This window comes from Lycium barbarum, chromosome 10 (assembly GCF_019175385.1).
Source record: "Lycium barbarum isolate Lr01 chromosome 10, ASM1917538v2, whole genome shotgun sequence".
NCBI lineage: Eukaryota > Viridiplantae > Streptophyta > Magnoliopsida > Solanales > Solanaceae > Lycium > Lycium barbarum.
Window position 1 is genome coordinate 13827453 of NC_083346.1, and position 72089 is coordinate 13899541.

General features: G+C 35.6%; 3 protein-coding genes across 20 annotated transcripts; 2 read left to right on the plus strand and 1 right to left on the minus strand.

The window, feature by feature from the left end:
- The first annotated feature begins 7601 nt into the window (after positions 1–7601).
- Positions 7602–13570, plus strand: LOC132616003 (uncharacterized). 5 transcript variants are annotated; one of them, XR_009572932.1, is made up of 5 exons: positions 8111–8235; positions 8342–8453; positions 9210–11364; positions 12238–12303; positions 13243–13570. XR_009572932.1 is itself a non-coding variant. In XM_060330613.1 (5 exons), the coding sequence occupies exons 3-4, from the start codon at positions 9236–9238 to the stop codon at positions 12258–12260; spliced, it is 1425 nt and encodes a 474-aa protein (XP_060186596.1). In that variant the 5' UTR covers positions 8111–8235; positions 8342–8453; positions 9210–9235; the 3' UTR covers positions 12261–12303; positions 13243–13570. The 5 variants fall into 5 exon arrangements, 1 of the variants encoding a protein (XP_060186596.1); XM_060330613.1 differs by having other exon boundaries at positions 9210–10637; XR_009572933.1 differs by lacking the exon at positions 13243–13570 and having other exon boundaries at positions 8342–8448; positions 12238–13226.
- Positions 13571–13906: 336 nt separating this feature from the next.
- Positions 13907–14674, plus strand: LOC132612745 (uncharacterized). The gene has a single exon (XM_060326842.1). The coding sequence runs from the start codon at positions 13907–13909 to the stop codon at positions 14672–14674; it is 768 nt and encodes a 255-aa protein (XP_060182825.1).
- Positions 14675–20267: 5593 nt separating this feature from the next.
- Positions 20268–34842, minus strand: LOC132613590 (leucine-rich repeat receptor-like serine/threonine-protein kinase SKM1). Of its 14 annotated transcripts, XM_060327671.1 has the most exons (6): positions 33355–34776; positions 33132–33258; positions 32712–32772; positions 32414–32497; positions 31193–31277; positions 26314–27028 (listed from the first exon to the last, which is right to left on the minus strand). In XM_060327671.1, exons 1-2 carry the CDS (start codon positions 34427–34429, stop codon positions 33248–33250), a joined length of 1086 nt encoding a protein of 361 aa, XP_060183654.1. In that variant the 5' UTR covers positions 34430–34776; the 3' UTR covers positions 26314–27028; positions 31193–31277; positions 32414–32497; positions 32712–32772; positions 33132–33247. The 14 variants fall into 14 exon arrangements, with proteins under 14 accessions (XP_060183662.1, XP_060183660.1, XP_060183661.1 ...); XM_060327667.1 differs by lacking the exon at positions 32712–32772; XM_060327669.1 differs by lacking the exon at positions 32712–32772 and having other exon boundaries at positions 32414–32516.
- Positions 34843–72089: the final 37247 nt, after the last annotated feature.

Genomic DNA, 72089 nt, shown 5'->3' on the forward strand with positions numbered 1-72089 from the left:
CTGTGGATGGGCTGACTCGAGAGAAGATTTTGTTGAGCTTTGGCTCAACACCGAATGTGGAGGATGTGGAATCTTTGGCCTCATAGGCGGTGATCATGCATCAAAGAGGAAGAAAAGATTATTATGCAATCAACAAAGTTAAACATGCGTAATATGAATTAAAGAGAGTATATTAATAACAAGCAGAATGTTGCAATGAAAGAGAAAAATCGATTTGATGCCTAACTGCTATATTCTGTTTCATTTTTTTTGAGTATATATTCAGCACATGCTATGAAAAAACAGATGGTCTCACTCAGCAACTACACAATACATTAGCATGGTGGGCCGAAAATTCTCATGATATTCAAAAAACCCCTTATAAGTATTTGGATCACCCAGTCGAAAGCATGCACACGACAAATAGAACTTTAAAGCAGAATTGTAAACCTTATTACACATAAAGCGACCAGGGAGAACAGATTTTAGACCTATCGAGAGGGTTGTTGCTGTCAAACAGCAGCAGAAACCATGTTTCTCGCCAGCCATAAAATACCTACTTTAATCAAAACATGTTCCTAACAGCTGGATTGAGCAGAGGAGTAACTGAAGGTGACCGAAAAAGGGTCTCGAAAATAAAGGGGAGACAACAACTACTAAAATAACCGGGGATATACTCTCAAGCAGCTGCATAGCATACTATATGGGAAACAATTATATGACAAGGCATCTATGATGGTATCAAGACTGATACTAACTAAAGAGTGCTAATAAACCAACAGGCACTAATTATCATCCAGGTAAGGTAGCATTTATCCAAACGAAGTCAAACGAGTTAAGCATGGTATTTGAGGCACGGAACATCCACTAATTGAGCACGGAACATCCACTAATTGAGAACCAAACTTAATCCAGGAAACTCTGAACCAACAACTAGAAACAAGCATTGTCATAATCATGGCCAAGACCAAATCAAACATAAAGATGGGTGATTCATACTGTGACAACTGAGCTAACGAATTACATGTGATAGCCAACTAAACCATACTAAACCGATAACTAAACCAAAAGAAGATAAACATGATCCTAAAACCTGGCAACTAGATCAGACTGCAACAAAAAAATGTAGCAAAACCAAGTCGAACGAATGAAACACTAAACACACAGAAGAATATAGAAATGCAATTAGACAGAAGAGAATGAAGGACTGCTAACCTAAAGCTAACTCATACTTTAATCAGAATACACAAACGAGTTTTAAATCTACATGACTAACCCTCCAAGCACACATAAAGCTAAATGGCTGTAGAATCAAAATAAGACAAGATTAAATTAAAACCAAACTCATACATGATATGGGCAGATTGTCACTTCATTTAACTAATAGCAGTGTTCAAACAACCCTTAAGCATTGAAACTGATCAGAAAACACATCTAACAAATAGAAAGTAAATGACACGCCCAGGTGACTCAGGGAACAAAGGAAACTAGTCTTAAAACTACAAGATCTGGAAATGTCTATGTCTTGATTATTTCAAACCAACTGCCTAAATTTTTATGCAAAGTAGCCTCAACTTAGCAAACTAAATTAATACGTGAACATGCTCAAACAAACACATATATAAAACTAAACAACTATGGTCAGTGCAATGCACCACAGACCATTAAATATTTTCAAATGAGTTTACTAGCACATAAAACTTCGATGTTCAGTCCCAAGTGAGTTATCGAAGAGTCAAAACCAGTATAAAGCGGTTCAAACAACACTCAAGAAACAGACCAGATAACAACCTATCATGTATGAACTATCATAAACTAAGTACAAACGAGCTATTACCTAGATCCTAATATCATGGTTATATGAAAATGACTGAACCGAACTTCGACATAATATTTGGCCATAAAAGACTGACTAAACAAAACAAAAAAAAAACTAAAACCTGATGAAACAAAATTCTAAACCATGGCTTTCAATAGTCTAAATAAGCATCACTTCTATACATTTCAGGAACTAAAAAATGCAATAGTCTCGGTTATTACCTTTTGTTGGTACAGTGAACTGGGCGACGAAGTCTCGAATCTACTCGGCACGACGAGCTCGAAATCGATTAAAGAAACTAAAATTTTAAACAGAAAATGAAAGAAAATAGAGTAATCGTTCGCTGTCTTTGTTGATTAAAACTTGTGTTTTGTGGGATTTTCGTGATTTTTTTATCTTGTTTGTCTAAAGTTGATTCGGCTCTCCCAAAAATCCCCTCTGTTGTAAGACCAAAAATCCCTCCCAAGAACTCGAAAACCAGTAGAAATGGCACAAAATAAGACTAAAACCGTAGTGGAAAGGTGAAGAATCCCCTCCTTTTTTTTATTCGACTTCGACCCATTTATAGGGTTTTGTTTGTGTTATAGTGGAGAGAGGAGCGTGGGAGAGAAGTATGGGTGTCGGGTGAAGTGGGAGGAACGTGAGGGGGACAGAAGTAAGTGGAGCAGGTGTGGTGGAAGTGGCAGGTGGCGGAGAAGGTGGGGAACAGGGGAGTATGGAGGTGGTGTGAGGGAGAGAGAGAAGGAGAAAGGGAGCGGAGGAAATGAGGGAAAAGAAAGAGGGATTAGGGATTTAAGATTTGGGCCGGACCGGATCCATTTCGTTTGGGCTGGTCCGTTAGGATAGAAAATGGGCTGGTCCGTTTGGGTATTTTAGTTGGGTTGAAGATATGGGTTGGGTATTAAAATGTGGGTTGTTTAATTGGGTAGGGAAATAATATTGCATTGGTATTTTGGGCCATTAATTTGGCTGAAAATTCTTGATCCTTCCTCCGCTATTTAATTATTTTGGGCTTCCAAATTAATAACCGGTATAATATATGTTATGTAAAGACGATAAATAATTAATATGTAAAAATAAATATTTTGCAAAGTGTTGTCTTGTAATAAATTTAACGAGTCCAAACCCGAAAAAAATGAAATGATGACGAATCATCTGAAATTTGTAAGAAAGTGATACTTGTAATGTCAAAAAATAAAAGTAATGATATTAGTAGTAGTGGAAATAAAGTATTTAGCTCGTCAATAAATTTAGACGCCCGAGTGAATAAAATTAAATACAGGAGGGACAAAATTGGGTGTCAACACCGTGTATATGGGTGTGGGAAATGGAATTGATGAATTAATACCGATAGGGCAAACCCATTATGTTGGATTAAAGTTTAAGAGATACCCTCCATGTCATCCGTAAGAGGCACCATTCTTACTTGGAAAATTTTATTTCGAGAAAGTATATATGACCAGCAAATTCGTGATTCATTTAAACGGACCAGAATACGTTCCAATTACACTTTGCTTTAGAAAAGCCTATGCTGAGGGCAAAAATGTCCAGCGCTTAAGTTTCACCTTATTGGAAAAATACAAAGCGTATGACAAGTAGTTGGGAATCTAATGGTTCGCTCACAACTCATATATATATGGAGATAATTATGTGAATTAAGTACTAAGAAGTTCTGCGATGTTTGTCGGACTCCAGTTTCCTCTGCTGGTAGTTGGAGAAGGCCTTACAGTAACATTTTATCGGTTCTCATCGACTAATTGGAGATGGAATTTGTGGAATAAAAATTTAAATTGGTGGGCTGTTTAGAATTAGGTATATAGACGAAGGCAAATATTGAGGATTTAAAAAGGGCGACACGGTAATTATATAGCCAGAAAAGTAAAAGAATCCTCTCTAGATCGGGGTGGGACCCGCTACGAGAACGTTTTGGAAGTTGTTAAGACCCCAACTTGCCTTTAATTACGCGATAAAGGTCGTGCGGGGCAGTTGATATGATTATACCGGCCTTAACGCACCTAAATGCATTAAAGTTTAAGGTTAAGCGTGCTAGGGCCAGAGCAATTTTGGGATGGGTGACCCCTTGGGAAATGAACTAAAATTTTCACGAAGTTAAGCGTGCTTGGGCGAGAGTAGTACTAGGATGGGTGACCCCCTGGGAAGTCCTCGTGTTGCATCCCTCCTTTTCTTAACCTTATCTAACCGTATCTGACTTCTTTTTATGCTTTTATTGAGCCGGGGGTCTTTCGGAAACAGCCGTCCTACCTTGGTAGGAGTCAGGTCTGCGTACACTCTACCCTCCCTAGACCCTACGATGTGGGATTTCACTGGGTTGTTGTTGTTGTTGGGGTAACCTAAAGAAAATTAGAATATGTGGAGTGATTAGAAACCCTAAAGAAGTCGAGGAGACTACGGCAAAATAAGCCGGAGAAGAAGAAGATAGAGCAATGCAACCTGGGAATAAGAGTAAGTTTGAATAAGCGTTTGGGAAATATTTTGTAAGCGAAATGGTAGGAAAGGTATAAATGTGCATATGACACCCCATTCATGACTGTACCGACCGGCAGATGGACCTCGGCAGCCAGTGTCGCGAGGTATGAAAGATATTAACTGAACAGAATTTGAGAAACAAAGCGAAAGACATGGTACAGATATTACAAGTACACTGACACTAGTTCCGCCGCCAACTAAGGCCGGGACGTTCTAGCACAACGATGTTCGGAAATAGAAAGAAAGCGAGTACGTAAAAGGAGGATAGTAATAGTAACGTTTGGGAAATTTTGAAGGAAAGAAAGAGACCTCTCCGACGTATTATAATACCACATAAGGCTAGTTGAACATTCGAGGACGAATGTTCTAAAGGGGGGGAGGATGTTACATCCCGTATTTTTGAACGTCGGATTAATTGTAAGTTGAGGTGGGGCCCACACGTCAAGTTTTTTTTTGGACATGTGACAAATTATATGAATCACATATGTGAAGTTAAACACAACTCAAGAAGGGCCCTTGGGCCAAATTAAAGTGGAAGTCCTCCAAACGAATATTTTTTTAAGAAAACGTTTTCGGGTGATCTGACTTCTAGGGGCAAAAACGGTATTATAAGTTTGGAATTTGGAAAAATACCAAGAAATAGAAGTTGTAGATAATTGAATTATCTTTCCAACCATAGGTCGTGGGTTCCCAGGTGACGTCGGGACAAGGAGATATGGACATTTTAATGCAGAAAGGTTAGTGGGCTAGGCCCAATCTGAGCCCAACCGGGTTAGGCCCATTACCAAAGTTTTTATAAGTGAAAACTTCGGCCTTCCTCCTCATTTTAAGACCTGTAACAACCAGAAAATTCTGGAAAGAGAGAGAAAGAGGGGCTTTGGAGAGAAGAAAAACCAATTTTGACCAAAATCCGAGCCCCGAATCCCGAAGCCCGTGAAGGGAAAAGTGTTGTACGCTGCGTTGTCTTCAATTTGAGCTAAAAATCAACCAAGGAAGAGGGTGATAACGTGGTGGCTGAATTCTTAAGGTATGAATAAGGTTCATTTTCATTGCTAACAAGTTTATTTAAAGATTTAACAGATTAGAACGGGAAAATAGCGATATAAATTCGTCCGTTGGCATTGTGAATTGTGGAATAAGATTTGAAGAGAATTTTGGATGAAAATAAATGCAGTTCACTTGTAGAATGTGGAGGAAAAATGGTTTAAGATGGCATGAAAAATTGTTGGAAAATGATTATAGGAACTTATGTGATTTTAATGTAATTTTATGTAAATATGGAAATGAAGTTTTAAATGTGAATGGCTATGTTGGTTGGTGGATTTGGAGGGATGTAAGTCCATATTAGCATGAAAGGTTGGTTGTTAAGTTGTTATGGGAAGTTTTGTGATTTTATGGTAGATTTATGTAATTATGAAAATGAAATTGTTAAGGTGCAAATTATGATTATGGTTGATGAAATTGGAAGGTGGAAATATGTTATGAATATGTATGTTGAAGATTAGAAGTTTTGGATGGATTATGGTTTGGTGGGAAATTTGTATATTTTGTATATTTTGTGAATATTTTTAAAATGATATGAAATGTTCCGAATTGTATTGGAGTGATCTTGATTAGTAATGAATGTGAAAACATTGAGATTGGTTTGGAAATGTGAAGTTGGAATGAAAGTTATTGCACTATGTTGGAAAGAGGACTAGTTATACTATATTGTGTTTTGTAGTGATTGTTGTTGTTGTTGGTGGTGGTGTTGTTGTCGGTGTTGTTGTTGAATTATTTTGGCCGAGTTAAATTCTCGGGGATGCTATATGTATAGGGGAGATGCTGCCCAAATTTCTGTAGACAAGTATTGGTTAAGATTGAACTTTTAAACCTTATGATTTATATTTGGTAAATGTGACCAAATGTAGATTTTGGACGAAACGGGATTTGAATTTGGAGAGGCGTAAGGAGCGAATAAGGTATGTAAAGCTATCCCGATTCTTCTTTTGGCATGTCCTAGGTGTACTAGGATCGGATTTGAGCCCCGAAAAATATTCTGTTCATCGGAATCCGCATTTGAAAATATCCCTTTTTCATTCAATGGAATTGAACCCTATAAGTATGTTTTGATAAAGACTTGTGTAAATTTCCGCAAATTGTCTAGAAAGTTATGAAATGTCCTTAGAACCTCAATAGGTGACCCCATAAGCTTAATATACGTAATTTTAGCCCACCGCTTCGTTGTCCCGAGGTGGGCCCACTATTTCCGATTTTACCTTTTTTGTGTGTTTATAACTTAATTTCAAGCGGTTCTGAAGGAAACGCCTTAACTACTCTTCTAACTACCAATGATACTTATTCTAAATACTTTATTGAATCTCTGTAAAGGTATGATATTTTGTGTCTCATTTAGTCTCCCACTATTCCCGTTTTGCCTTTTATTGTACTATAGCCTTATTTTTGAACAATATAAAATGAAACGTTTTAACTATCCTTTTAACTACTAAGGAAAATTGTTTTAATGATTCCCTCGAGTCTGGTAAACTATTTTGGAATATGAAAGTGATCCCAGAAGGATTATTCTTCTGTAACTCATTATGACATACGACATACACTTACTATGATTCTGTCCGATTTCATTGGTTTGGTTTGTCATTCGATATGCCTCATTGAGTCTCTGGAAATATATGGTATTTTTATTGCATTTAGTTTCTCACTACTCCATTCGTGGATGCCTCAATGTTTTCCACACTGAGCCCGGGCCAAGATATGTTGTCAAGCGTATTCCACTGCATTGTTCGCCGTGCCTCGATGTGAGGGGGCAGGTATATATGTACATGGGTTGTGGAGTATGATGTGCCATGTACACACATTCTGATATGATATGCTCTGATATGGCCATCTGATATGATATGTTACGTTACGGGGTTATCCCCTATTCTGCTCCTTATGTGTTGTGGCACCGGCGTCGGGGGGTGGCCACGTTCTGTTTGCCGAGTCCCTTGGCAGGGGTCGGATATGATATGGTATATGTTTCTGTACACACTCCTCGTGTTTTGAAAATATGCATTTGATACTTCGGATGTTACACTCACTCCTCTGTGAGTTCTGTTTCGGTTATGATCTTGTTCCGTAATGGGACCAGGTACGGCATATGTTTTCAGCGAATACTATTTATGCTATATGATCGGCATTTTGCTAATCTGGATATTCAGTTCATTTTCTGTATCTTCTGCTTCGATTATGACTTTGTTTACTACGTTCCGTGCTTTACATACTCAGTACATATTTTGTACTGACCCCCTTTCTTCGGGGGCTGCGTTTTCATGCCGCACAGGTACAGACGACAGATTTGCTGATCCGCCCGCTTAGGACTTTATTCTGGTATTTTGGAGCGCTCCTTTATCCGGAGCCTATATTTTGGTACAGTCTTCTGCTATCGTATATATGTACATTATTCAGGGGTACGACGGGGCCCTGTCCCGTCTTATGATTCTGTTATGTTCTGTAGAGGTCTGTAGACACAGGGGCGGACCTACACGTAATTTAGAGGTGCTCCGGCACCCGTTAAACCCGACGCGGATTAGGTATTGTCATATAAAAAATATATGAAAAATGGGTATAAATATTTAAAAATCACCCTGGAAACCAAAAGGTTTAGTGGGTGCTTTGGTTTCCAGGTCCAACTTAAATGCTTCGGCTGGTAGGTTCTGTGTTCGAACCTCCGTGCCAGCATTTTAATATTTTGTTAGACTTTGTATATTTTAGTTTTCCTACTTTTTAGTTTATCATAAAAGGTAAAAGGTTATACCTTTCCCAAAAATCAAACAACAGACACACACAGACACACACAACAACTAAAACCCTTATCCCCAAAACCAAATTTCAATCTTCATCAGTTCTTCTCCTATTCTTTCCAATTTCGTTTTTTATTTTCATTATCATCGTTCACTAATCTCAGAACACAGGTATTTTAATTTTTTAAGAGCTAAAAATTTGAATTAGGGTTTTGGGGGATTTAATTTTTCTAATGATGTTTGTTTATTTCTGATCTTCTTGCTTCTGTTTGGGCAGTTGTCATCTTTTGTTAATTGTTATACATAGCTGTTTCATCTGGGGGATTTAACTGGAAGAAGAAAAAGGATGGGAAAACTGTAAAAGAAGCTCATGAACACTTAAAAGTGAGGTCTAATCGCCTTTAATATGGTGTTCTTGTCATGATTGTTTGTTTGCCTAGCTTTGTGTTTTTCTAATGGATAAATACTTCTTATGTTGCATTTCTGCTATAAATTTCTAGGTTACCTTTTGATTACAATAACTAATTTGAAAATATTTGCCCAAAGTAAAGGTTGTAGCCTATAACATGTTTTGGCATTAGTATTTATTAGCAGAAGATTAAGGAGGCAAATGATCATCTGGGGGATTTAAGTACAATTAATGCCCTGTTTCAGTGAATTTTCAGATGTGGGGTCTTTTCCAACATGCTTAATTCTTTTTTAATTGTGAAGGAATTTGCATAAAAGTTGTTACTATTGATTTATATATAGTAGTAGAAGTAAAGGCTCAAGATACCATCTGAACTTGGGGGATTTAATTTTTCTAATGATGTTTGTTTATTTCTTAGTTCTTACACACTACAAGCTAAGGGCTTCTATATTTTCTCACCAATCTTCCGTCTAATGGTTCATAACTGGCTCGTTGCTAATCATATATTGTTGATTTGAATACCAAATTGTGGATAGTGTAAATTTTTTTTTTTTTTGTTAGTTTTTTGGCTAAGAACTTTTGGCTCATGATAATAGAACTTGCAAAATTGTAATACTAGTGTTCTTTGTTGTCTGGAAATGAGCATATTTGTTTCTTTCCTTTCTAAATTTGGAAATGGTTCATTCTTTCGGTATGCTACATTTAAAAGGAGTATTAATTGAATCTTGTTTTGTAGGAATTGTCTTAAATCTTGTGAATCGGATGGATAAGTTTGTCACCAGGTTAAAACGCGGACAACCAAGCTCTAGTTCTACTATTCCACCTGCTACTTCATCCATACCTTCGGAAGTTCGGAGGGATACAAATCCTTCAAATATCAATTTCAATTATTTGAAAGCAGACCCGGCAAACAGAAGGCCTATTGCAGAATATGACCCTAATATACGTGATGAAGTTAGAAGATATTATATTCAGAAAGGACCTTGTCAGCCTATGAATCATTATTTTCCTAAAACTCAGTTTGGGAAGAAAAAGAAAACAATGCGTCAGTTTCATCCTGGTTGGTTCAAAGGTCGACATTCCAAGTGGTTAGAGTACAGTATATCAAAAGATGCTGCTTATTGTTTGTGTTGCTATTTGTTTAAAAATGAGCATGATGTTCGTGGAAATATGGGAGATGCTTTTACGAAAAAAGGTTATAAGGGTTGGATCAAGGCTAAGGAAAGATTCAAAACTCATATTGGAGAGGTAAATAGCATCCACAACAAGTGTTTCAACATGATGATTGATTTGATAAATCAATCACAATCAATTCGCACTTCTTTTGACAAGCGTAAGGAGAAAGACAAAAATGAATCTCGACATCGCTTGGGTGCTTCAATTGATGTGGCAAGGTTTCTCTTAAGATTAGGATTGCCGTTTCGTGGTCATGATGAGAGCATATCATCTACAAATAGAGGTATATTTCTTGAACTTTTGCAATGGTATGGAGCCATGAATCAGGAAGTTGGAAGCATTATATTACAAAATGCTCCAAAAAATGAAATGATGTGTTGTCCAAAAATTCAAAAAGATATTGTTGATGCTTGTGCAAAAGAAACAATCAAAGCTATTATTGAAGACCTGGATGGTGATTATTTCGGAATACTGGTTGATGAATCGAAGGATATATCACACAAGGAGCAAATGGCACTTGTTCTACGATATGTTGACAAAAAAGGTGAAGTGATAGAGCGATTTGTTGGTATTGTCCATGTTAATGATACATCTGCACGATCAATGAAGGAAACAATCTATTCTTTTCTTTCGGATCACTCATTAAGTCCATCCCAAATACGTGGACAAGGTTATGATGGTGCTAGTAACATGCAAGGAGAACTAAATGGTCTTAAAAGTTTAATTTTGCGTGATACTCCATCTGCATATTCCACCTATTGTTTTGCTCACCAATTGCAGTTGACACTTGTGGCTCTTGCGAAGAAAAATATAGATGTGGATGATTTTTTTTGTATAGTTACTAATGTATTGAATATTGTTGGAGCATCTTATAAGCGCAGGGATTTGCTCAGACAACATCAAGCTGCAAAGTTAGAAGAGTTGCTCATTTCTGGTGAAGTGCACACAGGACGGGGACTAAATCAAGAACGTGGGCTTCAACGACCAGGTGACACTCGTTGGGGTTCTCATTATAAAACATTACAGAATTTCATTGATATATTTCCATCAATTCTTTATGTTCTTGAATTTGCTGCATGTGAGTGTCCAAATTATATCGATAGACTTACAGCTGAAAGTCTTGCGGATAAGATTGTTACGTCCCGTATTTTTATACATTGGGACAACCCGGATTAATTATGATAATTTAAGGCCAAGATTTTTCCGGGATTTGAAGTCGGGACTTTTGACCATTTGATTTTAATTTGAGATATAAGTCATGTATGAAATTGATGGCATTGAACACTTAGGGAAAATTGGGACTACAATTCATAAAATTGGAATTAAAATGTTGTGCAAAAAAAAAAAAATTCCTTGGTGGCCATGTAAATGGGAATTGGTCCCACACATTGTGTGGCCAATTTTAATTGGTCCACCCCATGTGTGGGCCATGGACACTTGGACAATATTCATATAAGCACAAAAGATGACCAAGTAGTCATCTTTTCTACCATTCCATCAAAAAAAAAAAGAGCAAGAAGTTGAAGAACAACTTCAACCACACGGCCAAGAACAAAAAAAAACCAAATCCAATTCAAGCCATCCCAAAATTATTTCTTTGGTGTAAACCCACTATTTTGAGGTCCCTAAGTAGTGTGGAAGTGTTGTTGGGGCGATCAAATCATCCGTTTGGCAAGATCACAAACCCTAACTATTTGTGGGATTGAAGAAGAAAGGTAAGAATTTCTCTTGTTTTATGAGTTGTGAATGTTATATGCTTGTTGCAGTATGTTAATATGGGTGAAATTTGTGAGATATGGTGGGTTTGAAGTTAGCCGTGTAAATGGGTATTTTGATTGGGTGTTGAATAAATTCCTTGCAGCAAGTTAAATTGTTGTAGTGTGTAGGATGGCTAAGAATCATCAATATATGTATATGTGTAGTGATAGATGAATATGGGTCATTCTATATGCCAAAGAACACTAATGTCGCTTAGCGTTTTAATGGTTGTTGTGATGACTTTTATGTTGGAAATGAGAGTTTAATGTCCCAAAATGATATGGTGAATTGTTGCGGACTGATTTGAGGCTTATTGTGCGTTTGATGTAATTTGTATATTTATGAGAATTATATCGTTACATTGTGGATTGTTGACACAAATCATGAATAGAAGTTGAGAAGTGTGGCATAGGGGGCTGCTCTCGGTTTGGGACTGTTTTCGGCCACATTGGATTAAATTATTGGATTGTTGGAAAAATTATGTAAACTGTTTAGAAAGTTCTTGAATGTTGTTGGTAAGAATTCGGGTTGACAATTGAATGTATGAGCTATATTGTGGCTTGAATGTAAGCCGTTGAAACGAATAGTTGGAAAGTTGTTGAATGATGTAAAAGAAAGTTACTATTGTTATTTTGTCTTTCGAATTGATTATCGATGTTGCTAGGTTGGTTGTTGTTGTTGTTGTTGTTGATTTTGAGCGAGTTAAATTCTCGGGATGGCCTATTTATAGGGGAAATGCTGCCGAATTTTCTGTAAAATTTAATGAATAGTTGGAATGAATGGCTTAAGTGCCCTTAGCTAATGTTTGGTATTCGTTGGCGTATTTGTAGACCTTGGGGAGCCCGAGGCGTAGATTTGGATTAGCTTTAGATTGGTTCGCTTGGAGTGCGTACGAGGTATGTAAAGTAACCTTTCTTTTGGCATGCCTTAGTTAAAGTAGGCCATGATACGAGCCTCTAGGAAACTCTATTCTCGCAAATCCGAGCTTGTCTATGATTCGTATTTGTTTCCTTGGTATTCTTGGGCGCATATGCCATAACATTGATCCTTTTATCCTCGGAGTTTATAATTTGTAAAGATTTCATGAAAGTTGATTTTTGGTTTCAAAGCTCGTTCTTTAGCGATTCCAAAAGTTCAAACGCCCATAACTTCCTCAGAAAAGCTCGGATTGCTTCGAAATTTCGTAGGAGTTTGTATGATATAAAATGAGTATGTTTTTCATAGGCGGGCTCAGTTCGGGTCTATACTCGTCTGTGGGTCCCGCGACGCCCTTTATGTAATTTCGGTAACTTTGGGAAGAAAATGTTGTAATTATTGTTCCGATTTCAAATATGACTATTTTACTTATCTTTTGGATTTATGATAATGATTTTATGCATATGATTCCTCACTACTCCGCTCGTTCCCTATGATATCGTTCGCCGGTTCCCGGGCCGGTTCGGTTGTCGTGCGTATTATGATACATTCCGGTGTTATGCTGTGTTTATGGTTCACCGAGCTCCTCGCTCGAGGGCCGGGTTCCATATGTGTTTGGCGTTATGCTGTGATTGGCGTTATGCTGTGTTGTGATGTGTGTCGGGGATTCGGAGATTTGAAACTTTCTGGTGTTATGCTGTGTTATGGCGCCATCGACAGGCGGGCGACCATATTTTCCTGTGCCCTATGCATAATTTAGACTTTGGAAATAAACATTTTGATATTTTTGGATATGTATTATTTTCCATACTTCTGATTCGATTACTGTTCAAGATTTATTTCTGTACCTTCTGCTTTGCATACTCAGTACATATTTCGTACTGACCCCCTCCTCCGGGGGCTGCGTTTCATGCCCGCAGGTACAGACGCACAGCCTGGTGATCCACCTGTTTAGGACACCCCCCCTCTGCTATTCGGAGTGCTGCTCTCATTTCGGAGCTTATATTTTTGGTATATATATTTGTTAGTGCATTTATGTATATTCGTTCATGGGTACGGCGGGGGCCCTGTCCCGTCATATGATTTTGTCGGTCTGTTTAGAGGTCTGTGGACATGTTTGTGGGTTAGGGTCTTTCTGTATGGATGTATGTACATGTCGTTTGGGCGATCCCATACGCCGAGGCGGCCGGTCCGCATATGTTGTTTGGGCGATCCTATACGCCGAGGCGGCCGGTCCGCATATGTTTATATATTGCTTGGTTAGCCCTGTGTGGCTCTTGTTGGTATTTTCTGCGTGCATGGTATATTGGATAGTCCGTAAAACAAAGGAAACTCTGTCGAAATTTTCTGGAAATTACCTAAATTTGAAATAAAGTCTTGTCGGCTTCCGCCATATACTAGAATGAGTTGATAGAATTTGAGATAATATTTGATAGATGGGTTCGGGTGCCCAGATCGGGCACTAGTCACGGCTTACGGGGTTGGGTCGTGACAAAGATTAAGGGGTTTGATTTTGTTTTTATGTTGCACTTGATGTTGGAAGTTCTGAAGAAGACAAATTATTTGAACTGCTCATTACAGAAGATGGATCAAGATATTGTCAATGCTATGGGGCTGCTCAATACTGCAAAGCAAGAATTGCAAATGATGAGGGATAGGGGATGGAAATCATTACTCGATGATGCCTTTTCTTTTTGTAATAACCATGTGATATTTATTCCGAAGATGGATGCTAACTACATTCCTGGGAAGTCGAAACGTAGAGCTCTTGATGTTACATATTCTCATCATTTTCGTGTTGGAATTTTTTATCCTGTTATTGATTTGCTGCTTCAGGATCTTAATAATTGTTTCGACACTGTTAGTACTGATTTACTTCTTGGTATGGCTTGTTTACATCCAGCTAAGTCATTTGGTAATTTTGATAAGAAAAAGGTAATGAGGTTGGCTGAATATTATCCGAATGAGTTTGATAGCAACAAGCTTCGAGATCTCAGTTGCCAACTTGATAATTTCATAGTGTATGTTCGAGGTTCTGATAAGAGATTTTTCAATATGAAGGGTATTACTGATCTTGCTAAAGTACTGGTTCAATCAGAATTGCATCAGACCTGGCCACTTGTTTATTTGCTTATCAAGTTGACTCTTATTCTTCCAATTGCTACTGCTTCTGTGGAACGAGCTTTCTCATCGATGAAGTATATCAAAAATGAACTCCGCAGCAGTATGAGTGATGAATTTTTAAATGGTTGTTTAGTCTGCTATGTAGAGCGTGGGATATTTGCAACTATAAGTAATGATGCTATTATTCATCATTTTCAGAAAATGAAAAGTCGTCGAGCGCAGTTGTGATTTGTGACTGCAGGTCTTTTTTTTTTATCAGACTTGAGACTAAGTCTTTTTTTTTTTTGGGATCGGACTTGTGACTTCTGACTAGAAGTCTTTTTTTTTATCAGACTTGAGACTAAGTCTTTTTTTTTTTGGATCGGACTTGTGACTACTGACTAGAAGTCTTTCTTTTGTATGAAACTTGTTATTAAAAGCCTCTTTTGGTAATGATAATATTAGTTGCAGTTTTCTTTTAGTGTTGCATTCAAATAGTTGTGCATTTATATTATGTCATCGTTAGCAACTCATGTTAAAGAAAATGAGGCACCCACGACCCTGAAATCCTGGGTCCGCCTCTGTGTAGACATACTTGTGTGGGTTCTGTATATGGTTTGGGATGATATGATCTGTGACAGCCTTATCGGATTCCATGTACTATGTCAGTTCATTTATGATAATTACTAACGTCGATTGACTTTTACATTTAAAAATATTCTGCTGATATGCTAGTCTGGGTTATTGGGTACGTTTGAGTGTCCAGCACGGACACTAGTCACGGCCTACGGGGTTGGGTCGTGACATTAAGGCAACTCAGTGACTTGCAGTTCCTCAAACTGCGTCGAATGGTGCCTGACAAGCTATTATTAGAGAGATCAAGAACCTGGCGAACATTAGTTGCTGGGCAAAATGATTCAGGTATTGGTCCATGTATTTCGTTTCTAGATAATGATATGGACCTGATATGTCACGCTCCGAACCATGGCATGGGCAAAACACGGCACTCGGTGCCTTACTGCATGTGACCGAGCGAACCACATGGCTTGCTAAATCATCATGAGGCATAACATGAGCGGAATATAACATGAAATGTGATGAGCTTTTATAAAACATGAGATGTCATAATAATTTAATGAAATACTTGTTTAAATCATGAATGCGAAAATATCACAAATTGAGCCAAAGATGGCTACACGACTCTGAGTATCTGACATAACTGACTGACTAGTCTATAAAACCTCTAATCATGACTCTTGACTGGAAAGCGTACTTGCTGGGACAAGGCCCCTAGCATACCTTTAAATACATAACTAATAAAAGTAAAGATAACTGACTAAACCCCGAATGAGATGAGGCTCACCAATAAGCTGATACGTGTAGAGTCCTACTAAGCAGATGCGTCGTCCTATAAATCTGTACCTGCATACTGAAATGCAGGCTCCCGGGCAATAAAAGGGGACGTCAGCACATTAAATGTACTGGTAGGTAAAGCAACTGAACTAAATAACATGGGACATGGAAATAACATAATAGAGACTGAACTGAAACATGATCATGAACATGAGTACATATACATATATAACATGTGTAAAGTATTGTGAGTAGGGAGAGCGGTAAATATAACCGATAACATGGTATGGTACTTGCGTCCTACCAGCAGAACACTCATACCTTGCCAGGGACATGAGATTTAATAATATTATGAAAGGATCCAGTCATTATGTGTTACGTCTCGTATTTTTATACATTGGGACAACCCGGATTAACTATGATAATTCAAGGCCAAGACCATTCCGGGAATTGAAGTCGGGACTTTTGACCATTTGATTTTATTTTGAGATATAAGTTATATATGAAATTGTTGGCATTGAACACTTAGGAAAAATTGGGACCACAATTCATAAAATTGGAATTAAAAATGTGGTGCAAAAATGCCATGGTGGCCTTGTATATTGAATGGTCCCCACACATTGTGTGGCCAATTTTAATTGGTCCAACACATTGTGTGGGCCAAAGAAAAATAAGAGATATTTGTGGGGACTTAAAGATGACCCTTAAGTCATCTTCTCTCATTGTCAACACTTAGAAAAAAAAAATATCGAGGTGAAGAACACCACCAACCTCACGGCTAAGACCAAGAAAACCAACCCCCATTTTTAGCTTCTCAAAAATTATTTCTTTGGTATAAACCCACTATTTGGGGGTCCCTAAGTAGCGTGGAAGTATTGTCTGGATCATCCAACTACTCATTTTGCCCATTTGCAAACCCTAGCCTATTGGTGGATTGAAGAAGAAAGGTGAGTTCTAATCTTGTTTTTGAGTTATAAATGTTGTATGCATATTGTAGTATGCTAAAATGGATAAAAATCATGAAATATAGTATGTTGGGAGTGGGTCGTGTGATGGGTGTTCTAGCCGTGTATATGGGTGTGGGAAATGGAATTGATGAATTAATTCTATATCATGTTAGATTGTTGTAGAGTGGGGAAAAGAATATAAATCATCAATATATTTATAAGTGTGTAGTGTGGCCGGGTATAGCCCCAAATTTGTAGCAAAGCATGAATTGCTATCGCTTAGCGTCGTAATGGTTATCGTGATGAATTCTAGTTGGAAATGAGCAATTAATAACTCAAGATTGATGTTGAGAATTTGTGGGCTGATCTAAGGCTTATTGTACGTTTGATGTAATTCGTATATCTATGAAAATTATATCGTTATATTGTGGATTGTGATACAAAACATGACTTAAAAATGAGGAAAGTAACAAGAGGGCTGCTCTCGGCTAGGGGACTGGTTTCGGCCAGCTTGGAGAAAATTTTTGGATTGTTGGAAAAATTATGTGAATGGTTTAGAAGTCCTCTAATATTGTGGGTAAGGATTCGGGTTGATAATTGAATGTATGAGCAATAATGTGGCTTGAATGTAAGCCGTTGAATTGAATATTTGGAAAGTTGTTAAATGATGTAAAAGTGAGCTACTATTATTACTTTGCCTTTCGAATTGATTATCGATGTTGCTAGGTTGGTTATTGTGGTTGTTGTTGTTGATTTTGAGCGAGTTAAATTCTCGGGATGGCCTATTTACAGGGGAAATGCTGCCGAATTTTCTGTAGAATTTAATAAATAGTTGGAATGAATGGCTTAAGTGCCCTTAGCTAATGTTTAGTATTCGTTGGCGTATTTGTAGACCTTGGGGAGCCCAAGGCGTAGATTGGGATTTACTTTAGATTGTCTATTTTGGAGTGCGTACGAGGTATGTAAAGCAACCTTCTTTTCTTGGCATGCCTTAGTTTCACATAGGCTAGATTAGAGCCTTAAAGAAATTCCAAATCCGACATCCGAGCATGATATGATCTATATACTCCTTGGCACTCCTATGTATGATTTGATGAAAAAAAGAACCATTATGTTTTTGAAAGAAGGGATTTCCAAACTTTGTACAAAAGGTTTCACTTTAATGAATTTCGTAATCTTTGAATGCCATATCTTTCGCATAAAGGCTCGGATTGTTCCAACATTTTCATAAGAGTTGGCATGACGTATAATGAGTATGTTTTCCATAAGCGGGCCTGATTCGGGTCGATACCCGTCCGTGGGTCCCGCGACCTTCCTTTATGTAATTCGGAGAATCTTTGAAAGAATTTGGTATGACCATTATTCCGATTTCAAATATGATCATTTTACTTATGTTTGAAGTTATGATAATGATTTTATGCATATGACTACTCACGACTCTATTTGTGCATTCTGTTATTCCTTTCGCCGAGTCCCGAGCCGGTTCTGTTATCGTGCGCATTTTGATATACTCCGGAGTTATGTTGTGTTTATGGTTCACCGAGCTACTCGCAAAAGAGGGTCGGGTTCCACCTATATCTGGTGTTATGCTGTGTATGGCGTTATGTTGTGATGTGATATGTGATGGGGATACGGAGATTTGAGACTTTCTGGTGTTATGCTGTGTTATGGCGCCATCGACGGACGGGCGACCATATTCTTCTGTACCTTCTGCATAACTCACATATTTTTAAAGTAAACATTTTGATACGATGGATTTGTACCTATTCTCTGTACTACTATTTCGTTTATGTCTCAGGTTTGCTTCTGTATATTTTGCTTCGCATACTCAGTACATATTTCGTACTGACCCCCTTTCTTCGGGGGCTGCGTTTCATGCCCGCAGGTACAGACGCACAGTTTGGTGATCCACCAGTCTAGGACACCCTCTTCCGCCGTTTGGAGTGCTCTTCTCATTTCAGAGCATACACTTTTGGTATATATATATTTTGTTCGCTATGTACGTATATATTTGCTCAGGGGTACGGCGGGGCCCTGTCCCGTCATATGTTTCTGTTGGTCTGTTTAGAGGTCTGTAGACGTATTTGTGGGTGTGTGTGCCTACTTCTGTTCAGATGTGGTTGTATGACCCTATTCGCTATGGCAGCCCTGTCGGCGTGCATTTGTATATGTTTTGGGCCGTTGTGCCATTTGATAGCCTTGTCGGCTTTTGATACATTTGATAGCCTTGCCGGCTTTTTGATATATATATCCGCATACGGTTGCGTTGAGATGTGTTTGAATTAGTTTGATATAGTTTGAGACGGCATATAGTATTTATAGCCGTATATGCTATTTGTGTGTGATTCGATTGAATAAGTACGTCAGGGTGCCCAACTAGGGCGCCAATCCCGGCCTACGGGGTTGGGTCGTGACATTATGAGAGACCATCCTAAGCATGGGTGGGGCGATCCTCATCCTACGGTGGCTACGTAGTTTCAGGCTACTTGAAGCCTTCTTGATAATTAATGCAATGCAACTCCCAAAAACATGAACATGGAAAATAAGTGGCACTTGCTGCCCATGGCTTTTCATGAATCATAACTTGCATGTACATGGATATCATTCGTATTATTCTTGCATGAACTTATAAAACATATATAGCTTTTCTTGAAAATATCATAATAGTTCATAAACTTGCATGTAAGAACCCATGGAATGCAAAGTATGGGTTTTCATGGATTACGAACAGATTCTCAATAATTATAATGATGTATCAAGAACACAATGAAGAATTTATAACAATTTAATACATAATATAACATGGGGCATGGACCCATGGGTTATCATGAACATGGCTAAAAACCCTGATTTTCGTAAAGCTTCATACTTTATGGAAGAAGAAGCGTGGGGAAGAACAATGATGTTCCCACACATAGATAGCAATCCTACATACCTGGTAATGCTCCAAACTTGTATCAAAAATCTGTTCTTGGAAGAAGAATCCCAAAGCCTAGTCTTGAATTCCCTTTAATTGGATTTTCTTGAAAACTCTAGATTAGGAACAATGATTTCATGCTTAGATTTCATAAACATATGTTAGAATTGATTTGGAAGGGCTTGGATTGACTTACCTTGATGTTTTGGTGATGGAGGAGAGGAACATGTCGTTCTAGGGTTTAGGGACTTGTAAAAATAAAAATTAGAACTGAAACCAGGTATTTATAGTTTCTGGTGCGAAGTGGGAAATACGGACCAAAATACGGTCCGTATTCTGAATTACGGTCCGTAAACCTGAACCGTAATTAAGCATGTTCAACAGGACAGAAACACTGTAGCACCTCTTTCCCAAATACGACCATCAAATACGGGCGTATTTCAAAATACGGTCCGTATTTAACAATATATATTCTCAAGCCAAATTCCAGAATGCACAGTGATTTAGATGCCAAATTACGATTTGAAATACGGGTCGTATATGAAATACGGTCCGTATTCTGGGGCGTAAATCCCCATCTGACAACTAAAGAGAAATTTCCAATTTCCACATTATTTATCTGGTTTTCTAAGTCTAGAATCATGATCAAAGCTTAAGTTAAAGGTCTGGGGTGTTACATGATACCATGAACTTCCCCTATCTGTGTTGGAATTGAGCCTACGAAATTGTTAAGTGACAAATCGATGACATTAACATTCTCGAGCTGAGAAGGGATAGAACCATGAAGTTTGTTTCTGGCTAAATTTATTATTGTTGGATAAGGAGAAGATTTCAGTTGAATCACCGGAGGTATAACTCCCTTGAAGTTATTCACACATAAGTCCAGTACAGAGAGGGCAGGGAGATTGAACAACCAGTATGGTTTTGCTCCTGATAAACTGTTGTTAGCCAAATTTAAAATAATGAGGCTCGTCAAATTTGAAAAGAACTGTGGGATTTCTCCTCTCATGTTGCAAGACCTAAATTCCAACATTGTGGGCTGGAAAGTTTGCGCAGAGTGTTGATCTTGGTCGTCAATTTCCAATGACAATCCGCTAGCTCCTAAACTAATTTGATTCAATCTTGACTTCTGGAACAAAGACAGTGGCATATTCCCATTCAGGTTATTCTTCTGAACATAAAGATATGAAAGCTTAGGAAGCTGAAGTATGCACGAGGGAAGACGTCCTGTTAGCTCATTCCATTCTAAATTCAAGTACTTCAGGGAGTGGATTTGACAGATCGAAATTGGAACAGACCCTTTTAAACTATTCTGGAACAGAGATAAGTATTGAAGGCTTATTAAACTGGGCATGGATACAGGAAGTTGGCCTGTGATATTGTTATCATTTAGCAACAGTATACTTAATTTCTTAAGTTTTGTAACTGAAGAAGGTATCGACCCTTGGATCAAGCATCCATCAGCTCGGAAAAAGGTTAATGAAGTTGAGTTGCTTAAAGAAGGAGGAATCGTTCCACCTACCCGAGTGAAGCCTATGTCAAGAAATGTCAACTTTGACCATGGAGCTGAAAACATTGAAACAAGATCTATGCTCATAGCAGGATTGCTAGAAACAGAAAGTTTTTCAAGTTGAGGAAGGTAAGGGATATGACCATCTAAATCATTGCCACTAAAATCAAGAGCTGAGAGACGTGTGAGGTTCCATAGCAAATCAGGTATCGGAGATGTTAGAACGTTAGAACCCATTTCTAGAATAGAAAGATTAGTAAGGTTAATAATTTCCCTATCGGAATTCTTCCTGAAATGTTGCAGTAGGACAATTGAAGTGACACGAGATTTGAAAGACTTGATATTGGTTTAGCCCAAACAAATGATTCGGATGCCTTTGATAGATCAACACCTGTCAATACTAGATATCTGAGACCTGGGAACCCTTCTAACCACCTCAGATTTGGACTGGATAGCCGACCATATCTGATAAAAGATGACATTGAGCCAAAATCCAACTTTGGTGGTAATGTCAAGCTAATAGAAATAGAAGACAAATTGACTACTAAATTAGCACATGAAAGATCAAGAGTCCTTAGAGATGTAAGGTTTGAGAATTGCGTGGTGATTGAATCTTGAAACATGGCATTCGACAGATTGAGATAAGTCAACTTTGTTAAGTTTGATATCTCAGTAGGTAGTTTTGAGAGCATGAAGTTGTTGAAACTCAGGTCGAGATGTTGCATATGGTTAAGAGTGAAGAGAAATGGAGATATAGTACCTTTAAGAGCAAAATTGGATGTGTTGTTAGTAACTGGAACAAGTTCCTTATTAACATTGATTAGGACTTCATCCGGATTAGGATTCCGGAGATCCACAACTACAACATGACCTGAACTCGAGCATTTGATTCCTTTCCAGTTGCAACATTTTCGCCCTGCCATGAAGATAACTGATTAGATGGATCAGTTAGCAAGGATTTGAAGCTAATTAGACCTGCTCTTTCTTTTTCATGGCAGCCATAGACGATCGAAAAATGGTAAAATAGAGTAGCAAATATAAGGAAATCTTTCTTTAACCACATGACTTCAAGATGATGAACAATATCCTAGGTTGTCAAGTGTTAAGATTTTTATAGCAGTTAAATGCTATATCACTTGAACTAAACTATTCATAAGTTTCTTTCCCAGAATGTCTTCATGAAAAGAAAAACATTAATTGGTGTAGGCTTCTACTACTGAATTGAAAAGGATTGCATTGTACAGTCAATGACTTAATTTATAATAATCTAATTAATTTCTCCTGAAACTTTGTTTAATGAAAAAGAAAGAGGGACAAAGACTGTTTGTAAGGTGTTCATTTCTCTGTTAATGCCAATAATTTTCAAATTTTTAAAAACCAAGATGGTGAGACTTTGACAAAGTCCTCCATCACATCTCTTCTAGTTTGAAAAATTGGAATACCCGCTTGAGTATATATCATTCTATATGCCATTGGTGTTGAAAAATATGTTTGGTTATTTCCATGCCTTTTGCATGTGTATAGCTTTGCTTCTTGTGATACTAGTTTCTCGGCACATTCATTGCACTTGTTGTGCTGAGTCACGTTCATTCCACGTGTTGTGTGGAGTCATGTTCATTGAATAAAAAATAATTATACATGAATAAAGTATAAGTTTCTGTGAATGATCAATGTAGATTGTCGTGCCTTGACTTGTTCATCGAGGTCAAGATGATTGGATATCGTCTAAACTTATGAGATGGACAATCAAAGTTTAATGTCATTGGTGTTGAAAACTATGTTAGGTCATTTCCATGCATTTTACAAGTGTGTAGCTTTTGCTTCTTGTGATACTAGTTTCTCGGCATGTTCGCTACACGTGTATGCCAAGTCATATAGTACACGGTTCTGTAAATAATATCCATATCATTTTATTTTCTTTATAAACCGAGTCTTTCTTCTACTTTTTATCTGCGCCTCGGGTGGACTTGAGCTTCTTCTGATGTCTTAGTTCAGGCCAACATTCTTCTAAGGAAGAATAAGTAAGTTGACAATGATCACTTTATTCAACTGAATGAGAAGTGACAGTTATTAATCATAATGCTGCAAAGGTTCATCTTCTTTGAACCGTCAATGAAGCACTATTGATAATACCGGTCGAGACCAGGATCCTTCATCAGACAACAGTAGTTAGATAAATTTATCATTATCAGCAATACCAGGTCAATGCCATGTTTTAACATTAAACCAAACTTTTTTTTTTTTTTTGATAAGGTAAAGTTTTATTAATGAAGTACCGAAATGGTACAAAGCAGTACATGACTAAGCATCCCCCAACCAGGCAAATCTACATATTCGCACCCAACAGATACAAGAAATCCAAGTATTGATCCATATTCTTTATTGTGCTACTATTACACCCGAAATATAAATTATGCAAACATTTGTTCTTCACTACAGATATGTGACTTCTCTTCCCTTCAAAGGAGGCACTATTTCTTTCCAACCATATGGTCCAAAATATGCAAATGCGAATGGTCTTCCATATTTGTTTCATATTTCTAGCAACTCTTTGGCTTTACCAGCTTTCTGGTAAGCAAGTGATCTTCTGGGACATGATCCAAGAAACACCAGCAATATTTGGAAAGAGCTCCCAAAATTGTTTAGAAAAGCTACAGTAAAGTAGTAAATGTGTGCTCCACAGTTCCCTGATCTTTTTCACATAGATAACACCTATTGCATAAAGGAAACCCCCTTCATTGCAAATTGTTTTTGAGTTAGACATGCTTCCTTTGCTGCTATCCAACCAAAGCAGGCTGCCTTAATAGGAGCTTTAGTCTTCCAACTTATCCTCCAAGACCATTTTGGTACACTATGGCCAATCTGTTGAAGTAACATGATGTAGCAATTTTTAGTTGAAAATCTTTTATCCTTGCTGCTGACCCAAATCAAGTTGTCCTCTTTATTCTGATCAATTGTCACTGGTTCTAATAGTTGAAGCAACTGACAATAACTATCTATTTCCCAATCATTCAGATTTCACCTGAGGACTATTTCCCACCCTGAACTTGAGACGAATTCTGAAATGTATCCCTCTTTATTCAGAGAACATCTAAACAGGGCCGGAAATCTGATCGTAAGACTTTCATTTTCAATCCAAGAGTCTGTCCAAAATTTTATCCTGGCTCCATTGCCCAAATCTACTCTAGTGTATTGCAGATCATCCCACAGCCCACTAATTTCTTTCCAGATTACCCTACCGGATTTTAATAAAGAAGGATTTTGTCTCCAGCCATCCATCCTACCATAAACAGCATCCACTAGCTTCCTCCAGATTTTATCACCACCCCTTCTATATCTCCATAACCATTTGAACAACAAGCTTTTATTGTGCATTTTCAAATTCCTCACTCTCAAACTTCCATCTGAGCCAGCAATTGTACTTCTTAGTCTGTTATAATATTTTGCTCTTATAAAAAGAAAAGGAAAAGAGCATAAAAAAAGTTTTAGCCAAAGAATAAAAAGCTGAGAAGTACTAATATAAGAAGACATGGCAATAAGTTTCCAGATTCTTACTTGTGTGACCTAATTCATGAATGTTCTAGAGGCTATTAGGCACAAGGTTAATTTTCTCTTTTTCTTTTAGTACGTTGCATAGCTTCTGAGGCTGTCTGTTTGTTATCAATTCTTTTGCACTCCTTTTGATCTGAGAATTTCAACACATCAAGGAAAGGACTTAATCGAGAGATGAGAATCCATGTTATACCTATGGCGGCAGAAAAGGCAGAGTGGGTAAGAAATACAGAGAATTCTATGAAGAGGGAGAAGCTGAGGTATGTGCGGAATATGGTGGCAAGGCAATGGCTCAACACGTCTATTTTGTTATTATCTGTACATGTGTAAGCATCCGTAAAACCTTCTTTGCTACTACTCAATTAGAAGAACTGTTATGAACCTTCTGGTGCTAACAGAATTCCTTACAGAATCAACCTAAAAGGTAGTTCCAAATCTCAAGGAGGATATTGATAATGATAACTTACCTTCTGAATGTTGTCATATAACATAACATAAATAGCAAGATAGGATAACAAATAATGACTCCTGGAATTAATTATGTAATTCCTTAAGTAATGAATGTTTTTCTTAAACACAGTTTTGAGCAACTACAATAACACATTGGTTATGGCATTATTCCTTAAGTAATGAATGTTTTTCTTAAACACAGTTTTGAGCAACTACAATAACACATTGGTTATGGCATTATGCATACCAAAAAAGAGACCAAAGAGAGGATTCTCTACAGCAGTTAGCACAGTTGGTGTCACATGATGCTTCAGTGACAATCATAGTTCTTTGGAAAATATATCCGCATCAAAAGCACAACAGACACTACGTTGGAACCTACAAATAACTTGAGCAAAAGAAAGTGAAATTTCAGTGTCTGGAATTAGAGATACATCATCAAGTTCTGGTAGACACGCAAATATGGTACTATGTGATAATGGATGCGAGACATCAATGTGTTGAGGTCCAAGCTTATGAAGATTAGGGCATCTAATTTGATGTTTAGATGTAAAGAGAGGTAGGAAGTGAAATCTATTTGTTATGTCTGCACAAAATGCAAACAGAAACTTGCAAATTACAAGCAATGTGTTCGCGTACAAACAGATAGACACAAGCACACAGAGAAACACACACAAAGATATGTGCACATATGTTTGCAACATTCATGAATAAAAAAGACAGGCAAAATAAAGATGGAGAGGTCCACGTCCTTTGCAGTTTAAACGATAATTATGAATATCTTTCATAACGAGCAGAAAAAAAAAAAGATTTAACTCTTAAAGTTAGGTAAATTGAGCCCCCGATCTGAGAACTTGGTCATGAAATTAAATCAGGCTGACCTTAATTGATTTTAGAATTGCAATCTATAACAATATATTAGAGAGAACTACAGGTACTTACATGAATAGCACTTCTGTTACTAATTGTAAAGATATCCTCATGAATTTGGACCTTCAGTTTGAATCTGAAGTTAACCTCAACCAGTCAACCTCCAAGTTTCTCCACTGGATTATAGCATACACTAGATGGTTTTGGCCCGTGCTTGCACTTTGTGTTATAGCATACTTCATTGCATTTGCTGAAAGCTAAATCCAACAGTCTAAATCGCAACATTGCATGACTCCAAATAAGGTGTTCAGGTTAAGATTAACATAAAAAATTAGCATATCGTAATAGAGGATCATAGCAACATCCTCCAAGCTCTGCAACATATAGACTTTATGATTCCTTCAGAATCACAATTACATCACAATGAAGAAATCTTTTTTTCACTAATGGGAGTAATCTTTCGCAGAGAATAAAAATGTCAAACAAAAAGGTTTACATATTTTCATCAAACATGACTAAATATGTCAAGAAGATACAATCCCTAACAAATGTGCTATAACTAAATTTCATGAATTTTGTACACAATCCACCAATAGTTGCAGTCCATCCTCTGCGTTTTTAGTTTTTCTCACTTCAGGAGAAATTAAATCATGCAGCAAAGGTTTAGCTTATAAGAAGTGCCTTTCCTTCTGCAGAGTAATAAATAGAATCCCAGCTTCTCAAAATGCATATTCTTACTTATAAGAACAACTTGAACCTTGTCATTTTCGACCTGATTAATGAAAGCATTACATCATCTGTCTTTCTATTTCAAGAGCAGCTGTAGAAAGTCTTCTTTTTAGCAAAGACCTCGCTTCTTCACAAGTTCCCCTCTTGGTGTCATTATAATAGGCTAACTGAATTCTGATGCGTTCAGCTGGCATTACAAAGAATCCTTCACGTCTAGTTGGTCAGGATCGCCATACGTTCCCATTGAAAGGACTCAGTTCACATGCTCCACTTCACTATATTCACCAACAACAATATAATAAGAGCAAGTCAATCTTAATGAAATATACATTAGTTAACAAATCACAATAATTGCAAGGATCAGAATTTATCAATTAAAACAATGAATAGAAACTTAGATAAATTTCCTACCACTTTCTCCTTTACTAATGCTACTTCTGCAACATCCATCAGAAATTTATTGGTATCTCAACCAGGGTTAAAGGGAAACTTTCATAATCTAATTGGTACCATCAAACAACAAAGACATTAACTGCTGAAGGATGGTCAAGTTTTCTGTAGCATAATTTAAATCCTATCATGTAACATCTCTAGTTCAGGAGTCATCACTGTTTTTATCAATATTTCTAACCCAAAACCATATGATCTCTGTCTTTGATGAATATATGATCTCTTTTTCTTTAATGAACATTTTCTCCTTTGTCCTTAATGATATCATACGTGCCTAGATAACAAATCAAAACTCTGGAACTCAAATCACTCTCAGCAGTGGAAAGAATATAAGAAGTGGATACCATGAAGATTTATATGTTCATCGTAACGCTGAACATCAAACCATGGAAATAGGAACAAAAAGATAGACAACCTCAATTAAATTAGGATTAAATTATCTAACCATTAGAACCCTTGAGAATTCCTCCTTACATCTACATCATCACTTTTCTTACTTATGTGTAATACACGTGTATTTAGGAGATAAAGAAATTCAGCAGATGCAAAGCTTCACCTGTATGCATCTTTTAAACTACAACCATTTTGAAGTCACAAATCACCTCAAACTAATTATAGTAATATCACTACGGAACCCATTATTTTTATGACTGAGGAGAGTAGGTGTTACACCTCGTGTTTTCGTGCGTTATCGTATCGTAAGGTGGCTAACATGCTAAGAAGGTAATGTTTTGAGGTATTTAAATAGTATGATAGTCATATGTTAAGTTTTGAAGTGAAACGAGTTGTGATACGAAAGTCGACAAAGGTCGTCACAAGTTACGTTCGTAAATTTCACTAAAATTTGGATCAGATGTCGAAGAGCCTTTCTCTCAATCTACATGGAGTTACGGGGTGATCCACCTATCAAATCGAAGATCTACGAGTCTAGTTTCCATCGCAGTTAACCGTTTGTCGATACGACATCAGAGTAGAGAGATATTCGCATTTCCGTACAGAAACGCAAACTGCCGCGGGAACAGTGTGCTAGGTCGGTGGCTTTATTTTGCCCAAGTATAAATAGATGCCTTGGGACGAATTTTTCTCCATTTCTTCACCTTGAAAGACCATAGAAACCCCTTGCCGAGGGCCTGTGCACCCCCGGGATTAGTCAGGGCTCAAAGAGACCTGGACACCCGGTGCTTAATCAAAAAAAAAAAAGACCATAGAAATCCTAGGAAAACCTCTCTAATCATCTTCCATCAATTATAAACACACCTAAGGGCAAATCAAACAACTTCAACGCGGAGAACAACATGGCAACTTCAAAATTGTGATTTCTTCACTATTTCACCTTTCGAAGGAAAACCTTGCTTTGAAGTAACTTGGGGTTTGAAGTGATTTTCATGATCTAAGGTATATTTTAACCTCCTTTTGATTTCTTTGAGCTTCTACAAGTAATTAATCCTAAGAGTTGGTTGAAAATTTCATAAGATAGGTTCTTGTCATTCCTTAAGAAGCTCTTGTGAACATAGTTTGATTGTTGAGCTATTTTGTATGGTTTTGGTGTTTGTTTGAATCTGTGGGAATATGGATAGGATCGTATTGATGAGGAGGAGTAGGAAAGTAGAATTTGGTAGCGTTTTGTGGGGAAATTGAGCTACAAAAGAGCCTACGAACTTATGCTCGCGAGTTGCTCGCTTGAATGTCTAAATGAAGATTTTCATGAGCTATGAACTTGATTTTGATCTTGAATAGTTCGTTTTGTATAGAAAGTCGTTCATAAGGTATTCAAGGACCCGGAAGACGCGTATAACTCCATCAACGAGGTATGTAGGGCTTTCTCTATATCTTTCGGCATGACTAGAACTCGAATGAACGTTTATTGAATTGTTTCATCGAATTCAAATTGCTCCACTTCAAATTGATAAATATGATTAAATCTGCCCTTTTCTCATGAATAACTCACATCAAAGAAGATTTATGTATTCCCATCTTCCCTTGTTCGTCGCTCAAGAGAACTAGGATTCTTTTGTTCGTTCTTTCTCCGACGTTCATATTAATCAGGGCTACTGCTAGCTTGAACATGATGTCTACTTCAAATAAATCCCTAAAACATAACTTTCATGTTTCTTGTGCTGGTTGTCTCATAATTGGAAACCAAAGAACGTATTGACAATAACGATAGTTGGAGGATAACGACAATAGTCACTCAGACTCTTTTTATGATATCTCTTTTGTAGCTCAATTTCCCCACAAAACGCTACCAAATTCTACTTTCCTACTCCTCCTCATCAATACGATCCTATCCATATTCCCACAGATTCAAACAAACACCAAAACCATACAAAATAGCTCAACAATCAAACTATGTTCACAAGAGCTTCTTAAGGAATGACAAGAACCTATCTTATGAAATTTTCAACCAACTCTTAGGATTAATTACTTGTAGAAGCTCAAAGAAATCAAAAGGAGGTTAAAATATACCTTAGATCATGAAAATCACTTCAAACCCCAAGTTACTTCAAAGCAAGGTTTTCCTTCGAAAGGTGAAATAGTGAAGAAATCACAATTTCGAAGTTGCCATGTTGTTCTCCGCGTTGAAGTTGTTTGATTTGCCCTTAGGTGTGTTTATAATTGATGGAAGATGATTAGAGAGGTTTTCCTAGGATTTCTATGGTCTTTCAAGGTGAAGAAATGGAGAAACATTCGTCCCAAGGCATCTATTTATACTTGGGCAAAATAAAGCCACCGACCTAGCACACTGTTCCCGCGGCAGTTTGCGTTTCTGTACGGAAATGCGAATATCTCTCTACTCTGATGTCGTATCGACAAACGGTTAACTGCGATGGAAACTAGACTCGTAGATCTTCGATTTGATAGGTGGATCACCCCGTAACTCCATGTAGATTGAGAGAAAGGCTCTTCGACATCTGATCCAAATTTTAGTGAAATTTACGAACGTAACTTGTGACGACCTTTGTCGACTTTCGTATCACAACTCGTTTCACTTCAAAACTTAACATATGACTATCATACTATTTAAATACCTCAAAACATTACCTTCTTAGCATGTTAGCCACCTTACGATACGATAACGCACGAAAACATGAGGTGTAACATCCTTCCCCACTTAAGAAGGACTAATGTAAATGCACTGGAAACTAGACTCGTAGACCTTCGATTGGATAGGTGTATCACCCCGTAACTCCAAGTAGATTGAGAGAAAAATTCGTCCCTTCTCACATTATTTACATTAGTTGTGCTTGCGCTTATCGCCCTACATATTCAGTACATATTTCGTACTGACGCCTTTTTGTGCGCTGTGTTCATGCCCACAGGTGCTGATAGACAGGCCTGCGTGCCTCCGCAGTAGGACACCGAGATCAGCGATTGAGTGTTGTACTCCACTTCTTCGGAGTTGTTGGTTCTGAGTCCATAGGTACAGATGCATATGTATATGTATAGTTTTGGGATATGTCGGGGGCCATGTCCCGACCTGTTGATATTGTGTTACTCTTTTAGAGGCTTGCAGACCGATTGTCAGTGTATATATGTTTTGCTTGGCCTTGTCGGTCCCCCTGTACAGTTTGGCATGACCGTGACATAGCCTTGTTGGCTATATATATAGAGAGGTTGTTGTTGGGTTCTTCTGCGTGCAGGTTGATACATTTGGTTCTTGTTAGTGTCATATAGCGGCCTTGTCGGCCCATTATTCATATTACATGTCACAGATGCCATGGTTGGTTCGCTCGGGCCTTCGGGTGCCGAGTGCCGGCCACACCCCCAAGGTTGGGGTGTGACAGTAGGCCTACATAGGAATTGCTTATTCATTCTTCAAATAGTACAATGAATTTGGATCTCCCAAACATTTCTTCTTTATCACTGATTATAAAATTCTATCAAAACTTTCAAAATTTCTTAAGTCAGTAAAGTTTCTCGAGTCTGAACCATGACAACAGCACAACTGATAGACTTTATGTAATGTCAAATAAGTTGCATATGAATACCTCCTTGCTAATACATCCTTCTCACTGTATGGATCCTAGTGATGGAAGGAGCACGCGAATCCGATAAAGTTGCTAGCTCATCTATCTAGAACGACACAAGCAACAAACTATTATTAGATAAGATGTTAAATATTATTGCACTTAATATGATATCAACTGAAATAAGTTATAGCACATACAACAGTAGCAACATTCCTACTTCCTACTAAATAAAACACATTTGAATTCCATAATATATCCTCCGAAAATTTCAGTTTATTTAAGTTACTGGCTTTCTCAAACATAACATCACAGAACAGGAGATGCCATTTTATTTTCTTTCCATGTATGTGAAAAGACAAACAATTACAAATCATACTTTAGATTAGGTACTTTAAACTCAACACTACAAATAGCATCCTACTTCAAGTAAGATGCTTTAAATTCAATACTACACCATTGTTATCAAAGGCGCGCTTTAAGCGCGCTTAAGCCCTGAAGCGAGGCTCAAACATGTTGAGCGCTTCGCCTCGCTTTATGTGCGCTTCAGTGTCGTCATCAAGGCTCTAAGACATACTTTTCCTTGCCAATGAGCCTCTCTTGATGAGGTGACACTAGATGATTGATATTTCACTTTATGGTAATATTTTTACAATCTCTCTGTCCATATATTTGTTACTCATACTTATTATTATTAATCTTGGGATAAACATACATATATCTGTATTTTTGCACAATTGCACTTTTTTTTCATTAAAGCCCACGCTTTATTTGCGCTTTGCGCTTAAAGGCCCAACTGACCTTAGACCTTTTTTGCGCTTTTTCACTTTTGATAACACTGTACTACACATTGAAAATCTCAAAGATATCCAACTGTAAACGGAAGTCGTTGAACAATGGAACAAAAAGGTTTATTTTCCTGCCTTCTCTTGTGCAATTTGAGCTGCATTTGCTTGGATTTTTAGGAACAAAGATTAGCATTCCCACTACAGCAGTTGAAATGACCTCCCACGTTTCATCAATAATCTATTAACAGTTCAATAATGCTGATGAAAAAGTGAGCTTTATACAATTCTTTAGTGCTAGGTAAAGTGAGCTATCACTACCAATGTTTCCGCCAAAATGAAGAAAGCATCTAAATTCATTAACACGGAACATTAACTTTGGCTTAAAAAATTACCCTACAATAACAGGAAACAGTGCGTAGAAGTCCGTGAAAAAGAAGAAATTTTTTGTCCCAACCTAGAATTCCTGGCTTAGCTATTATGCTTTCCAACCCAGCCACTTGTTCCGAATCCTTGTGATAACAGGCCCTGCGTATCTCCTCTGCAGACAACACAAAACACTTCACACGTTTTAAATGCACAGAAAATTCTCAAACATAGATCGTTACTGCATAATAAGGATTCTTTGCTTATTAATAACACAGTCACATCTATAATTTACAACCACAAGTCATATGACCACCCAAAATACAATAACAATTACGTGATAAAAATAAAGAATGACCAAGACAAAATAGATAGCAGTATGCAATTACCTTGATGGAGCAAAGCTGGAGTTCCAAAAGACTGAACAATGATAGCTATGAAATTGGAACTCTGAAGAGAACCCAAAAAACCAAGGAAAGTAAAGAAGATGAAGATTTGCACAAAAATTGAAAGAGGAGGGTTTCTGAGAGGAATGAAGAAACAAGAGATGAAACAATTGAATGTTCTGGACTGATGATATGTTTTTTGTAGTAAAAGCCACCTGGAATGGAGGGAGCATGGAGTGGCCACGTATGGAAAAGCTCAAGAAAAACAATGACTAAAATGCCATCTGCTAATTGAAGCAAACATGTCGATCCTATGCTAAACCCACGCTTCTATAATAGTTTAAAAAAACACAGTAATGTTGGCAGCTAAGTTACTTAAAAAGGTATTCCAGCATCTCTTTCCATCCTTCACTAAGAACTTACAGCAGTGTTGGCCTCAACTTTAGAAAAGCCTTCTGAGCATGGAAATTTTAGTGGAATCACCAGTTCATATCTCCTTTTTATAAGAATGAAGCTGAAGCCGGCAATCAGCTGCTGCATCAATCATGTCCTGAATAAAGTACAACACGAAATGATTGCTCAGACGTCCAACATGGAGAACTTCAATTAACTTTGTATCAAAAAGTTACAATAAATCAAAAAGCACCTGAACGAGAGTCCAGCTTCCACCATGCACCACCATCTTCCTTCAAGACAGAAGCACCAACATCCTCTTTATCATCTTCCCCAGAAAAGAATCCATCAGAATCATCACTCTCAACTTCAGAGTAATACGTCTTTTTCTCTATCTCTGGATCATAGGTCCACTCCAATCTCTTCAGAACATCTCGGTCCTTCCACCGGCCAACAACCGATACAGCTTCTTTCTTGGCCTTTCCCATCATGATCTCCTGCCACGAGAAAGCAGCATCAGCTGTCCTCTTAAGAGTACCGTCATTGGTATCACCAACAACCACGGTCTTCAAACACCTCAACCTCGCCTCCTTCAACACTTCCACAAAATCAGAATCATCAGACACAAGAACCACATAATCCACCATCCTCTTATCCATTACATCAACTAGATGATTCCTCAACGCGATATCAGCAGCTTGTGGCTTATCCGACACAGTCCTAACCCAAAAACCCGCTCGTTTTAATTCATCCGCCAAACCATACCCAACTTTCGGAGTCAAAACATCCTTAACAGCATACTTATACTTATCCATCTTCATTGCATACTTAGCCACCAACTTCACCCTCATTTTCCCTCTAGACGAATCTATCTGATTCATCCTTTTCGTATGCTCACGTTCGTGAATTTGCTTAAAATGATTAACAAGCTTCTCATTACTATAAAATCTCCTCCCACAAACTCTACATATATAAGGGTCCTCTACCTTAACAACCCCACGATTTTCCAACGAATTCAACGTTTTTTGTTCTTTTCTTTGCTGTCTAACTAAAGGAGGAACATAACTAAACGCGTGTCGATTAGCATAAGCTACTGTAAATCTCACTGCCCCAAACTCCCCAGCTGCTTTCTTTAACTTTGTGGCAGCATCAAATGGTGGAAAAGACTTAGGCGGTTTGTTATCCAAATCCCAGAAAATTCCAACACTAGCTTTAACTGGTGAGTCTAAAGAACCAAAACGCAAATGGGGTTTGGATTCAAAGTGACTATATCTTTTACAGAAGCTAATAGCATGTATAAAGGTGCTAACTTTGACACCTCTCATCATTCTTTTAGTTAAAAAAAAAAAAATGAAATTGAGACTTTCTTGATACTATAGAGACCAAAAAAAACAAAACAAACAAACCAGTATAGTATTCAAATAATACCACAAAATAACATTGGAGAAAAGGAGTTAGATTCACTGGTCTTACACTCTTACTTCTTCAAATCCAAATTATGTCACTGATAGAATATTTGTTTGTCTATCGTTGTCACTGTTGTTGCTGCAAGAAACTTTGTAGACATGAAATCAAGAATCTAGTGGCGGCGAGGGAGCGCTTAATCAACCGGGCTGGGTAATAAATATCCAAATAATTACACGGTTTGGCCTTCAAATGGACTGGTCTTTCATTTTTATCCTTCAAAATGTTATGCCTAACGGGCCATATTTAAGAGCGCGGCCGTAATTTGTTAATATTAGGATGCGTGGTTTAATTTTGAAGGAAACAAATTAAAGACCAGCCCATTTGAATAGCAAAAATTAAAGACGGGCAATTCGCAGAATTGCCCTTGCGAATTGCCCTTGCGAATTGCCCTGCTTCTGGGTGGCCTTTAAATTTTGCTCCTCATATTTGAAATCTTTAAATTTTACCCTTCGGCTAAAACTCATGGGTTCCAGGTTCGAACCCACACACAGTCAAATTTTAAAAAAAAAATCGCAAGACAGAGTTTAAATTTCGTTATGCCCCCACCGGCATACACTTGTGAAGGAATTACCAAAGTTATGCTAGACCCGGCATACTTATGCCTTATGGGCAGACTTGGCATAAGTATGCCGGGTCCGGCATAACTTTGATAATTCCTTCACAAGTTTATGCCGGGTCCGGTATAAAAGTTTTCCCATTAAAAATATGCCCCCACCGGCATAAACTTGTGAACAAATTACTAAAGTTATGCCGGAAGGGGCATAACTTTTCCTCAAGGCATAGTTTAGTTATGCCTTATGGGGCAAAACTTTTCCTTAAGGAACTATGCCTTATGGGGCAGACTTTTAATTAAGGCATAACCAAAAGTATGCCTCATAAGGCAGAACTTTTCCTTAAGGCAAACTTTTAGTTATGTCTTAAGGAAAAGTTTCGCCTTATGGGGCATACTTTTAGTTATATTTTATGGGGCACACTTTTAGTTAAGGCATAACTAAAAGTATGTCCCATAAGGCGGAACTTTTCCTTAAGGCATAATTAAAGTTTGCCTTGAAAAGTAAAAAAAAATAAAAAAAAAATAAATATATATATATATATATATATGTCTCAAGGCAAAGTCTGCCCCCTCCGACATAACTTTAGTTTTTCCTTAAGGATTGTATGCCGGATCCGGCATATACTCCCCCCAGCCCTGCCTTGCGAAATTGTTTTTTTATTTTATGTCTGAGCGGGGGTTCGAACCCAGAACCTCAGGTATCCAAGCGAAGGGTAAAACTTAAAGAACACAAATATGAGGGGCAAAATTTAAAGACCACCCCAAAAGAAGGGCAATCCGTGCAAAAAAATGATTAAAGACCAGCACAAAATAGGGACCAAAATGCAAATGACCCATCAGCGGGCAATTTGCAGGATTGTCCTTCGCTGGGTGGTTTTTAATTTTTGGCCCTCAAATTGGTATTCTTTAATTTTGTCCTTCGCTAAAAAAATTTTAGTTTCGGATTCGAATTCCCGCTCAGTCAAAAATTTTAAAAAAAAATCACAAGGCAGAGTTTTGCATACGTAGAGTTTGCATGCTTCAAGCAGAATTTTAAACTCTACCTTAAGGTAAAGTTTTGGGCAAAACTCTGCCTTAAGGCAGAATTTTACCTTCAGGCAAAATTTCGCCTTGCAAAATTTTTTATTTTTTTTTACTGAGCTGGGGTTCGAACCCAGAACCTCGGGGTATTTGACGAAAGACAAAAATTAAAGGTCACCAATTTGATGGACAAAAATTAAAGACCACCCCAAAAGAAGCCCAATCCGCGCAAAACAAAAAAGGAAAATTTACTTGTCATAACTACTTCTAAGTCCTATTTATGAATAGTAACTACCTTTTATTTTATTTATTGTTCATAACTAAAATATTTTCTTAAATTACACATCATAACTAGTGTCCTGTATTTCACAAGTTTCTCTTTTAAATTGGTTTTCTCTCACCTCTCAAATCTATTTCTCCATCACCCTTCTCTTTCTCTCTCTCCGTTCCCTCTCCTGCCCCATCACAGTTTGCTGATTCCAAGCAGTACCAAAATTCCAAGTTTTTCCTTCCATTAGTTTGCTGATTCCAAGTAGTACCAAAAGTAGTGGAGGATCTCCAACCAATGGCCGAAGCTCAACCATAACAATTTCTTTGCTAAATCTCCATGGATAGGCCGAAATAAGAGGAAAATCCTTCTTATGTTTGCTAATCATGTGGTGTTTGTTTATCTTATGAGTGATGAAGAATAGTATTGATTATAGTAATATGATATTGTAGCATCATCTAGGAGCAAGAGAATAGGTTGTTGTTGTAGAAACACCATTGATGAGAGTTGTGGAGCTTCACGCCCACTAAGTTTTTGATAAAATGTTTCAGTATATTTCAGTGTATTATTTCACTGTATTTAAATGTATTTATCTTTTTTTTTTTTTTTTGTAGAGCCTATTTTTGCTCCACTTTGTTTTCACGATTTTTGTATTTCACTGTATCTCAATGTAATTATGCATTTTGTATTTCTAATTTATGAAATAGTTTCTGATATATTTCATTGTATTCCATTATATATACGCATACTACAAGTTTATATTTCTTAAACAATCAACCATATTTCATTGTATTCCAGCGTATATTTTTCTATATTTGGAAGTTTTCAGATCTTTAGTATTTTTGAATTCAAAAAGTTTTGATTGTGATAAAAGTTGAGAGAGATTCGTGAGCTGTTATTGTTATATCCCGCATTTTCGCATATTCGGAAAATCTGAAATAATTGTGACTTGTAAGAAATAAGGCCATAGTTTGATTTCTATTTAATATATGTGTGTTGACTATGAAATGTTGATGTGGAAATATCGAGGAAGGCTAAGGGCAAAAATTGGAATTTCGGAAACTAGTTTCGGGAAATTTAAAATAAGATCCGCAACAATTTGGGCCTAAATGAAATGAAAAAAAAAATGGAAAAGAGGCCCAAGGGGGTGTTGGCCGGCCATGAGTGGAGAAACATGGGCCAAGCCCATGTGCCCATTAGAATTAGAACAAATAAATTAGTAAAGGGCCATTGTAAATTGCCATTCACCTTAGAATCTTCAAGAACAAAACAAAAGAGAGAGAGACCAAAAAAAGGCCATACGGCCATATCAAAAAAAAAAAAAAAAAAAGAGGAGAAATTTTAGCCCATCAACTTAGATTCAAAAATCTTAACTTCCTAGAATTCCTACTAAGTTGGAAACCCTCTTCAATGTGATACAAATTTGAAAGCAAAAGAGTACTTTTTTTATCAAGTGGGAGAATTGAGAAAAGGTAAGAATTCTACTTTTTTTTTATCTTGGAAGAATTATATATATATATATATGTTGTAGTATGTGGGAATGAATGTAAAGTATGAAAATCTTGTGTCATGGGTATGTGTGTGTGTGGCCGAAAATGGGTGTTGATGGAGAGGAATGATCAAATTTTAATTATTGTGTTAATTGTGTGGTAATGGCCTTTTAATGCAAATGGAAGAATTCTAGTCTAGGTTGGCATGAAAATTGTTGTTAAGTTGTTATAGGAAATTTTGTGATTTTATTGTAGATTTATGAGATCATGGAAATGGAATTGTTAAAGTGTAAATTGTGGTTGTTGTTGATGAAATGGGAAGACGAGAAATGTGTTGTGAATGTTGTGTCGAAGGTTGGAGATTTCGGATGAATTCTAGTCTTGGTGGGATTTTTGTATATTTTGTAAAATTGTATGAAATGCTTTTGAATGGCACTTGAATGATCTTGAATTGGTAGTGAATATGTAAGTGTCGATATCGACTTAAAAAAATTCGTAGCTAAATTGAATGTTGATGAATTATGTTGGAAAGGAAGGTTACTAGTGTTGGAGTGCATTTTTAATTGGTTTTTGATGTTATTGGTTTGGTTGTTGGTATTGTTGGTATGGTTGTTGATGAATTTGGCCGAGTTTAATTCTCGGGGATGTTGAATTTACAGGAGAGGTGCTGCCGATATTGCGGTAGACAAATACTAAGTAGAATTAAAAATTCTAAGTACTAGTGGCTAATCTTTTTTTTTTGGAAATTGATAATATTATTGTAGATATTGGAGAGCCCGAGACCTGAGTCGGGATTTGTTGGCAAGCAATCGAGATTTGGTAGTGAGCGATCGAGGTATGTAAGGCTTAGCATTCTTCCTTTTTGGCATGACCCTTATGAAGTAAATGAATAATATATATATATGTATGTTCCAAAGAAAATTCTACTCTTAGAGCCACTAGGATGGTCTATGTCTTTGATTTCCATGAACTATTTCATGTGACTCGTCACATACTTATGATGTTTGAAATATTAGTCGGTACGCTTCCGGATATGGTTTGGAAATTATTTAATATGGCCTAAGTTTGGATATGTATATTCTAGAGATGTGCATATGATTTTAAGGCTCCATTTGAAGTACTCTATAAGGTTGTTTGAAAGCTTCTTAAAAATAAATGATGCTTAATTTTCAAGAAAATGACCTATGAAGTGATTTCGAAAGTTTAGTAATTTAAAAGCTCGCAGCTTTTGTATAATGATTCCGATGGACTCTATACTTACTTTGAGCCTTCTGATATCAGTATTTATATATGTATTTATTCGTCGAGTCTTGGAATTTATTTAAATATGTATATGCATATGGTTTCCACACTACTCCGCTCGTGCTTACTACTATGGTATCGTTTGCCGGATCCCGAGCCGGTTTTATGATCGTGCGCACTATGTGATATTCGGCAGTATGATGTGTTACGGTTCCCGAGACCTCGCCATAGGGTCGGGTACCGCTTATATACGGCGTTATGATGTGATATGGCATACGATGTGTTCGGATGATATGATATGTTCTGATGATATGATATGTTCGGAGATTGTACAGAGATTTTAAACCTTCTGGAGTATGATGTGTTGTGGCGCCAGCGTCGGAGTGGCGACCACGTTCCTGAGCCTTATACATGATTTTTATTTGCATGATATATATATATATATATATATATATATATATATATATATATATATATATATATATATATATATATATATATATATATATATATATATATATATATTCTGCACAGATTTTGATATACTCATTCTGTATCCATAATCTGTACTCCTCACTTCGGTTATGATTCGGATTTCTATATTCCATGCTTTGCATACTCAGTACATATTTCGTACTGACCCCCTTTCTTCGGGGGCTGCGTTTCATGCCCGCGGGTACGGACGCTCGTTTTGGTGACCCTCCGGTATAAGATACATATTCTGCCACTTGGAGTACTCCTTTTGATCCGGAGCTCATATATTTTGGTACATATCTTCTGCTATGCATATTCTGTATATATGTGACTATTCGGGTACGGCGGGGCCCTGTCCCGTCATATGTTTCTGTTATGTTTTGTAGAGGCCTGTAGTCATATTTGTGGGTCATGGGTCATGTTTGTTCGTTTGTGATTATGATCTGTGTCTTAATGCGGCCCGTTTGCGATTATGGCCAAAACGGCCCACTTGTTTGTATATATGTGTATATCTGGGCGATGTCTATTCCGCCAGCCTACAGGATTTGATATGATATTTCTGTACGGGCGACCGCTTAAGATAATATTTGTTTTCAGTATCTGTTTTAAAATGACGTATATTAAGTTTGAATAAACCTTTGATATGTCGATCTGGTACGTAAGTCTGTTTGGGTGTCCAAATAGGGCGCCAGTCGCGGCCCACGGGGCTGGGTCGTGACAGTTATGGAATGCGTGAAAGATGGTTGATTTAATTTAACTTACCATTTAAAAAGAAAAAGAAGAATCTGTTCCAAAAATATAGCCTATTTTTACTCAACCCGATTTTGTATTTCATTGTATTTCAAAAAATCTATTCCATAAATAGCTCCTGATTTCACTGGAGCGTGTTTACTGTTCACTGTATTTCTCTATATTTCAAAAAAATAGAAATACACGCATTTTTAAAGAAAAGTAGCTACGCTTCGTAATTTTGCATTTTATAGTTATATCTAGTTAGAAGCCAATAAAAGGTAGCTATATGTAAGGTGTCCAAAAAAAAAAAAATAGCCATGAGCCTCCCTTTACCATTGGGCTTGTAATTAAGGAATGACATCAGGTGGCCTCTAAGTAATTTTGTGGATATTTGCACAGCATTATTTAAGGCGTAGCCAATTTTAAAAAGGGAATTGCACCCCTAATCCTCCTCCTTCTCCTTCTTAGTTATTGGATAATACTATGTTTAGTATCTATATCAATTTAAATATAATGCTTATTGAATTTTTGAATAGGAAAGTGAATTTAAATTAAGTGGATGTCGTTGAAAAGCTTGAAAATATTAGTAAAATTACCATTGTGTAAGTTTGAAGAAGTGATCTTAAATTTTGAATATGAAAATTGAGTTTAAATCAAGAGAGTATTGTTGGAAAAGCTTTAACACATTAACAAAGATGAACACTGATAGTTCAAACTTCAAAAGAAGTATTCTCAATTTTGGACATATATATTTGAAACTTCATATATTTAACAGTTCAAATTCAGATGCACTTGTTTTGAAGTTTTTGGATTGTCAGGCCAAACTTTATTCGAAATATCGGAAGTTTTGGACTAGCAGGTTAAACTTGAAAAAAAAAATGCGAGACTTTGTCCTGGCAAGCAAAACTATGGATGTGTATTTCGGAAGTTTGTTTGCACAAATAATATGCCAAATTTCAGAAAAAATTTGAAACTTCACATACAAAATTTTACAACTTTGATCATGCATGTGAAAGCTATTTTGAAATGGCTAAACTTACAAAAATTTATAAAATTCAAATATGGCTTGAATGAAGGTCCCAAAAGGTGTAGAAATTACCCCAGGTAGTCACTTGTAGCAAGCCTATTTAAAACATATCCAATTCTAAGAAAATTATTTAATATTTAGTTAGTTTGACAAATTTTAGATCGAACCTCCTATTATAGCTACTTTTTTTTTTTTTTTTTTTTTTTTTTTAATCTTAAAAGTTTGGAGTTGGGTTCTGCCAATTCTAACTTCATACAAGAAGGTTTGAAGTTTGAAAAGGCTTAATTTAAATTCAGATCTTCGAGTATGTAGTTAAGCTCTTTTAGGGCCTAAATTCAGCCATAAGGTCTAAATTTGAACTTCCTTCTTCGAATTTGGCAGAATTCAACTTTCAGACCGACATTCTAAAATTTTCCATTTTAAACCCTCATGTCTGAATTTAATTCTAAGGCGACTAAACTTTAAATTAAGTCCTGACTATTCTTTAATTAAAAGTTAATTAAAGGAGTCCTAAAAATTGTTATTGCGGATAGTAGCAGAGCCAAAAATTTATACCGGCATAACTTTAGTTTTTCCTTAAGGACTTTATACCGGATCCGGCATACACTCCCTCCAGCCCTGCCTTGCGAAATTATTTTTTTATTTTATGCCTGAGCGGGGGTTCGAACCCAAAACCTCAGGTATCCAAGCTAAGGGCAAAACTTAAAGACCAAAAATATGAGGGGCAAAATTTAAAGACCACCCCAAAAGAAGGGCAATTTTGTGAATTGCCCATTATCTTTTACCCTATTTATACATTATAATTTTTTTAACAAAGGTGGTTCAATTGAACTCCCTTGCACCTCTCTGCTTTGTACACTTCTTCCAAAGGAATCTCGGTGATATCTATTGAGCCAAGTCCAAACCTAGTATTTTCATTCAGGAAATATGTCAATGAAGTCGATACAAATATTAGATATTAGGATTTAAAGTTTAATAAACACAAAAAAGAAATACTCAATAGGCATTTTCTTCACAATTTAAGCCTTAATGAGTAGAATTTCATGATATTTTATTATCGTGGGAGGTAGCGGATCTACCCCGTAAAATATTAAAATACGTGAAATCTAACTTGGACACCGTCGTTATAAAATACTCCCTCCGTCCCATAATAAGTGTCACCTTAGCGAAAAAACACGCATATTAAAAAATCAATAATGCAATGTAAAGTATACCAAATTACCCTATATAATAAAAATAAATTATTTTTTCCTCTTAATCAGAGCATGCACAATTAGTAAACCTTTTAACATTGGGAATCCAACATATCAAGTTACTATGCGACTTCTCCAATCATCATTTAGATGTTACTTTAACTTGTTACTTTTTGTCCAAGGGTATAATTGAAAAAAACTAGTTAATTTATTTCTTGATTTTCTAAGGTGACACTTATTATGGGATAAAATTTTGTGGCTAAGGTGACACTTGTTATGGGATGGAGGGAGTATATGTTAAATTTCGTTTGCACACTTACCTCATTTATGACCCAATTATCTACTACCAAACGCATAAAAAGAAGAAGTCAGAAAAGAAATCTTAAACCAAATAAGTCCAAACTATAACAGTGACCAAATGAGCTAGCTGAAGTCAGTGATACATGTACATGACTACATTCTGCAATTAAACGAGCTGAAGCCGCTGACTACAAAAGGTTTTAATTCAAATTGATTTATTTGAAAAAATTCAAATACCTATCAGAATTTGGTGAACAACTTGAATCAAACGTCTGTGTGAATATGACCTTTTTAGGTTAACAACTTGGTTAAAAAAAAAAAAAACTCTTTACTGTTGGTTACTCTGGTCAGAGGTTGTTGTGTTTTTTAGTATGTTAAATTCTTTGACTTTTATTATCTGTATTTTACCTCTCTTATTTATTCTTTTGACTTCAATAATACTCCAAACCATTTTCATATCTCAGTTTGACCTCCACAAATATTTTCCGTCCATTTGGTTCCGATCCGTACAGTCAAAACAGTTGAAAACCTAAACATCTTTTTGAAAGATTGAAAATACAAATATTTGGAAATAATCCATGTAAACATTTTAGGGGAAAAGACTAAAATTAAATTTTCTATTTTATGAGGATATGAATAAAAGAAAATTCTCCTATATAACATATATAGATTGTATACCATTTCACTTTATATGATATTGTTACTATTTAGAGAGAGAAACAGATTTCTCTTTGGTTATAACATTTTCATACATCAATTTTTAATTGTTTTAAAAATAAAAAAATTGTAACTTATAGTAGTACTTTGTTACATACTTCGGACCCTTTCATTTTAGGAGAGTGGCGCCGATGAATGGCAAGAAGTAAAGGTCTTTGTGGGATTGGAATACAACACTTAAATGGTTTAGAACTGAATTATAACTTATAAGTAATTATTTAAGTGCAACTACAATCTCATATGCTACTTAATTGATCAGTCCCGTCATTCTTGTTCTTTCCTTTGCATTTCGATTGTCATTCAACATTCAATTTTGCCCCTTTATGCGACAATAAACGTATGATGAAGAGGAGTAGGTTGTTTAATTTCTTTTTGCTGATGGTTTTTTATTGACAAGGGGGATATTTTTTGGTTGAAAGAGTCAAAGACTTTTGGCCGAGCCTAAAGGAAGACTATTTCTGGGAATCTGCTTTTGGTAAAAATATAGTGTATGAAAATTCTTGATTTTTAAGCCACGTTATTGCCTTGTAAGGAATTCTTGTATCATATATCATGGTCAAAGATGAAACTTTGCCCATGTGATATTTGCAGCAACACAAGCTATCAACAAGAAACAACGGAGTAGTGTATTTTCCATAACTTAATTTCTTCCCATAAGACTAATAATTTTCATTCATGAATATTGAAGCTAGAATAATAATTTTGATCATTGTAACGGCCAATTTTAGGCACTTGAAACAAAAAAAAAAAGACAACTAGAAAACAACAACGAAAAAATTCGATCAACTTATGCCATAATAAATTGTTTAGTGAAATACATCTGCTTGTAAAAGACTCTTATGAAAACAAATGTTATTGTTATAAAAAAGATAAGGTAGAAATAATCTGAAATCTCAAAAATAGCTATGGCTACTTCATGTTAATGGACCTAACGTTGCACAAGATTGAGAAAAAAAAATCAAAATTCAGATCATATCATTTTCAATTCATTGCTTTAGAAATTATAAGTCATCAATATCAAGGGATTAGCGGCCACTTACAATACATTTTTAAGAATATTATGGATAATTCGATTGTTTGAATACTGATTAATTTGACTTTTCAGTATTGTTTATGAATTCTTCATGATATGATAATTCGGTTGTCATTAGCACATATGGCAATTTGTGTCGGCGAGACAAGTTTGATAAAGAGTAAAAAAATAAAAAAAGTGCATAATCAAAATACTTAATTGTATTAGGTAATTGAATGCATATCTTTATAAAAAGTATTAGTACTCCTGGTAAACCTAATAATTGAAAAAAAGTATATTCAGATGTAAACTACCCTTGAATTTTTTCAGACAATGTCAACATACTATATGATAGTATATGTTGACCCGTAACTCAAAGATTAGGCTCAAAAAGGATAATTTCAACCCGTCCGTCCCATAAAAAAGAGTTGTCAAGCGTGGCTACTTGACTAAAAAACTAATTTTCTATCTCTACCTAATACTTCACAAAACCGCAATTAATTCAGACTTACTCCCAAACATGAAGGTATATTCAATTGAAGAGGATGACCGCTACGCTAAAATCGTCAAACACAATACGCCAAGTACTATTAGAATGGACTCGTTCAATTCCCCCCGTCCTCTCTAGCTATGACATACTCCAACAAGTACACATTTACTATTCCCTTTGTCCCATTTCAATTTCCCACCCCATGGCATGATAGTTGATACCTTTCGCTCACCTATTTTCGTCCGTCCAAATGCGACGTCTTTTCTCATTATTATTTACAACCATTTATTGTCTCGATTCGTCCATTCATGCATGAAAATCGTCGTGTGTATCCTCGACTTATTAGCGCGGCAGAAGTCTATTCAAGATTTAAAATCTATGGGTTCTGAACTTGTCATCGAATTCATAGCTCGCTGTAAATTTCTGGGTTTACTATTAAATATTTTTACATATTCAATGAATTTTCTAAAACAAATAGAGGGTCAAAGCAAAAGTTAGTGGATTTATCAAAAGTCATACTTAATATTGTAGCTCCGATCCTGGTTGTCGGTGTGCAATAATAGGTAAAAGTATATTATGCCAGGAGCAGTCACTCGGGCAAACGACCCTCCTCCAGAAACAATTGTATTATGCCCCTCCCTCAATTCCCATAGAGTATATGGTAATCCCAGGTTGCAGACACACTTCTCTTTTTAATTTGTTAAAAATAATATCTCATATTAGAAAATAGTTTAACCCTAAACTTCTTACGTTTCTCTTAATGACATGATCTTGTAGCCATAAAATATCTTTAACATATTTTAGACTATAAATTTTTTTTTTAGAAAAGTTCTTTCTTAAATTCCATTTTAGTTAAACACTTTAATTTAAAATGAGAGAGAATAAACATTACCTTTGAAAATGATTTAATCATTCAATCAATCATTTTTCCGATAGGCTTTAAATCCTGGGTTCGACTCTGAGTAGAACCATATAGAAGTATATGTATTATGGCAAGATCAATCACCCGGACAAACAACGCCTTCCACCATGTAGAATTGTGCTATACCCCGGATCCCTATAGAGAGAAATTAAATTGTCTATCGATCCTTATATTGCAAACACACTTTTTAAAACAAAAATTGTTAAAAAAAATGACATTTTTAAACTTCTGATTTATCTTTAATTACATAATTTTATAGCCATAAAAATGTTTATAATACATTATAATAATTTTAAATTTTTGTTTCTTTCTTAAATGTCATGTCCATCAAATACTTTAATTAATACTATACTACTCCCTCTGTCTCAATTTATGTGTCACTTTTCACTTCCCGAGATTCAAACTGCATGAACTTTGACTAACATTTTAAGATGTATTTTTTCATCGAATTGATATGAGAAAAGTTGCAACTTATAGTATTTTTCACGTAGTTTTCAAATAGATAAATTTTAATCTTAAAATATTGAGTTAATCTAATTTAATTTAATTTTAAAGTTTAATCAAATTGACTCTCGAAAAATGAAAAATGCCACATATATTGGGACGGTGGGAGTATAAAATAGGACGGAATGCATAATAAACACATCACCTTTGAAAATGAAGGGCCTTAATTAATACCTCCGTCGTTTTGTGTTTCCATTTCCCGACCATTTTATTGTCACACTCTCAAAACGCGGCTCCTTTTAATTAAGTCAATTTCCTCGCTTTTTCCCTACAATTTTTCAAACCCCATGCACGTATAAATAACTCCTCTTCCCTCAACAACCTCCATTACTCAACCTTATCTCACCAACACAAAACGAATTCAATCAAGAAGAAGAAGACTCAACAATCCAAGAGAATTATCTTCAATTCTTGATCCTTTGGTATCACTATACAAAAAATGACAGCCGTACTCAAGAAATGCATGATTTTATTTCTATCAGTACTCATTTTGTCCGATTTTCCTCGTAACGTTTGTGGATTGAGGATATTAGAAGGAGAACAATGGTTGAAACAAACGACGGGTTTAATAATTCAATCACTTCCTAGAGGTCAAGTTCCATCTTCAGGCTCGAACCCGTGTACTAATATTCCTGGTGGCAAAAGGCGAGGTCGTTGTGCGTTGGCTCAGACTATTAAAGAAGAAAATAAAATTGCTGATAATGTTGATATTCATGAACAAAGTTCAGCTTCTTATCCCAGTAATATGGTTCGATTTGGAATTGCTACTTCAGAAAATAGTGAGACACAAAAGCAAGGAGGAGACCATTAATCTTGATTGAGCTCTTTTTTGTTATTTTTTAATTTTTTGGGATCTAGCTATAGGAGATATCCTTTAATATTGTAAATTCGCCAAATGGCTTAGCAACTTCTTAGATCATTGAGAAATGTCTCAACTTCTTTTCTCTCCTTGATTATTATTCTTTTTTCGATACTTTATTTTTTTCAAAGAAATGTTTGTCACAGGAGTATATGACTGTGATTTTGTATGGTGGAGGACAGCTAGACAACATCAGATCATCATCAACAACAACAACAACAACAACAACAAGCCCATTATAATTCACCATGTGGGGTCTGGAGAGGGTACAGTGTACGCAGACTTAACCCCCACCTTGAAAGGTAGGGCGGCTGTTTCCGAAAAACCCTCGGCTCAAGAGCTAGATAACATCAGATCGTGCCTCTATTTATCAAAAATATTGTATTAATATTATATAAATTCTTTCATCTTTCACCTTTTTATCATGGCCGTTGTTTTGTTACTTTTGTGTTGTATTGTTTAATTTTGTTATTGTGTTTAGGTTCGACGGTGAGATTTCAAATCCAAATATACTCCAAAATCCAAATATACTCCGTCAAACGTGTAATCGCTGAAATATTACTATTATTGTTGTTATTGTTGAAAAATACACCAATATGTATGTGTATCATATCATAATACTTCAACAATTACACTTTTGACGGAGTATATTCGGAGTAATATTTTAATTTCAAATCCCAACATCAAACAATACTTCAGCCTTTCAGCTGTTACACTTTTGACGGAGCATATTCGAAATAATATTTTTATTTGATTGAAATTCCACCGTCAAACCATATTTCAGCTATTACACTTTTGACATTCGGAATAATATTTTTTTTGAAATACCACCGTCAATTGATGTTTTTTGGCACTTTTACTCGTTATTTTGATATGAAAACCCCTTTATGCATCTGCTTTATGTATCCTTCCAGCTTGGATGTTTACTTGAAATTAATGTTTTAAAATGACTTATGTGTGAAATTTACATTAATATTGATAAGGGGAATGAACTTTTTTTGGGATTCTGTTAATGGGAAAGGGAAAAAAAAATGAAAGTTGAATTCATACTAGTACTCTCTGTAAGCCATGACGTTTGTGGCATTACTTTAACATCAACTCATTGACATCAGTTTTGTGGAAAAACTCTCAGACGGTAACGGTATGTAATACTCCAATGCATATTGAAAGAAATGTTTGTCTTTACATAAACCAAATGAAAGATTCAAAATTTAAAGTTTATCAGTTCCTTCAGTGACCTAAAATTAATATAAAGTAATAACTGAAGTTACAATACATATTTTTATATTTTTTTTTAGAAAATTCTTAATAGAAATATAGAATTTAAGTAAAAATTACTAGGTTTCCATGAACCCATATACCTATGTTCTGGAGCCGCCATTTGCTGGGATCCTGCATCTTTTTCATTTTTGATAAGGCCACTTTGAGATTGTGGGTCACATGTTACTTTTCCATTCTTTTGTATAGTGTGGATCAACCTCGTTGTTCTGTTTATTTATTTGTTATTTCGGAGAGCTCCAGAATAGACTTGTATTGTTTTAGGATATATCGGTACCGTGCTATCGTCTTAATTCTATTTATGAACACATTGGATTTGAAATTAATATATCCGCATCGGTCTAATCATTTAATATTAATGATAATTAATTGAATTGTTGTCCGACGGATAAGAAAAATAGATAATCACTATACAAAATTGGTTTGCTCGGTGCAAGTTGGCAGGCATTAGATGTTGTGCGATGTCTCATCCTATTTTGGAGCGTGGCATTATAAAATCTTCACACAGATAAAAACTTCAGTCGTTTGTCTGAAGTTAAGCTTTAAAAAGCCAAGTTGCAGAGATGAAGTAGTGCACAGGTACTTGTTTTCCGGACTACCATTTAAGACGTATCTACCATGCTTAAAAATTGAGTCTACCCACTTTGAAATTACTGCAGTATCTGAAATTTCATATAGTTGAAGTTTAGTCATTTTTTGCTTGAACTTCAGGTATACATGATTGAAGTTTAATCTCTTTTGCCTAAACTTCAGTCATATGAAATAAATATTCAAGTCCAACTTCAAACACCACATAATTAAAGTTGTTTCCAAGTGGATAGATGTGCAAAAGAAAAATTAAAAATTAAATACAAGTTAAAAAGCGGTGTCCAAATACAAAAAATTTGTGCTTGCTTTCCAATTATCAGAAGTTATGATTTGACAAGCAGATTTCATATGTGTGTGTTCTATTTTAAGCGAAAGTGTATGAAGTTTGCTTGCCCAAACAAAACGCCAACTTTTAAATAAAATTTATTATTTTGAATTCAGAATTTTTCAGCTTTAATCGCTTATGAAATTAGAGAAAAGGACATAAATGGTCCCTTAACTATGAGAGTAGGTTCAAAATAGTCCCTTAACTATGCACTTAACGGTTTTGGTCCTTTAAGTTTGCCACAAGTTAACAACAATGATCCCTCAACTATGAGGGTTGGTTAAAAATAGTCTCTTAAGTATGCACTTAACAGTTTTGGTCCTTTAAGTTCGCCAAATGTTAACACGTTTAGTCTTCGACAAAAATTCATCGAACTCTGTTTGTTAGATTTGACGAGAACTATGAAAAAATTAGCGAGAACTCACATTTGGGTGTACGCATTACTAAAGAAAAGGCCAAATACCTCAGGATAAAACCGACGGACATCAGTCGGTTATAGGAAAAAATAGAGGAAAAACCTACAGACTTGATAATGTCAGAAAATAGTGTCTCGGAACACAAAGATCGACGGACTCTGTCGATTAAAACCGACGGACTCCATCGGCTAAGTAAAATACACTAGACTCATTTTTACTGAAAACCCGAAAATAAATTCTTCCATTATAGTGATTCTTTAAAAAAAAAAAAAGTTTCTGCGCATTTTCCTTGAAAATAACCGACGGACATTCGTTGGTTTTTGTAAAAAATAATAAAAGCTAAAAAAAATTAAAAAATAGTGTCCCTCAATTTTATCCATCGGTTTCCGTCCATCGTTTTTTTCGCTTGTTTTTAGTAGTGATAGTTTTTGTAGTTTCTGCTATTTCTAATTTATTTCTAAGGTCTAGTGTATTTTACTTAGCCGATGGAGTCCGTCGGTTTTAATCGTCAGAGTCCGTCGGTCTTTGTGTTCCGAGACACTTTTTTCTGACATTATCAAGTCTGTAGGTTTTTCCTCTGTTTTTTCCTATAACCGACTGATGTCCGTCGATTTTATCCTGAGGTATTTGGCCTTTTCTTTAGTAATGTGTACACCCAAATGTGAGTTCTCGCTAATTTTTTCATAGTTCTCGTCAAATCTAACAAACAGAGTTCGATGAATATTTTATCGGAGACTAAAAGTGTTAACATTTGGCGAACTTAAAAGACCAAAACTGTTAAGTGCATACTTAAGGGACTATTTTTAACCAACCCTCATAGTTGAGGGACCATTTTTGTTAACTTATGACAAATTTAAAGGACCAAAACCGTTAAATGTATAGTTAAGGGACTATTTTGAACCTACTCTCATAGTTAAGGGACCATTTATGTCCTTTTCTCTATGAAATTAATTCTAAAGTGATTACCCTAAAACGTATACAGTGCAGGCTGTGCAGCTATGCCTTGAATGGGCTAGACAAATAGATGCCCACTAGACTAACCAGCCCAAATTGTCATATCACTGGTTACTTCGAAATCTTCCATAGTTCAGCAGAGTCGGACAAGATTTAGCCAGTATTCTCTTTTAAGTTATTTAGTTGTTTTTTTGTACTTTGTAGCGAGCGTAAAATTAATAAATACTCGTAGTTACATTTCAGTTTCTATAATTGAAAAATATCTATTGTTATGAAGTTTCAAATGTACATGTTAAACTTTAAAATATTATCATAGGATTTAACCTATAAAATTGAAATTTCGTGACAACGATTTTTATTGAAGATAAATTCAAAAAGTAACTAATAAGCGCTATCTCTTCTTGTAGCGATCGTTGCCTACTTTCAATCTCATAACATCGCAATTCGAATTGTGATATTTAATCGCTAAATTGTCTCGTAATAAACTTATAACTATTACTATGATTGTTTTCCAAACTTTATTATTCTACCTGTTCCAAGGACATTTTAGGGACTTCACTCTTAGGTACTTAGACTTCCAAACCGAATATGACCCGACTTATCACGTTCATGGCTTCTTCTTTTTTCAGTACTGCAGCTTTGAATAACGTTGTGGGTAGGGGGCAGATTTAGAGGTTCAATTATGTATTTATGTCAACTAATAATATTTGCTCGGATCATGTATATCTATTGAAAAATTTATTAAATATTTGATTGTGAACTCAATTATTAGTATAAATTAACTTGAGATCGCTATAGAAACTCACAAACTTTTAAATATAGGATCCCTAGTTATGGGGTATTTGCTTGTATTTCTTTTTCTTTGGGTCCATGTAACTCAAATTTTAAAGTCAAATATACAGGAAAATCGAAGTACTTGAAATGACCTTTTGGAGCCAGTCACATGGCAAATGCAGAGGACGTGCAATTTACAAGACAGAAACAGCAAAATGCCATTGAGTCATATATATGAAAATGTAAAGTGCCTTTGAAATTACTTATCAAACTATAAGAACATGTGAAAGTTGTCATCCAAACCTTACAATTTCCAAATTTCCATCATTTCTCATATATAGGTATCTTGAATTCTATTTAAAACCACCCCAACTTATGGGCGTGCATAATGTGATATCTATCAAATTATTGAATCAAAATCGACAATTTCAATATTTGGTATGCGATTTTTTGGGAATAACTTAACTCTCCTTCCATCAATTTAAGTTTAATTGACATATACTACAATAAGCAAGCTTGTGGCCACATTCATCATTTAGTTCATTGGCATCTCTACCAGGGAAAAAGAGAAGGAAACTAAATTTTGCTTATGATTTATTTGTTGGGTTTTTTGAAAAGGTGTGAATGTAAAATGGAAGAGGCACCTTTTGGATTGCACCTCTTCATCTCACCCTTTCACTTTTTAGAAATTCAGAGGTCTTGCCTCAGATTTTAGAATACTGAAAAATTCTGAAATTTCCCTCTTCTCGGCATTGTTTTTCCAAACCAAAATTTAATAGAGTCGTGTGATTTATTGCACCCATTTGAGTTCGCCGAAGTTCTGCAATTTGCGTTGCCTCTATCGCGGAATAGTCTTTCATTCTATCTTGGGAGAAATTAATCCATTAACCTTGGCAACTGTGAGGGGATTAGATTGAAATTTTCTATTTCATCTTATTTTTGTCTGACGTCTTTGGTTTTCAAAAACAGAAACTGGCTTTCGTAAATTACTGGAAAGTTATTGGTTTTAGTAAATCACTGGTTTTAGTGAAGTTTTGGTAAATTACTGGTTTCAGTAAATTACTAGTTTGAACACTTTAAGATAACAAGCTTAAGAAATCTATTATTTTCTTATTGTTTTAATCTTTTGTATTCTAATTTGTAAAGGAGATTAAAAAAAAGATACTCTTTTCAGAAGATAAAAAAATACTCTTTTTTGGAGACTCTTTGTGGTTTTCTACTCCGTTGTTTGGAGATTAAAATCTGTGTGATTTTCTACTCCAAATTACTACTCAGTTTAAAGAATATAAAATTTTTATCGATTTAATAACATTCACTGATTTGAAGATATAAAATCTTCGCTGGTTGTTTATTCAATTTGAAGATATAAAAACTTTACCGTTTACTAAATCTGGTTAAGTAAAAGCGACGAGCTGATTGATCAAAAAGAAAAGAAACGAAAACATTATCGAGATTCATGTGATCTAGTCACATTTGCTTATCCTTTTTAAGGATAAGAAAAATGTACATCTCAAATCGGTGTAATGAAGATGCAATTGAAGGAATCTGCTTGAATCATGTGTATCTTGAAAATAATATTTCATTGAGTAAACCGCCGTTGGTTTTACTCTAAAGGTTTGTTAAACGATTAATCCAAATGGATCATTGCTCGAAGTCTGTGCAAAAAGAATTGGTGAATCAACCAATTAGTGCCAATTACGGTCTTGCTATTAACTTTAAGGGCCTGTTTGGAAAACAACCTAGGTAATTGAAATTAGTTGTAATTACACAGTTTGACCTATTTATTTGATCAAGTAATTACATAGTTAGGTGGGAATTGGGTGTAATTGAAAGGATGTAATTATATTCTCCAATTGTCGGCGGGGGTTGAGAATTGGATGTAATTACACAGTTACTATTTAGTTTGTTTCTTTTTTATTTATTTTAATTTCTTTTTATTTCTATTATTTTAATTTTTTTATTTTTACTTTTTAATTATTTTTTAAAATGCATTTTTCTTTTTATATTATTTATTTTTCATTTCCTTTCTTCTCATTCCCAACCTTTACTTCTTGTGGTTCCATGTAATTGCTCGTAATTTTTTTTTGTTATTCATCTAGCATAACCGTGTTATTATTCCAATTTTTGAAACTACACCTCTTAATATTGGAAAGAATGAGTCATCAACAAACTTGGCATATAACGAGTGACGTTATTAAAGTAGGATTTCGTTGTGAATGAGGTTATAGACTTATATTTTCCCTTTCTTTTGAATTATTTACTTAAGTTACGTTGGAACTTACTTATGTAATGTTGGAATTTCACATATATGTAAAAACAATTCTTTTAGATTTTGAATTTAGGTTATATTTTCTATTTTAACTTATTTGTTTTCACATTGCATGTTGTTTGTTTTTCACTTACTTTTGATGGATTTTTTGTGTCAAACATTTGAATTATGGCATTATATTTATAACTATTATTATTTTTGTCAAACATCCAATCCATGACGTTCTCACAAAAAAAAGTCTTCTTTTAAGTTTTATAATTAATTGAAATTAAATATTATTAATTTGAAAAATATATATCAATTATTTTTTACAATATTAGTTACAAATATATGATTATTAATTAATATATTTTCAAGAAACAATGTGTTATTAAATAATTAATTTAATATCATTTATAAAGAATTTAATATCATTTATAAAGGCAAATATTTTTTAAATATTAATTTTAATTTTTTTATAATTAAATTTTATTTTTAAATTAAACTAACTGTGTGATTACACTGAATTACTCTATGACAAACAAACAGGTCGTTATAATTACACTACTGTGTAATTACTACCCTAGTAATTACACCAATTCCAATTACCAGGTGGCTTTCTAAACCGGCCCTAATGGCTTTGAGGATGGTGCAAATAAAGCAAAAATTGGAATGGAAGAGATACAAGGTGTCACTACAATGGAGACATCTTAAGAGGAGTAATGATTACCTAATGATTTGGTCCAAACAGATATGTGATCTAAATTATTCCATTCATAATTATTCTGGGACATTCTTTTCCGTTAGAAAATTAGCGAAATTTGTCTATGAAGGATTGCTGATTTGCTTCATCGGTTCTGTTCGTGTGGACAACATGTATTTAGTGATTTTGGCAAGGAATCTGCAAATCACACAAAGATTGAAGTGGTTCTTTAGAAGGAATTATCGTAGAAAAAAAAAAATGGGAATGGATGCTTTCACGTACAACTCAGTCTTACACATGAGAGGACTTTGAATCACATGGAAATTCATGGCTTTGTACGTTGAAAGGGATATTTCTTTCGAGGAAAGGAAAAAATATGATTGGACACATAGGTTGTGTAATGGTGGGAGGGAATTCCATACCTTTTCACAATTATATGTGAAAGGATGCAAAATGAAAGGGTTGTGCCTTCTTTAGAAGATCAGAAACGATTGACACGGAGAAAGCATCAAAATTCGGGTTTTACTTTCTTTACTCTGGGTTTTTAATGTTACTATCCTTTATGATTTATCAAATTCAGTTATTATAAAAGTTAGGGTAGACGTCTATTGGTTGATGATCTCAAAGTATATTCTACTTGCGTGCCATAAAATTAATTAGTTGGTATATAATATGGTAGGATGCATGCAATATGTGGAATATTATTTTCAATGTTGTAAGGCATGTATATTATTAGACTTACATTAATACTTGAAATTTTTTCTTGAGATTAGGAAAATAATATGTATATATATCATTTTGGGTCAAAATGAATTTCCGTGAAAAGCCTTTGTAAAACAAATTATTTTTGTTTTTGGGTGTATGCTAAATTTTTTAAATCTGTAAAGAACAGTTTATTAAGATAAAAAATTAAAAAAACATCTTCTTTGATTCTTAGAAAGTCACTATCTTTGAGTTATTGCGAATGTATCTATTGACAGAATATTTCATCACATTTAAAGAGAGTGATAAGTGATTGACGGAGAAATAATTTGTCTGACAAAATTGCAGCGGCAATTAAAAGTGAAATGAACAATATGCATTTTCTTCCATACTTATGTTAAGGCAAATTTATTTTCTATCTCTATTAAGTATATTGATAGAGGGTAATATTTTTTATCGGTGCCGAATTTGTTTGGTGTGAAGGGTACTTTGAATATGAAGAATGAAAAATATTCGATGGACTTTTTAGCAAAATTTATTGGCTTTAACAAGTTTCTGCCCTACTTTTATCTGCGTAGCAAAATTTGTTGACTTTAACAAGTTTTTGTCCTACTTTTATCTGGGTAATATAATAATTTTCTTGAAGCCATTTGATAAATAGAAAGGTTGAATCCTAATTGGCAAAACCATAAAAAATGATGGCATACTGCATTTAGTAACTAATTTGTCAAGATGTTGTTTTGAACATTTGATATTGGAGAACTCAGTCACGTCATTCTTGCATATCATCTAGCAAATGAAATCAATTACGGGACAAAGACACTTCAAAGGAAATGCTAAAATCACAAGCCACGTTTGCAAATAAGAAAATCGGTTAGTGTCGTACTTTGGGTCAGATCATTGCAGGATAACTGAAATGGCTTGATGGAAATAGAAGCTGGGTGTTTTGTGATGCTTTATGCAAAAATAATGCCACCAGTTAAGAATGATTGCTTAGCATGAAGTTTTGGCTAATAAGATTCTAACGTCAAAATGCTTGAGGGAATATTCTTTTTATTGCATGATGATTTAGGATTATTAATGTATTTGATTTGATGTTATGAAGAGAAATTCTTCATATGCCCTTTAATTTTGAGTTGCCCAAGAAGAGGTAATGTGGGGCTTTTTGGCTTATGATGAAGTCAATATTAGACATAGCGTTTAATTTGGAATAACAAAAGATATGAAAACTAGTGGCATTCTTGTATTACGCCAAACCCACAAAATCCTTAATGGATAATTGATATGGTGGTCATCGACATTAACTAGTATACCAAATTGATAATTGGTTATATACTTGTTCACAAGAGTCATGTTCTTTCATGAAATGGTGTCACTAGAAATCTCGTGACTTTTAATGAAATATATATATATATATATATATATATATATATATATATATATAGACTTCTCTATGAAATACAATTATCTGGATTGACATATATGTTGGTGAAAGGCTACCAGGTGTTATTGGTTGACAAATATGACGATCAATTAATCATTAATAATAATGAATATCTTGTTTCCAAGCTCTGTTTACCCTAGAACTCGTGGAGGAAGCTATCCTTATGGCTAGCCGAATACTTAATTGAGTGCTTATAGAAAAACACAATTTATTCCATATGAAAAATGGAAAGCAAGAAAGCCTAACTTGAATTAGTTCAAAGTGTGGGGGTGTTTGGCTAAAGTGCAAGTTCCTAAACCCAAAAGGGTAAAAATAGGATAAAAAACTGTTGATTGTGTTTTCGTAGGATATGTCACCAATAGTAAAAGAAATCGGGTTGAGATTCGCTAATCAGAAAATTTCGATAGAATAAAAAAATGCTGATATATTGACATTACTCTGTTATGTCAACTCCACGATATATGTCCTTGGTGGTATTGATATGATATGTCCTTGGTGTTATTGATATGGTAGTTAGTGAAATCTTCACATAACTCGTTCCATCTTGGTAAGGATTAGTTGACCGAACTACTAATTTGATGTGGTTGATCATATATCTTTGTTTATAGGTCATGTTCATTGATTTCGTGAACGGATGTCACTTGAAAGGTTGTGATTTTTCATGATAAAATGTGTTTGTCGAGAGACAACTCGTTGTAATGACAAGGCGGTTCATTGAATGTATAAGTTCATTGGTTTATAAGTCGAAGAACCAATTCATGATAATGATAAAAAAAATCAACAATAGCTTGCATTTTCACATTGGTGAATATGATGTTAGTTGGATATTTGAAGAAGTAGACTTATAAGAAGTGGAATGGTTAAGAAATACTCCCACTGTTTCAATTTGTTTGAACCTATTTCCCTTTTAGTCCGTGCCAAAATGAATGACCTCTTTCCTAATTTGGAAACAAATTCACTTTATGAATGATTTACAACCACACAAATTTTCAAGGCTTATTTTGAACCACAAGTTTCAAAAGTCTTCCCTCTTTCTTAAATGTCGTGCCCAGTCAAATGGGTTCATATAAATTGAAACGGAGGGAGTATATACTTTGTTAAAAGGTTGTGGCCACAACTGATGTCAACCATCCACGGGTATCATGATGTCACTCTAAGTGTAGTCAGCTGTCTGCGATATATCCTATTTTATAAGTTTTGTTTTGCATTATAATAAATATCCCGCAGTTATTGAGGGGTATAATGATGCAAATTGGATCATCGGGTCATCCGTAATAAAATCCACAAATGGATGTGTTGTTACCATTGGTGGAGGAGCAATGTCTTGAAAATCATCCAAACAGACATGTATCGCCCGCTCCACAACGGAGTCTAAGTTCATAACTTTAGACAAGATTGGTGAAGAAATTGAATGGCTCCAGAATTTCTTGTAAGACGTTCCATTATAGCCCAAACTGTTGGCTCCTATAAGCATACATTGTGATAGCCTAACGACGGAAGGGCTAGGAGCATGTTATGTATAACGGCAAATCTTGTCACATACGACGAAGACATAATACTGTTAAACAACTACTCTCTAGTGGAATTATCACAATTGACAATGTAAGGTCGAAGGATAATATGTCAGATCCACTTACAAAAGGCCTAGCTAGAGAAGTGGTTGAGAAGTCATCTAAGAGAATAGGACTATGGTCGAGGACAAGTCAACATGGCGGTAACTCTATCTAGAAGATTGGAGATTCCAAGATCTAGGTTTAAGGAGATCAAACAAAGTTATGATTGACGGTTCAACATAGTCAAACAAAAATTTTGGTCCATTCTCATGATGAAGACAATGCTCAGTAACAAGGATAAAGCGTTAAGGCTTTTTAATGGTTTCTAAGTTTGATACAGGGTATATTAAATAGTGTTTATATAGTATTACACATTTAGGAATCACCTATGTAAGTGTGAAGTGTAAGCCGCTTCAAGGGAGAATTCTGTAAGGCCAATTCTCTACGCACTTATGAGACCAGGCAGTGTTCATGGCTGAAACGAACCAAAGACGGTTAAAGGGTTAATTATGTGACATGTGGTTGTCTAGGTATACACCAAAGTTCGATGGTTCAAAGATATCAAATCTACCGATTGACCGAGTATATCCGACATATGTTCATTACAGAAAGGTCAAAAGAAAAATCTACTTATCCAGATGCGATTAATCCTTACTTGCAAATTTCACAGTTTTTCATGCATGTTTTTAAACATATGGTCATTCCCTATTCATGTCGGGGATTGTTGGGTTTTTTTTAAAAAGGTGTGAATGGAAAATAGAAGAGGTACGTTTTGGATTGCATCTCTTCATCTCACCCTTTCACGTCTTATAAATTCAGACGTCTTGTCTCAGATTTTAGAATACTGAAAAATTCTGAAATTTCCCTCTTCTTTGCATTGTTTTTTCAAACCAAAATATAATAGAGCCGTGTGATTTGCTGCCGCCATTTGAGTTCGCTGAAGTTCTGGAATTTGCATTGCCGCTATCGCAGAGTAGTTTTTTGTTCTATCTTGAGAGGAATTGATCCATTAACCTTGGCAACTGTGTGGAGATTAGATTTCTTAAGGACACACAAGAAATTTATGGGCTCGGAAATTTTTTGTTTCATCTTATTTCTGTCTTTAACGTTTTTAGTTTTCAAAAACAGAAGTTGGTTTTCGTAAATTACTGGAAAGTTATTGGTTTTAGTAAATCACTGGTTGTAGTAAAGTTCTAGTAAATTACTGGTTTATTCCCAACTGTTTCGTTATAAGTGGTGTTTTTAGCTTATGAACACCCCAAAGAATTTGCTCACTCAGAGAAAATTAGGAGTATTTTTTTTTAGCTTACCCCTAATCAAAATTTACCTCTTTCTAAGTTACATCTTTCCTAGAAAAGCTATTTAATGATTCTTGATTATATAATATATAAGAGTAATTTTGGACAAATAAGATCAATTTCTTTTTTAAATCCTAAAGCACAACTTATTTTGAAACAAAATGAAAAACCTAAAACACCATTTATTTATAAACGGAGGGAGTAAGGAAGAGCCCAAGATAATATTAAAAGTAAGTACAGTGATTATTTAATGGATGAAAAGATCATATATCAAAATTTTAAAATTCTAAAATTCAACTAATATTATTAAATAATTTTTTTTCAGTATTATTAAATAAATTAGGCTAATTATTTTCAAAATGCAAGTTGTAAGTGTGTCATATAATTAGGACATCAGAAAAAGTAAGAGATCTTACTTGGCGTTGCATGGTTAACCGGTACTGAGAATGAATGTGAATCTTGCAATTGTTTCCTGTGAAACTAGGTTATCAAATTCTTTTTTTTTTCCCAAAACATACAATTTTCGCATTAATTCATATGAAAATCTTTTCTGTACAATTAATAAGTTTGAAAATCTCATAGTCTTTTAAAAAATAAAATTAACTTCGATATGATATCTTTTATATTATAGTAAATGTAAATATTGAATTTCATTAATCTTTTCGTGTATTACTTCTTTATATTTGAGTCTCCTTTTTTAAATTTCTGACTCCGCCACTCTTTTTTTTTTGGGTTGAGGAGCAATTAATGCACCCCAACGACCCTTCATGTTTCTTCTATATATGAGCCCGTTTGGATTGGCTTATAAGTTGGCTTATAAGCTGTTTTCAGTTTTTTTGAGTGTTTGGCTGGCCAGCTTAAAGTCATTTTATGCTTAAAATAAGCTCAAAAAAATAATTGGACCCATTTGACTTAGTTTATCTAAAACAGCTTATAAGCTGAAAACAGCTTATAAGCCAAAAAAAATAAGTTGAACTATCCCACCTTATTTTTTTCAGCATATAAGCTGCAAACAGCTTTAAGCTGTAAGCCAATCCAAACGGGCTCTATATGTTCTACTATGATTTGATGCGAATATGGTACCCCCTTAGCTTTCTCTCTGGCAGGAAAAAGGAAAACGAAAGATCCTGAGTATAGAATCCAAATAAAGGTCCTTTTTCTCAAGGCAAGAATTGCCCAATACCACTCAATCCCCAACAAGCTCATCTTCCACATGTTTTGACAGTACTACACTGTCTACATTTGACCAAGTGTTATCTTGTACTTGCAAAAATAATGGTAGTGGAATCTTTTCTTTAGTTTTGCATATGGGTATAAAATCATCTCACAAAAAAAATATCTCGGGGAAGGTGCTGTACGGGGTGATTGAAATCAATCAACTCTTAGTAAGAAGTTGTAACATATACCTTTGTATCAATTTGTTTGTCATAGTCGAAATTTATTGATTGCCTTAGTCGAAATTTAAGAAACAAATAAAGATTTTTGAAATTTCATATTTTAAATATGTCATAATGTTTTGTGTGTTATAAGACTTTTGAAATTTTTGATCTCAAACATGTCATAACATTATATTTGTGTGACTATAAAAGTTTTTTCATTATATAAATATAGAAATGAAGCATATTCTTTTTGGAACCAAGAACATGGTGTCAAATAAAATGGAAAGGAGGGAGTACAAGATTCGTGTAAGCAATGTCGATCTATATGTCACAACTTGATCAGTTTTACTCACGGTTTGAGTTTAGGGTCGTGGGGTTACGTTCCAACATATGTATACTCTCTGTCTCGAATTGATTTTTACTTTGCATATTTTCTTCGATAGTGTATTGTATATAAACATGCTGTTATTTATATACATATGAAGAGTAAAAAAATTCGGCGAAGGGGTGTCGGAGATGACACTTCTAGGCATGTATAAAGTGCATGTCTCTGATACTAACCAGTAACCATAGGTCTTGAATATGAACCCTGCGAAAGTGGAACCTCTTGGTAAAGAGCATTTTATTTCTTAATAAGCTTATCCGGCGAAAATCCAAATTAGTTGGATAAATATTCAGATAAATCCAAATTGTTTGTTGGTGATTTTAGGGTAGAAGAGAGAGAAATTAGATAGATTATAAACTCGACATGAAAGTGAAATGGGGATAAGAATAGAGGGTACAAAAGGCCCAACTATATTCTTATGACATTGATAGTACACCACAAAGTTTAAGAGATAGATACTAGATCAGATACAAATTAAATGAAAGCTGTAAGTCCATGCAGGGAAGATATATAGTGAGGGGACCTAATTGGTAGAAGTGGAGAGTTTCAATTTGCCAGTGCATTTGATAAGAACCATCGGTCTGTGCAGTATTGAGTACGAATAATTCTCAGGTTTCCTTAAGCCAATGTATTTATCTTTTTCAGATGTTACAACATTATATTGTGTTTGTGGAGAATTTCAATTTGCCAGTGCATTTGATAAGAACCATCGGTTTGTCCAGTATTGGGTACGAATAATTCTCAGGTTTCCTTAAGCCAATGCAAAAGTACTCTCCATTAATTAGAAGGGGCATGTAAATTTTTATTTTATTTTTAAAAAGACTTTATTTGCACTCGATTTAAACCAAATTATATTATTTTGACTAATCATGGTTAAGTAATAGTGTGCCTTGGTGACTTATCTATTGTTTTCTTTATCCAGCGTCCAACCCTTTGTTTAGAAATTTGAAATATCTCACATATTCCACATCATTGGAACCATATGAGATCAAGAGAGGGCATGACCAGAGCAGAATTTAGATAGGTCGTGTAACTACTGTCCCTGCAAAAAGATCAAACCGTTTTGCATTTAGACCAATCTATATAATCTCCTTCATGGCTTATTTTATTGGTAATAAAAGAACTCAACAAGGAAAATATAACTAAGCAGAAAATATTGCACCTAATTAAGCATTTATATATAATCTAGAGAAACATTATATGAATGGCCGGGTGGTGGGAGGTTGGTGCGGTTGGATGGGTGGGAGTTGGGGATGTGGAGTGGGTTCGGCCGTTCGGGTGAGGTGGTTGGGGTAAGGTGGGGTTCGGGGGTGGGTGGGTTGAGTAGTGCGGTATTGGGAATGGGAGGGAGACAATCAACGTGCAATGCTACTAATGGAACTTATTTTCATGCTCCTACTAGGAAACTCATTTTTTTTATTTTTGATGAGTTTGTTTTTCTAGAAAATATATTTTTCAAAACGTTTTTGACCAACCAAATCAGAAAAAAATTAAAAATATTTTCTGAAATATATTTTTCTGCATACCAAACATACCCTAAATGATAAAAGTGTTTATAAAACATAGTACATGTTATGTTTTCCTATGTACCAAACACATTCTAAATGACAAAAAGTGTTTATAAAAGATACATACTCCTATGTTTTCCTCCTATCCATACCAATCTCACCCTAAATATTTATAATAAAATACATCCTAAATGATAAAAGTGTTCATCGAAGATTCATGTCATGTTTTCCTCCCTACCAAACCCACCAATTGTGAAGAAATAAAGTTGATTTTTTAAAAGTACAATTTTTTTTAGATATTTAATAAATGCTCCTGAATAACTTAGTGTAGTATTTTGTATAATTGTCTTGAAGAAAAATTTAGAGATTCTAGAGTAATTTAGATTTTCCTTATGGATCTATCTAGAAGAATTTCTAAAACCATTCCTATACAAGTATAAATCGGGGTGACTTTAGTCATTTGCACCCAAGCCAATACAACCCACTTCAAAGTCATTCAAACCAATTCAAAAAGTCTTTCATAACCATGTTCTCTACCTAAAATTTTCCTTTGCCTTTCATAGTTTTCTTTTCTTTAGTTGAATTTTCTGATCTTAGTTAATGATCTTGGACAAGCAGAAACTTTCCTCATTTAAATTTTTCTTCTCCTAATACTCTACTCCGATATATAAATGATAAAAATATTTATAAAAGATACATGTCATTTATTATTATTTTAGTGTAAATACTATTACGTGGTCGACCAAACTCATTCACATCCTGATCCAATCAATCGTCTTGCACCAAGTACTACAAGATAAAAGAAACGAGCCAGTAATATATTTTTGAAATGGTTAAAATTATACGCAAGAACTTTTACCAGAGCAACTAACCCTTGTCCTCTCCTTGGTTCCATACAATTCCATCCTTGAGTTCAATGAATTGAACCAAATTATATTCCTCTCCATTAAGCAAAGTAAGGGTAATAAGGGTGTAAGTAAGCGAGTTTGATTGAATTAGGATAAAACACTAGTTTCAAACGTATAGCAATGGAGAGTATATAAAGTTCTTCAAATATTTTGAAACAAAATGCATAATTTTCTATTGAAAGTATTTTATAACTTATAAGAACATGCATAATATTCTGTACTCGTGCAACTCTTTCCTTTTTAGTCAGTCCGAAAATATGACACATTTTTTATATTTAGTAAAAATTTAATTTTAAATTTACTTTTTTATCCTTAACGAAATGATTTTTAGCCACATACCTATTTTACATCATAAATTTTAAAAGTTTTTTTTTTATTTTTTAATTTCATACCAAGTCAAACTCGCTGGCATAAATTGGGACGGAAGAAAGTATAACAACATGCATAATTTTCTGTAATAAAAAAAGGTCATATGCCTGCATCGATTGACACAAAGTATAAGTATGCGTGAGAGAGAAAGTAAAAAAAGAAAACGGAATTTCTCGAGTATGTGAAAAAAAGATGATGTCATGGTGTATGTAAATAAACCAATGGCAGTGTTTGGACAGTAGCTAATTTCGAGCTCAAAGTTCAAGGCCTGTACTTTGTTAAACGTGTAATAAGATGAGCTTTTCTTTATCATCCATCACGTGACCTACTCTTTTTATGACCTTTTGTGATGAGGCCCTATAGATGCAGACTGAGCATGTCACTGATAGTGACTAAAAAGGAAAGAAAGAAAAATGAATAGTCCTTGAAATATACCTGATCACAATTTATGTGGTAATGTTCGATGAAGTGTTGCTACACAAATTTATTCATGCGTTCTAAGTGTCAATTAGAAAGTCCGCAACATTTTTAATTCAAAAAATATCAAAATATTCCACTAAAAAGAAGTAATCAAATTGTCTTTTGCGCACTAATTTAGTGCCCAATAATGGTTCACTAAAAATATCCCTCGTCTTCCCCACCACTAAAAAAAAAATGGTGGAACCTTCATTTTCAGTGGTCCCCACACTAAAAAAATATCGTTTTCGTGTTATTTTTTAACCAAAAATTCAATATTCTTGGTATATTCAAGACAAAAAACAAGTTCCAAAGCTTTGATCTCGGAATAAAGCGGCGTAAAACTCGATTACAAAAACTAAAAATCACTTTCATTCTAGGTATTTCACTACGAATTTTGCATTACATTGTTAAAAATATTATTATCCTAAGGATGATTGTTGTGTCTTAGTTGCGGATCACGAAAAAAAAAAATTGCACACTTTTTTTGTGCATAAATGGCTGCCCTTTTTTTTTTTTTTTTTAATTTTTCTTATTAATTAATTGTTAATTGTTTGTTAGGTAATTGTTTATTTGTTGATTATTTATTTCATATTTGTTAATTGTCGGATTAACTAATTGTTTATTTGTTAATTATTTATTAATTAGTTATTAAATATTTGTTAATAGTTTCATTAATTAATTGTTCATTTGTTAATTATTTGCTAGCTAATTGTTAATTGTATGATAATGAATTGTTAATCTTTATATTTTTATTTATGAAATATTTGTTAATTTAGGATTGAACATCCTTAGTTTAGGTTTGAACATCCTTAGTTAAACTTTAATATCCTTAAGATAATATTTGTTAGTTAATTGTATTTAATCCTTAAGTTAGGTTTGAACATCCCTAGTAAAAGATTTAAGACAACATTAATATAATATTAGTTAGTTAATTGTAGTTAGTATAATAATTAATTAACAATTATTAATTCAAAAATTTAGATAGTTAATATAATTTCCCGTTAAAGTCTTAGTTTGTTAGTATAATTGAACATCCTTAGTTAAACCTTAATATCCTTAAGATTATATTTGTTAGTTAATTATATTTAATCCTTAGGTTAGGTTTGAACATCCCTAGTTTAAGAATTAAAATAGTATTAATATAATATTAGTTAGTTAATTGTAGTTAGTATAATAATTATTCGCAAATTTAGATAGTTAATATAATTTCCCGTTAAAGTCTTAGTTAGTTAGTATAATTGAACATCCTTAGTTTAGGTCTGAACATCTTTAGTTTAGGATTGAACATCCTTAGAATAGTTTTTCGATAAAATATTACATAATTAATATTACATGTTAATGATTAATTAAAAATGCGTAAAACAGATACGACACCTCCATGGATCCCGCCCTCTTCATCCGAGGCCCTTCGAGCCAGAGATGTTTCGCCTACAACAGCAACATAGGTCCCAGCTAGTATGAGATTCATATGTAGATCCCACACACTTGGTCCGTCCCAGGTCTATAGAGCAAGCATGGGATATTTTAGCAGCTCGGCCCCCACATCCTCTCATCTTAGAGATACTATATCAAGGCGGTATCTTCTGTTGAGTCGCTGTTAGTCGCGTACAGCATGTCAGGGCTCTTTGTGATGGCCATGATTGAGCGATGGGGACCGGAGACCCATACATTTCATCTCCGCTCTGGTGAGGCCACCATCACCCTTCAGGACGTGTCTCCAGGTAGATGGACGCACTTTGTATATTCAGGAGCCCCAGCAGATGCCGTCGTATCGACAGGAGTTTACTAGGCTCACTAGTTTCGAGCCGCAGCCGCATGATATATGGGGACAGAGTCAGCTGTCGATGCATTCCCTCTTCGATCATTTGCGCCTCATAGACATGCAACATCCGATTGTAGAGGACACACCTCAGGTTGATGTTGACCGACATGCTCGTCTGTACCTTCTCATCATATTCGGGGGCATCATTTTCCCGAACACATCGGGGTCACATGTGAACTTGAGATATTTGCCCTTTCTGGAGTATCTGGGCGAGTTGGGATATTAAAGTTGGGGCGCTGTTGTCCTGGCTTTCATGTATCGCAGATTCTGTCGAGCGTCTACGGGCGCGAGGACTGATGTCGCTGCATTTTGCCCGCTCCACCAGGTACTATATTTAACTGTGTGTAATTTTATTCTAAATATAGCTTTTTGAAACGAAGACTAATAAAATATATTTTTTAATGACCCTTTCAGATATGGGTGTGGACTAGGAAGAGACCTTTTTAGCCCATAGCTGCTGACCCTCCGCTCGACTATATTGATGAGGCGATGCCATACGCGCGGAGATGGACTAGAGGAGGCGTTATCCGAGATATGGATACGCAACACAGCATTCTCCCGTTCAGGGATTAGCTGGATCGTATGACGTCAGACACGATAAGTTTTTTTTATTTAACATTAGTATGTTACTTTTTTTTTTTACTATTTTAGTCTTTTATTATTAACTAATTCAATTCTCTTTACAGGCTTTTATATGGACGTCGTATGATCAGATTTTGGATCAACTGTCGACGTTTTGCGGGGCTAGTGAGCCCTCGTGGAGGTCGCGGTGTCCGTTGATACATATGGACATCGTTGAGTAGCACGCGCCCTACCGCGTCTTACGACAGTTCGGCCAAGTACATAATTTACCTGAGGAGGCGACTTGGGAGTACGACCATTATACGCGGGACGAGCGTACGGCCGTCACTGATGCATGGCGGGCCTTTATGCAGCCCCAGGTCCACCATTGGGATTATAGGGCGGGGATGCTAGTGGTGGTCGGACATGCGACTCAGTCCAGACGTACATATAGTGGTACGCTCGGATCACTCGCAGCTTGATTGGCAACCCCGCGAGGCCTCGTATAGATGGTCGAGGATATGCAGCTCTCTCAGGACAGTGTGAGGCGTTAGTAAGTTTTATTAGTCTTACACTTAATTAATCGTTTTATGTATTAAGTTACAAATTTATTTAATCATTAATATTTGCAAACAAATGCAGCTACGGACCGTATAGAGGATGCGCTGGGAGAGGTTGGACCATATGGATGCCCCTAAGAATGCGGGATATGCAGCGCGGATGGTTCAGCTAGCCGAGGGTGGTGTGCAGCAGGCGCAGGAACTCGGACGTGTCGACGAGCCTGTTCCAGATGTCCCGCATCAGGCAGCGGGTGGTCGTGGTCGTGCCAGAGGGGCTGGTGGTCGAGAGGGTAGGGGCAGAGGGGCTGGTGGCCCAAGTTGTAGGGCCAGCGAGGATGGTCACAGAGGGGGTGGGGCCAGAGGGGGTCATGGTCTGGTAGATGAGCCCGACGACCATATACCAGTTCGAGCTCCAGCCCAACAGCCTCCGTCGACTTCAGAGATCCCGTTGACTTCTTGCAGGCCGTCGACTTCAGAGATCCCTCTACTTCAGAGATCCCGTCGACTTCAGAGCGTCCGTCGACACCTGTATATACGTCGAATTTATTTTCAGATCACATGTTCTGGCCATCGCTTGCACAACCGCCAGTTCGTCATCCACAGGGTGAGAGACCAGCTCGTGATCTACAGGGTGGCATGGTGCTGGACTTCGATTTCTTATTCGAGGAGATCGATATGTCTCTGCCTCCGGGGCCCGCTCAGGCGACCGCTGAGGAGCCATCTCAGAAGCCAGTTGACACACAGGTTTGAATTTTTACAATTAAATAATGTATTAAATTGAGTAAATATTCAAAATACCCCCCAACGTTTGACCAAAATCCCAACTACACACCTAACCTTTGTGTTGGTCCTATTACCCCCTCGATAATTTTTTTCAATATTAAAATGCCCCTTTTTGCTGATGTGGACAAGAGCGTGACTACACCGCTCAGTGGCGCGTTATAGCCTTTAAAAAACAGCATCTGACGTGTTTTAAAATGCCAACTGGACTGCCACATAGATAAATTTAAAGAAAATCTGATCTGTACACTCCATTGCCAACTGGACTGCCACATAGCTGCCACATAGATAAATTTAGAGCTAGGATAGTGATTATTCTTATAATCACTGTTTTCCCAAATCAAATTAAAAAAAAAAAACTGAAGAAAAAAAAATCGAAAAATCTGAAAAAAAAAACTAGGTTGAAAATCTAATCTTGTTAAAGAAAATCAATTTGGAAGTTGCTTGTTTGGAGTTGCTGCTTGTTGCTTGGTTGGATTTGTTTAAGCACTAATTCTTTAAGTTGATTTGGGGAGAAAATTAAACTCCATTGCTAGGAATTTGGAGAAAGCTATGAAGAACACCAAGTGGGTTTCTTTAAATTCTTGATTGTTTGATCAAATTAATGGATGAACTTTGTTCTACTTGGTGTTAGGAAGCTTTCTTTCACATTTGGGTTTGTTTGGATCAGATTTGAGGAAGTTGGTGTGATTTTTTTTTTCAACTCCTAATGAAGATGATGTTGATAAAGATGAAGGAGAATTGGGTATGGGTTTTCGGATCCTCATATTGAAAATGGAGTATGGAAAATTGAGAGATTTTTTTTTTTTTGAAGAAGAAGAAGAGTAGATGGATGGAGGAAAGGGGGAAATTAATAAAAAATGGGGGGAAATTAAAGATGTGACACGTGGGCCAGGCGCGTGTGGACAAGCGCCTGTTAATAATTTGGGGTTGTCATATTGGACTGCCACATCAGCAAAAAAGGGGCATTTTAATACTGAAAAAAATTGTCCATGGGGGTAATAGGACCAACGTGAAGGTTAGGTGTGTAGTTGTGATTTTGGTCAAACGTTGGGGGTATTTTGAGTATTTACTCTATTAAATTAATTGTTTATATGTTATTTTATGTTTAGTTTAGCATAAAACTAAACTATATTGTTTATATATTATTTCAGGTTCATCCTTTTGCGTCTGTAGACCCGTCTCCTGCTCCGGCGCCATCTACGTCTCCGGCTTCGGGGCCCACTCAGGAGACAGTTGAGGAGCCAGCTCGTGAGCCCTCTAAGGAGCCCTCTCACCAGCCATCTCAGGAGCCCGTCGACACACAGGTTTGATTTTTTTACAAAAATAATGTATTGAATTAATTGTTTATATGTTATTTTATGTTTACTTTAGCATAAAACTAAACTAAATTGATTATGTGTTATTTCAGGTACATTCTTCTGCGCCTGTGGACCCGTCTCCTGCTCTGATAGAGTCATCTCCTGAAGATCGCATTTCGGCCACCGTCGTCTCCCATAGGAAACATGTTTTGAACAAGCCCCCTAAGAAGGGAACGCAGGATGATCACGCCATACAACGTGTACAAATTAAGAGGAAGAGAGGGGATGGAGATGATGGTGAGAGTAGTGGAGGCGGTGGGGTTCACCTTAGACCTAAGATTATTGTAAAACCTTCCACATGTAGGACCTAGGGGGATGAAAATTGTGTATTTGTAAATAAAATGTACATTTTTTGTTAGGGAAAATACATAAATACTCCCCCAATGTATACTCGGATTAATTATGACGCACCCAACCTTTACGGGTGACCTATTACCCCCCTGACCTTATTTTTTTTGTATTTTTGTACCCCATTTCGGCTGACGTGGCACAATCAAAATTTGATGACTGTGCAACTGGGCATCAAATTTTGATTGTGCCACGTCAGCCGAAAAGGGGTACAAAAATACAGAAAAAATATGGTCAGGGGGGTAATAGGTCACCCGCAAAGGTTGGGTGCGTCATAATTAATCCGAGTATACGTTGGGGGAGTATTTATGTATTTTCCCTTTTTTGTTACTATTATGTTTTCTTTGGTATTATTTTCTTAATGATAATTAGTTATCTTAGTTTTTATTATCGTTTAATAGTAACTCGTGCGACGTCCTAAATTAATCAAAATCCTAAAAAATAAAACACCTAAACCTAAAGATAACAAGTTTCCAAACAAACAAAACTTACTTCGGGGCACTTCACAACCCCTAAAACGACGATCCAAACGTATAGGTATACTTGTGCGTTGAGCCTACTTTATTGTTCGCAGAAAAACATATCAGGTTCTATATATAATATTGATATTCCGGCGTTTTTTAAACATGACTAATCTTTGGTCAAAGTATGGAAAAAACGTGAATTTCAAAACTATGCAAAAGAATAAAAGACTGGGAGTTTTAGCAAACCAATATTGCGCACTAAATTAGTGCGCAATAGGGCTAGAGTATAAATTTACACTTTGGTCCTATTGCGCACTAATTTAGTGTGCAAAAGGCAGTTTGATTACTTTTTTTTTATTTAGTGGGGTATTTTGGTGCCTTTTGACACTTTTTGGATTAAAAAAGTTGCGAACTCGTCAATTAGATGCCCGGTTACAATATACCAACTATACACATTTGACCTCAATTGAAACATGCAATGTTTTACGAATTTTCATAATTAAAGGATGTGATAATATATTTCAAGGGGTAGTTTGGTTGTTGGTTAGAAAGAAAATTATTCATGTACTAAAGCTAGTATAGTTAAAAACATGTTTATTACTCCCTCTGTCCCGAAAAGATTGTCCTACTTTCCTTATTAGTTTGTCCCAAAAAGATTGAAACCTTTCTATATTTAGAAACAATGTAACTTTATGAGATGATTCACAGCCACTAAAATATCTAAGGTTTGTTTTGGACCAGACATTTCAAAAGTCTTCCTTTATTTCTTAAACTCTGTGCTAAGTCAAACTAGGACAGTCTTTTTGGGACGGAGGGAGTAGTTTTTTTAGTTGCTTTGTATAAACTTCAACACACTAAGAATGGTGTTTGATTATTATTTTACAATTCCTTACCTAAAAGGGTAGAAGATGGAATAACTAAAACATGTATAATTAAATCTTGATAAACTAAACCGACGAAATAAGATCTCCGGCTCTCTTACAATTTGAATAAAAAAAATGGTCTTTTCAGATCTCTTATGTATTTTTTTTTTAGATCTCTAATGTGTTTATGGTCATAAAACTAAAAAAAATAAAAAATTGTAATGAGCTAAATAATCATTTCTCCCCGACCGAGAAAATAAGATCCCAACTAAACCTTGCAAAATTCTAAGATAATCATAGAAAATATTTTTTAACTGTCCAAATAGTAACTAAGGCCTCATTTGTTTGTACTTAATGGAGGTAGGAATCTTAATGGTTCAGACATTAAGTCAATAAGTGCATTTGTTTGTATTTAGATTTAAGCACTTATTTAGTCACAATAAATATTAATCATTAAGATCTTGAACAAAGTCTTAATATTATTAAGAGATATTTTTGTATGACTAACCCACCACACTTCCACCCCACCCCCACCACCAACCCTCACCCCACACCACACTCCCACCACTACCAAACTCCACGCACCACTACTAACCCTCACCCCATCCCCACCCCTATCGACCTATTTCCCACACCACACTTCCCCCCAACCCCCCCCCCCTCCCCCT

Excerpts from the sequence above, each read along its gene's own strand:
- LOC132616003 (XM_060330613.1), top strand. The coding sequence starts at position 9,236 with ATGGATAAGTTTGTCACCAGGTTAAAACGCGGACAACCAAGCTCTAGT. Across the intron at positions 10,638-12,237 it reads ACGTGGGCTTCAACGACCAG|ACCTTGGGGAGCCCGAGGCG; the intron begins GTGACACTCGTT and ends GCGTATTTGTAG.
- LOC132612745 (XM_060326842.1), top strand. The coding sequence starts at position 13,907 with ATGGATCAAGATATTGTCAATGCTATGGGGCTGCTCAATACTGCAAAG.
- LOC132613590 (XM_060327673.1), bottom strand. The coding sequence starts at position 34,429 with ATGATGAGAGGTGTCAAAGTTAGCACCTTTATACATGCTATTAGCTTC.